Source organism: Acomys minous (genome assembly GCF_964271855.1).
Source record: "Acomys minous genome assembly, chromosome: 16".
Lineage (NCBI taxonomy): Eukaryota > Metazoa > Chordata > Mammalia > Rodentia > Muridae > Acomys > Acomys minous.
The window spans coordinates 72,146,967-72,215,456 of record NC_140498.1 but is presented as its reverse complement, the minus strand read 5'-3'; the positions used below and the strand labels follow the sequence as shown (position 1 = coordinate 72,215,456).

The 68,490-nt window shown below is 50.5% G+C and overlaps 1 protein-coding gene across 1 annotated transcript; it reads right to left on the bottom strand.

Annotated features, from left to right (window-relative positions):
- Positions 1-22,736: 22,736 nt before the first annotated feature.
- On the bottom strand, positions 22,737-34,211 carry TRIM56 (tripartite motif containing 56). The gene is made up of 3 exons (XM_084761993.1): positions 33,715-34,211; positions 32,375-32,506; positions 22,737-32,248 (listed from the first exon to the last, which is right to left on the bottom strand). Exon 3 carries the CDS (start codon positions 32,245-32,247, stop codon positions 30,025-30,027), a length of 2,223 nt encoding a protein of 740 aa, XP_084618119.1. The 5' UTR covers position 32,248; positions 32,375-32,506; positions 33,715-34,211; the 3' UTR covers positions 22,737-30,024.
- Between the last annotated feature and the right edge of the window lie 34,279 nt (positions 34,212-68,490).

Sequence of the window (68,490 nt, the reverse complement as noted above, 5' to 3'; positions counted from 1 at the left end):
CCCTGTTTAACCTTGGCTGTCCTGGACTCACTTTTGTAGACCAGGCTGGCCTCAAATTTACAGAGATCTGCCTGCCTCTGCTTCCTGAGTGCTGGGATTAAAGGTGTGTGCCGCCCTGCCCGGCTTTAAAAACTGTTTTTAATTAAACTCATATGCCTGGTCTGTGGATGTATGCACACGAAAGCAGGCACCCTAGGAGACTGACCCTCCAGAGGTGGACTTACACGCAGCTGTGAGCCTCCCCCTGCGCATGCTGGGAACTGACCGTGGGTCCTCTGCCAGAGCAGTACGTGCTCCTAACCTCCGAGCCTTCTCTCCAGTTCCAGTCAGGATGGAGGCCACGAGGAAGGGCTTCCTGGTATCTCTGTGGCCTGTGTCCACTCCCATTTCTGTCCCATATCCGTCCCTACCAGAGTCCTGCCATTGTGTGACTGCCCCAGTTAGATTCCCAGCCTCAGGCAGCCCTCAGAATAAGGACATTGAGTTGGTATTTGCCTACCACGTGCGGAGCCCAGGGTTCCGTCTCAACAGTGCAGAAGGGGGGGCACGGTGGCGCAGGCCTGTGACCCCAGCACTTGGGGAATGGAGGCAGGATGGAGTTCAAGATCATCCTTGGCTGCATGGGGAGCTGGCGCTCAGGCTGGACTGTTCGTGTGTGTGTGTGTGTGGGGGGGTGTGTCTGGGTGTGCGTGTGTATCTTTGTATCTGTGTGTGTGTGTCTGTGTGTGCGTGTGTGTGCATGCACATGCAAGCAAAAGCACATTCACGGCATGGAGTGTGTGTAGAAGTAAGAAGACATTTTGGAGGAGTCGGTTTCTCTTCTTCCACCATGTGGGGCGCAGGGGTCGAGCTCAGTCATCAGACTTGGTAGCAAAGCCACTTGCCAACTGAGCCACTCTGCCTGCCTTTTTTTTTTTTTGAAGGTCTCTGACTGACCCTGAGTCCTCCTGTTCAGCAAGACTTCCTGTCTAGCAAGTCTGAGGATTCTGGTCTATGCTTTTCCCCCGCTTTGACATCACCGACATAGTCTGCACCTGACTATTACGCGGACACCGAGGATCCGGCTCGGGTCTTTATGCTTTACCCACCGAGCTCTCTCCCCAGCTCTGCCCGTTGGGCTCTTGGTGACAGAGACCAGGACTCCTGCGCTTAAAGGGGTGTGTGAGAGAATTAAGCCCTTCAGTAAGGAGACCCCAGAGGCTGCGCAACGGGAGGGGAGGTGATCTAGGCCGGTGTTAGAGTGAGGAAGAGCTCAGGCTTTACCTGCATCCAACACAGTAGGAAAGGACCCACGTGTTTGCCAGGAGTGATGGCTCATTTGGGAGATGCTGAAGTCAGCCTGATCTACATAGAGTCTCAGGTCAGCCAAGGCTACCTAGCAATACTCTGCCTCCAAAACAAACAAACAAACAAACAAACAAATGTGCCTATGTATATACTAATTAATTAATCTGTATATAATTTTATATATATATATAATTATTATTATTTTTTTAAAAGACAGGTTTTCTCTGTGTAGCCTTGGTTGTCCTGGGCTCACTTTGTAAACCAGGTTGGCCTCGAACTCACAGCGATCCACCTGCCTCTGCCTCCCAAGTGCTGGGATTAAAGGCGTGCGCCACCACGCCCAGCTATAATTATATTTAAATAATTAACTAATTGGAGGACTCAGGTGAGAGCATCATTCCTATAGAAGGAACTTAGACCCAAAGCAGAAGCTTCAGGCTGGTACTTGCTGTGGCCCCATCTATTCCCAGACACCCTCCCCTCAGTGCGAAGACTCACTCTCCTCCCTTCCTGGGGGTGGCTCTGCTGCACCCCTGCTGTGCTCCCCAATCTGGGTCAGGAACTACCAGACGGGATGAGTAAGGTCTGATGCAGGCTGGGCGAGTAACCGTTATTCATATCAATTCACTTTGAAGCATGGCCTTCCTGGGGGCCCCGGGGGAGGGGCTGGGGCTGTGAGGGGCAAGGGGAGCTGAGGTGGCAGCTATGAGGCAGCTTCTGCTCAGTGGCTGGAAGAGTGGGTTAACCTGGGGGTGCCTTTTTGGATGCCAGAAATCAGACTGGGATTCTTTTGAAATTAGCATGTGAGTGATGGCGAGGCCAGGAGCCTCAAGGCTCGAGCCATATCTGGTCCTGCTCCCTCACCTTTACAAATGCCGCTGGCTCCAGCATGGTGGCCTACACCCGTAATCCCGGTCAGGGAGATCGCAAGTTCAAGGCCAGCCTAGGCTACAAAGCAAGACCCAGTCTCAACAGTCTAAGAGGCTGGAGACAGAGCCTCCCTGGCGGTGCATGAAGCCTTGGACTGCATCCAGCACTGCACAAACTGGGCATGGGGACAGATGCCGGTAATCCTTGTACTTCGAAGGTAGAGGCAGGGGGATCAAGGTCGGTCTCAGTTCTCTACAGAGCTAGAGGCCAGCCTAGGCTACAGGAGACCATGCCTCAAATAAATAAAAAGGAGACAGAGGGGTGGAGGAAGGGAGAGAGGGAGAGAGGGAGAGAGAGAGGGAGAGGGAGAGGGAGAAAGCATGTAAGAACAGGAAGTGCCATGTGAGGGAGATTCGGTGCAGGTGTTAGATAGATTTGTGTCTACAAAATGGTGCCTTTGGCTGCTGTTTGCAATTTTGGTTTGTCTGAGCAAACTGTCATCTCCTTCAATTGGAGGCTTCTTCACCAAATTAAGTACCAAACTAGCGAGAGAATGAAGTCTACAGTGGTAGGGTCTGCCTGTGTGTGTGTGTGTGTGTGTGTGTGTGTGTGTGTGTGTGTGTGTGTGTGTGTGTCTGTCCCCTCATCTGCCCACTCCAGGCTTGCTCTCTGGCATCACACTTCCCCACTGTGTAGCGGATGGCTTTCTGTCCACGAGAACGCATCATCCAGAGTGGACACCAAAGAAGAGACTGTAACGGAGGAGCCCCGTTTCCTGCTGCAATCCTTTGCTGTCTCCAGCACCAGGCTGCTTGGCTGGTGGTCAGGCCTCTGGCCAGTGACCAGCTCCCGTCTGGTCGGGGAGGAAACGGAGATATGAGAAGCAGTACATGAAGTTCTCAAGAGCAGAAATTCCACCGGAAAGGAAACAATAAGCCGAGGAGAGTCATTCTGCAGAGAGTCGTGGTCCGGGGTGGGGACAGACGGGACCTTCCTGCCTCAGCGGGATAAACAAGTCCACTGGGGCAGCCCCAGCTATGCACTACCCTCCAGGTGTGCATATAGGAGTGTGGGCTGCAGGAGGGGGGTAGGGTGGCTGGTGTGTGTGTGGGTGGGTGGGGGCATCCTCTTCTTTGGCACCATACAGAGCAGGTCTCTCTTGCATCGTGTTCTGGTCATAAAGTAGATGAACTCCTAGTAGGAGAGTTAAGCCCGGGGGGTGGGGGGTTGGGGGGGGGCGCGAGATAGCTCAGCCAGTAAGAGGAGCTTGCTGCTGAGCCTCAGGGCCTGAATGCGACCCCTGGAATCCACACAGTGGAGGGAGAGAAGTGACTCCCCCAAAACTGTTCTCTGATTTCTGCTGCAGCATGCATCCCACCCACCCAACCACGCCCCCCCTCCAATAAAATAAATAAATAGCCCTAAAAATACTTACAGACAAGAGGATCAGAGCAAGGCAAGAGCAGACTGCAGAAGCATCTGGCTCCAGGATTTGAAGAGTGGAAGCCAGGATAGCCACAGACCCTGGCAGCCAGGTGGCTTCTAGGGGCCAAGAAGACAGTTCTAGGCTTTAGGGGCATTTAGGCTGATCCATGATGGGTAGAGGAGGCTAGCCCAGAGACAACCGCGTAACTTCCGCTCTTCCCCTCCCCATCTCCTCCTCTCTCTCTTTGAGACGAGGTGTAGCCATAGAGTCCCAGGTAGACCCTGAACTCTGCCTGGCCCTTCTGCTTCAGCCTCCCCAGTGGTGGCATTACAGGGTAATGGTGACAGGAACGTCACCATGTCAAGTCTTTCTTTTTGGGGAGCTCAGACAGCTCGTCTTCAGGAAGGAGGAAAACCATGCCTAGAAGGAGCAGAAGAGGCCTACAGACTACTCCAGTGTCCCTAGCCTTCTCAACCAAGTTTGCTTTGTCTGCAAGACTGGAAAAGGAGCTTGGGGCATGGCTCGGTGGCAGAGCAGCTGCTCAGAATCCCCCAGTGAGGAGCTGGGGTGTGGCTCAGTGGTAGAGCACCTGCCTAGAATCCCCCAGTGAGGGGCTAGGGCGTGGCTCAGTGGTAGAGCACCTGCCTAGAATCCCCCAGTGAGGGGCTGGGGTGTGGCTCAGTGGTAGAGCACCTGCCTAGAATCCCCCAGTGAGGGGCTGGGGTGTGGCTCAGTGGTAGAGCACCTGCCTAGAATCCCCCAGTGAGGGGCTGGGGTGTGGCTCAGTGGTAGACCACCTGCCTAGAATCCCCCAGTGAGGGGCTGGTGTGTGGCTCAGTGGTAGAGCACCTGCCTAGAATCCTCCAGTGAGGGGCTGGGGTGTGGCTCAGTGGTAGAGCACCTGCCTAGAATCCTCCAGTGAGGGGCTGGGGTGTGGCTCAGTGGTAGAGCACCTGCCTAGAATCCCCCAGTGAGGGGCTGGGGTGTGGCTCAGTGGTAGAGCACCTGCCTAGAATCCCCCAGTGAGGAGCTGGGGTGTGGCTCAGTGGTAGAGCACCTGCCTAGAATCCCCCAGTGAGGGGCTGGGGTGTGGCTCAGTGGTAGGGCACCTGCCTAGAATCCCCCAGGGAGGGGCTGGGGTGTGGCTCAGTGGTAGAGCACCTGCCTAGAATCCCCCAGTGAGGAGCTGGGGTGTGGCTCAGTGGTAGAACACCTGCCTAGAATCCCCCAGTGAGGAGCTGGGGTGTGGCTCAGTGGTAGGGCACCTGCCTAGAATCCCCCAGGGAGGGGCTGGGGTGTGGCTCAGTGGTAGAGCACCTGCCTAGAATCCCCCAGTGAGGGGCTAGGAGCATCATTCAGTGGCAGAGTAGTAATGGGGCCCAGTATGGAAAAGAGGCTGAAGTAAAGATTGACTCCCAGAATGAGAAAACTTGTGTCCTAAAGTCTACAATGGTGTTCGGTCCCTTCGTTAGTGTGGTCAGTTTTCTCCCTGAAAACTCACTATTTTTTAAGATCGGGGTCCCCTTCCCCACATTTCAATAATGATCACTGCTAAAGCATGTGGGCCAATTGGTTTAGCCAAACCCTGCTTCATACCCATCATTTCTTCATCACAGTCCTCAGAGGTAGGCGTGGATCACTGCCCATCCTGTGCATAAGGAAATGGATACTCCGAGGAGTTGACATCTTGCTGTAACCAAAACTCTCTGGAAAAGGCCAAATTTTAAAAAAAAATATTTTTTTTTTGGTTTTTCAAGACAGGGTTTCTCTGTGTAGCCTTGGCTGTGTCCTGTACTCACTTTGTAGACCAGGCTGGCCTTGAACTCACAGTCATCTGCCTGCCTCTGCCTCCTGAGTGCTGGGATTAAAGGCGTGCGCCACCACGCCCAGCTCTAAAGTCAGAATCTTGAAGATTCCCCAGAATTACTGGAAGTTGGGAATTGTGACAAAGTGGGACGTTGCACCCAGGGGGCCCTCATAGCTCACTCTTTCTTTCTTTCCCTCCCCCTCCCTCCCCCCCCCCCCCCCCACCACCCTGGCCCTTTTTTTCAAGACAGGGTTGCTCAGTGTAGCCCTGGCTGTCCTGGAATTCAGAGATCAGCCTGCCTCTGCCTCCCTGAGTGCTGCTGGGATGAAAGGTAGGAGCCACCACGCCCGCCTTCATAGCCTCTTCATCCGACCTCACATCTTTGTGACTAATAGATAAAGTCTGAGCTCCCAGCATCCACCTGCCTTCATCCCCGGATGCTTGGGTTTGACAGGTATGCATGGCCACACCTGGCCCTCCACAAGAGTATTGAAATTCAAACTCAGGTCCTCATGCTAGCACAGGAAGACACCTCCGCAGCCTCCGCCACATGGAGCTTGCTGACTCTGCCGGGTTGTCTGCTCCTGGGAGCTTCCTGTCTGCCTCCCCAGTGGTGGGATTTCGGGTGTGCGCTACCACGCCTGCTTGCTCTCTTAGGTGGGCACAGAGGATCAAATCAGGGTCCTCATGACCTGTGTGTGTGAACTGAGCCATTGTCCCAAAGGCCTTTTCTAGGAGCTTTACAAATAGGTGGAGACCCTGAGCATCTGCCTCTGATGATTCTCATCAGAATTCTAGAACACATGGGTGTTTTTGGAGTGTCAACATGGTACTTCATATCCTCGATGCCTCAAGTAGGTATTGAAGTCAGAATCCTCTGTCCTGCTGGAGGCCACAGGGCCAGGGTCAGTATGAGCTCAAGAGACTGGAAAGAGTTTAGTCAACTTCCCAGGAAAGTCACAGCTGGAGGCGTCCTGGGAGGTAGATCTGGCTTCAGACAGGTCATTAAGATGATTTCATCTACAAAATTTTCCTCTGCCCCGGAGCCCAGAGAAATAGAGAGACACTGAGTCTGTGGAGGGAGGGAAAGGGTAGACATTTAGAGGTATTGTTTTTTGTTTTTGTTTGGGTTTTTGTTTGTTTGTTTGTTCGTTTGGTTGGTTTTTGAGACAGGGTTTCTCTGTGTTAGGCTTGGCTGTCCTGGACTCACTTTGTAGAGACCAGACAGCCATCCACCTGCCTCTGCCTCCCGAGTGCTGGGATTAAAGGCATGTGCCACCATGCCCGGCTCTTGAGGTATTGTTTTTATGTTTTCAAAACTGTTACTCTTTTTCTCTGTAATTTTTTAAAAAGCTTTTTGAGACAGGGTTTCTCTGTGTGTAGCCCTGGCTGTCCTGGAATCACTCTGTAGGCGAGGCTGGCCTCAAACTCACAGAGATTGGCCTGCCTCTGCCTCCTGAGTGCTGGGACTAAAGGCGTGCACCAACACTGCCCAGCTTCCTTTTTAATATTTATTTGTTTATTTTACTGTGTGTTTGGCATGCGTTGTGTGCAAAAGTGTGTAAAGCCCAGAGGCCAATACTGGGTGTCTCCTTTAGAACTCAACACCTTAGTTAGTATATTTAAATGCTTTTAAAATCACATTTTATGAGTGGAGCGGGGGTGAGCCTTTACTCCCATCACTAGGGAGGCAGAGGCAGACGGATCTCTGTGAGTTCAAGGCCAGCCTGGTCTACTACAGAGTGCCAGGACAGCCAAGGCTACATAGTGAAACCCTGTCTCCAAGAACAAAAACAAAACCATTTTGCTTAGTGTGTGTGTGTGTGTGTGTGTGTGTATGTGTGTGTGTATGTGTGTGTGTGTGCTGCATGACTGAATCTATGCGTTAAGGCTGGAGGCTGATATCAGGTGTCTTCACTGATCTTTCTCCACCTTACATTTTGAGGCAGGCTCTTCCACTGGAACCCAGAGCTTGCCGATTTTGCAGGTGTAGCTAGCCCACTCTTACTCGAGGCATTATCTGTCCTTGCCTCTTGAGCTCTGGAACTACAGGAACCATCACAACCACCCAACATTCCAGGTGGGTCCTGGGGACCTGGACTCCAGGCCTCAGATTTGTGCAGCAAACATTTCACTGGCTGGCGCCTCTGACCAGTCATCTGCCTTATTTTTTGGCACAGGATCTCTGCTCTCCTGCCAAACCTCAGAGCTCACTGACTTAGCTATGCCTGCTAGGAAGGCCCGGCATCCTTTTTTCTCAGAGCTGGGCTTGTAGGCTTGCATATACTACCGAGCATGGCTTTTATGTTGGTAGTGGGACTCGAACTCAGGGCCTCAGTCATCCCTGTCCACCCCACTCCCTGTGCCTGCCAGCTCCCAAATAGGCATTTAAAAAGAGAAGCTTGGGGCTGGAGAGATGGCTCGGAGGTTAAGAGCGCTGCCTGCTCTTCCAAAGGTCCTGCGTTCAATTCCCAGCAACCACATGATGGCTCACAACCATCTGGTGTTTCCGTTTTTGTTTTTTTTGTTTTTTGTTTTTTTTCCGAGACAGGGTCTCTCTGTGTAGCCTTGGCTGTCTAGACTCACTTTGTAGACCAGGCTGGCCTCAAACTCACAGCGATTCACTTGCCTCTGCCTCCTGAATGCTGGGATTAAAGGCATGAGCCACTATGGCCCAGCTCTCACAACCATCTATAATGAGAGCTGATGCCTTCTTCTGGTGTATATGCAGGCAAAACACTGTGTATATATGAAAATAAATAAATCTTTTTTTTAAAAAAAGGGAGGAAGAGAAGAAAAAAAGAAACCTGCCTAAAAATAAATAAATAAATAAATAAATAAATAAATAAAAAGAGAAGTCCATAACAATTACCACTTAAAATGGGGAATTCAGCAAAGAATATGTTGAGATTGGGGCAAGCAAGAAAAAGTCCACAGACTTGACCTATGGGTAATAAGAGTGGAGCATGAAGGCTAGAAGCAGAATAGAAGGGTTTGGACACATAGCAGAAGGGGAGCCCGGCTGGAGGTTGGCACACAGGGCAGGCTTTCTCTCTTCTTGCTTGTCACTCACCTGCCCTGACCTGCTTGCTTTGTGAGTCATTGCAGGCACCAGGTGCTCCCTCCCTGGCAGTTCCAGAGGAGCTGATGAGGCCCCCCTTATTCACAGCCTGAACCTCGACTCCCAGGGTGCCAGCTCACTGTTCCCTTGTAGCCGGGCCCCTGGATCCAGACAGCCCCGGGTGTGCCCAGGTCAGCCACAGGCCCTGAAGGCAGAGCCCTCAGCCTGTAGCAGCTAACCAGAAAAGATCTGGCTGGCTCTGGGTTTCCAGGGCTTAGCTAGGTCCTTCAGAGGGATCCCCGGGGGGACTGCAGAAACCAGCTGAAGCAGGCTTTGAGGTTGAGGGAAATGTGGAATCTTCCTTCTCGCTCTGAATCTTGATTTTAAAAAGCATATAAGATGTATTCATTATTAAACGTATATGCATGCTACAAAATAATAAACCTCAAGGCAAGGCTTCCCTACGTAATGAAGAATGGCCTTGAACTCCCCATCCTGCCTCAGTTTCCCAAGTGTGGGGTCACATTATTTGTTTATTGCTTGTGTTTTAATATTTATATATTTATTTATTTTGGTGTTATTAATTTAAGGTAATTTTTACATGTATGGGTGTTTTGCTTCCATGCCACATGTGTGCCATGACTACAGCAGAGGCCACTGAGTCCCCTGGAACTGAGCAGTCAGTGGTGAGCTGCCATGTGAACGCCAGGACTCAAACTCAGGTCCTCTGGAAGAGCAGCCAACGCTCTTAATCATGGAGCTACCTCTCCGGCCCCTGTTGCTGTTTTTGAGACAAGGCCTTATGGAATCCAAGATGGCCTTGAATTCACTGCATAGCGGAGGATGACTTTGAATCTATGACCCTCATCTCTCAAAGTGCTGAGGTCACAGGCTTGCACCAACACATACAGTTTATGCAGTATGTGACGTGGAATCCAGGGACCTGTGCATGCTTGGCAAACAATCCACCAGCTGAGCTCAACCTCATCTGCACCCCTGATAGTGGTGCGTGTGTGTGCACGCATGCGTGTGTATGTGTGTATGCGTGTTTCATCATGACTTTTTCACATATGTGTATCGTGTGCTTTGGGCAGTCACTCTCTATTATTCTCTCTTGCTCTCCTGACACTGAACCCCCTCTTTTTTCAAACAGCTCCTCTTTTATTGTCTGACCTATAAAAGCATCTGGATTCCACATCTGTGAAAAACCACAGAACCTTTATCTTCCTGAGTCTGGCTTACTTGACATAATGAGCTACAGTCTCACCCATATTCCTGGGGGGAAAAAGATATAGTTTTGCTCTGTTGTTTGTCTTTTGTTTGTTTGTTTGTTGTTTGTATTGTTTTTGCTTTTTGAGACAGGGTTTCTCTGTGTAATATCCCTGAGTGTCCTGGAACTCTCTTTGTAGACCAGGCTGGCCTGGAACTCACAGAGATCTGCCTGCCTCTGCCTCCCAAGTGCTGGAATTAAAGGCATGTGTCACCAGGCCCGGCTTTGTCTTTTTTTTTTTTTTTAAATAGTTCATTTATTTTATCTTGTGTTCAGTGGCGTTGTGCCTGCCTGCATGTCTGTGTGAGGGTGTAGGATCGCTTGGACCTGGAGTTATAGACAGGTGTGAGCTGCCTTGCAGTGCTGGGAATTGAATCTGGTCCACCCTGAAGAGCAGCCAGTGCACTTAACCACCAACTTCTCTCCAGAGCCTCTAGTTCATCTTTTTAAGACACAGTTTTGCTACATAGCACAGGCTGTCCTTGAACTCATGATCACCCTCCTGCCTAGTTTCCCAAAAGCTGGGATTACAAGACTATACCACTCCAGCTCACTTGATTTTCTTTCCTAAAACATTTATTTATAGCTGGGCATGGGGGTGCACGCCTATAATCCCAGCACTCTGGAGGCAGAGGCAGGCGGATCGTTGTTGAGTTTGAGGCCAGTCTGGTCTACAAAGCAAGTCTAGGATAGCCAAGGCTACACAGAGAAACCCTGTCTTGAAAAACCAAAAAACCAAAAACAAACCAAAAAAACCATTTATTTATTTATTTAGTACATTATTTTATGTATTGTGAGAGAGCACCCCTGTGGAGGACAGAGGTCAACCTTTTTGAATTGGATCTTTCCTCTCACCATGTGGGTCCCAGGGATTGTACTCAGGTCATATGCTCGGCAGCAAGTCACCCATTGGACTATAAAACTTCATTGTGTCGATAGATATAAGGAGTTCCTCAGTAGACTAGACACCTTTCTGTTTTAACGTGCCCCTCTTATCTCTGAACTTAAGCTACCAGAGCTGATCACAAAGAACTTTAGCTCCCAGCCGTTATTTCTTCAGGAAAGGGCCTGGCAAACTTTGTTTTGCTCCTGTCTGGTGTTGGAAGTAGCTCACAGACTCAGGGAAATGAGTGTGGAGATAGGTGGGGCGGGGCTTGAGCTTGGATTGCATGGAAAGGTCTGGAAACTCCCAGTTATCTCTCTGAGAATCCCAGGGAGAAGGGGGGCTTGCAGGTGAGAGGTCAAGTTGTGTCTAGACTGCTTGGCTGCTTTTCCAGGCTGATTCAGGGCCAGGGTCAGGTCAGCCGACTCACAGCAGCAGGTGGGAGGTAGTAGGGGTTTGGCTAGACAGAGCTTTCATACCCCGTGGAGACCGTTATGTCCAGTGTCTGTGTAGGAGTGCATGTGTGTGTGTGTGTGTGTGTGTGTGTGTGTGTGTGTGTGTGTGATGAGCAACTGCCGAGGGTATATTGTTTTTGTTTTTTGTTTTGTTTTTATGAGACAGGATCTGACTACATACCCCAGCCTGGCCTGTAACTCATGGTCTCCTGCCTCAGCCTCCTGAGCGCTGTGACTACAATGGTAGACGTGTGCCGGGTTAATTATAGAGCATCCCTTGGGTAGGATGAGTTTCTTTTAAAATAAATATTATGGTGGTGGTGATGATGATGCAATCCTGGGGATTATACGTAAGACTTCCCGGATGCTACAAAAGCACGCAGATTATTGTATGTACGGGGCATGGACACGCATGTGCTTCACATGATTGTAGCAGTCAGAGAGGGACTTCAGGAAGTCAGTTCTTTCCTTCCACTGAGGGTCCTATGGATGGGACTCAGATCATCAGGTTTGCAGGGCAAGTACTTTTAAGCCTGCTGAGCTCTCTTGCCAGCCACCATGTTGACCTTCTTAATATCATTTGCGTGTCTCTGGAGTCTCATGGTATGCCTACTGGTGTTCATTTTACAAACGTGGGACACAGCTGGGTGTGGTGGTGCACGCCTTTAGTCCAAGCACTCAGGGAGGCAGAGGCAGAGGCAGGAGGATCTCTGTGAGTTCAAGGCCAGCCTGGTCTATAAAGAGAGTCCAGACCAACCAATGCTACACGGAGACACCCTGTCTCAAAAAGAAGAAGAAGGAAAAAGAGAAAGAGAAGGAGAAGAGAGAAAGAGAAGGAAAAGAATAGAAGAATGAAGAAGAAGAAGAAGAAGAAGAAGAAGAAGAAGAAGAAGAAGAAGAAGAAGAAGCAGCCGCTGCCAGGCTTCTAAAAGTGGCACACACTTTTAATCTCAGCACTTGGGAAGTAGAGACAGGCAGATCTCTGTGAGTTCGAAACAAGCCTGGTTTATAGAGTGAGTACAGCACAGCCAGGGATATTATACAAAGAAGTCTTGTCCTCACCCCCCAAAACAAACAAAACCTCAAATCCCACCCTGAATGGTGTACTTCACCCAGCTAGGCTCAGCCTCCTAAAGATTCCAGAGCCTTCCCAAACAGTGCCACCACCTGGGGATTAAGTGTTTAAACATAAGAGCCCAGGGGTGAGGGGGTGGGGGGCGGTGGTGGTGGGGACAGTTTCTCATTCAAAACACCACAAAGATGTACCTTCTATACTGAGACAGAGGGATGGCTGTGGATAGAGAGACGGCATGGTGGTTACGAACATCAACTTGACAGGATCTAGAATGTCCCAGAAGACAATCCTCTGCACCTGCCTGTGAGGGCTGATCCAGGTGAGACTGAGGTGGGAACCCCGCCTTCTCAGCTGTGGGCGGCAACATTCCCTGGGCTAGGGGCTAAGCTTCCTGAGGAGGCAATGTGACACCCCGGAAACTGTCAGCCAAAATGAGCCCTTCCTCTTATAAGTTGCTTTGTTTCAGGTTCTTATTGTATTAATTATTTTACTATATTTTATTTATGTATTTATTTATTTATTTTTGTGTGTGTATACCTGCATTGGTGTGTGTGTGTGTGTGTGTGTGTGCCCATTTGTGCCATGATGCGTTATGGAGGTCAGAGGGCAGCTTACTACCATGTGGGTACGAGGGATCAAACTCAGGTCATCAGGCCTGGTGGCAAGCACTCTTACCTGCTCAGCCATCTCGCTGGGTCCTCGGTCACGTGTTCTGTTGTGGCAATGGGATAAGTAACAACTACAGATGGACAAGACAGGCAGGCACCTATGGAGGGGCCCTGCTCCTCGTCCATACCCAGTACTCAGCCTTGCTAGCTAGACTTGGCAGCTGTGGTCCTCAGCTGAGGATCAAATATAGTAGGAAATGAGCTTTGGTGGTGGGAGGGGGTGAGGGGGGGGAAGGGGAATTCCAGTCTTGATTATTTAACGAGGCAAGATCTGGCACGGTGCCTGGGAACACCCTGACAGTCCAGGTTCTATTTCTGTTGCTGTGATAAAATATACTGACAGAACTTAAGGGCGGAGAACTTTAAAAACACAAAACAAAACTGGTCACATGGCATTCACAGTGAAGAGGAGAGAAACGAAGACATGTGTGCTTACAGCCCAGCCTGCAGAATGGTGACACCCATGGTGGGCTATGTCTCACCACATCGATGGACACGGTTGAGAAACCACCCCCCATGGACACGCCCACACGCCAACCTGATCTAGACAACCCCACATGGACACTCTCCTCGAGTGTTTCCAGGTTGTATCAAAACTTGACAAGTAGAAGTAACCATCACGGGCTGGAGAGGTGGCTCAGTGGTCCTGAGTTCAAATCCCACTAGCACCATGGCAGCTTACAACCATCTGTAACGGACTCTGATTCCCTCTTCTGGTGTGCATGAAAACAGAAGACTCACAGACATAAAAATAAGTAAATAATTCTATTTTTGAAAAAGTAACCATTGTATCTCTGCTCCCACGTAGTCATGTGACCACCCTTGGGCCCATGCCGCTGTCCCGTGTAGATGAGTTTCCCTACTGCTCTCTGACATACGGACACAGGCTCTCCTGGGATGACGTCTCACGGCTCTGTCTCTCTGCGCATGGGCTGCGCACCTTCCAATCTGCTGACACTCTTACCCCGCTCCCTATACAGTGCTGGCTGCCCTGGCTCACTCTATAGACCAGGCTGGCCCCAGACTGAGAGATCCACCTGCCTCTGCCTCTCAAGGGCTGGGGTTAAGGACAGGAACCACCACATGTGGCCTCTCTTATCATTTTGACGAAGATCACATGGGAACAAGAAATTGGGCAGAGGCCAATGCTTACCACATCCAGATTGGGTCAGATTTCCCTCTATGTTCTGGTAAGGACTAAAACCTACATGAATTCATGCCCCAAGTAATTTGTCTCGTCAGTATTTTCCTTTTTTTTTTTCAAAATTATTTTTACAATTCATAATTGTATACGATGTGTGTGGGTGTGGAGGGGGGTGTTTGTGTGTGCCTCAGCACATATGTGGAGGTCAGAGGACAACTTTGTGGAGTCAGTTGTCCTTTACATGGCATCTTGGGATTGAACCTGGGTCATGAGATTGGAAACAAACTCCTTTTCCTTTTGAGCCATCTCACTACTCCACCTTATTTTTTTTTTAATTAATTGATTATTTTTATATGTATATTTGGCCCTCATGTATGTACATGCACCGCACGCGCGCTTGGTGCTGACAGGGGCCAGAAGGAGCCTGAGAGAGAACGCAGTTATACAGTTGAGAGGCACCATGTGCCTGGTGGGAATTAAGACCTGTGTCCTCTAGAAGCGTAGCCAGTACTCTTGACCACTGAGCCATGTCTTCAACCCCCACCTTATTTTTTGAGGCACGGCCTCTCCCTGAAGCTGGAGTTCACTGATTGGCTAGGTTAGGTTGGCCAGTGAGCCAAGGAGCTGTCTGTTTCTGGATAGTGCTGACATGGGCGGGTGTGTTGCCTAGCCTGGCTTTTATACAGGCTCTGGGATTTGAACCAGCATCTTCATGTTTGTGTGGAAAGCACTTTAACCAACATAGCCATCTTCCTAGCTCTTTTTCTTTCCTTCTGAAACAAGGTCTCACTCTGTAGAGTAGGTTGACTTTGAACTTGTAGCTATTCTCCTGCCTCTGCCTCCAGAAGGCTGGGATTATTAGCACGTACCACCATACTTGGCTGGTCAATCTTTTCCTTCCCCAGAATTGTCATGCATAACCTGAAATCCCGGCGGGGGCGGGGGAGGGGGGGGACCTCTCTGCTTTGATGGGCAACTTTTCATGACTGCAAAGCTTTTTCTTCTATTTCATGAAATAAAAGCTGATGGGTGAATGGAGGCTGGGAGGGGGCTGAAGAGACACACCCAAGATTATGCATCAGAAACTTAGCCCTTTGGTTCATATATTGATGTTGTTTGGAAGACGGGCATAAGGAGGTGATATGACATGAAGTCCTGAGGGTGGGGACCACTGCCTGCTACTGAGGGTGGGGACCACTGCCTGCTACTGAGGGTGGGGACCACTGCCTGCTACTTAGAAAGATGAGAGACATGACCCAGGTTTGTTCTCCGTCGTGTTAATGTAGCAAGATGGCCCCTATCTGATGCTTACACCATGTCTTGAACTCCCTCTCATCTGGACCTGTTGTGAGCTAAGCAAACTCACTATGTTGTTGTTGTTGTTGTTGTTTACTGAGACAGGGTCTCCTGCGTGTTGCTCAGGCTGCCCTGCAACTCAATATGTAGCCCAAGTTGGCCTCAAACTCACTGGGCATGGTGACGCACACCTTTAATCCCAGCACTCGAGAGGCAGAGGCAGGCGGATCGCTGTGAATTCAAGGCCAGCCTGGTCTACAAAGTGAGTCCAGGACAGCCAAGGCTACACAGAGAGATCTTGTCTCCAAAAAACAAAAAACAAACAAAACAAAACAAAACAAAAAAAAACTCATTGTAATTTTCTGGTCTCAGCGTCCTAAGAGCTAGCATCACAAGTGTGAGCCATGACACCCAGCCAGACTCACTATTTACAAATAATGGCCAGCCTCAGGCATTGTGTTAGAGCAACAGAGAACAGATAATGTGAGTTGCATGACTTTTTCTAGCAGACATAAACATCTATTCATCCTGGATAGAAAGTCCCAAACTGCCAAAGAAAGGAAGGATTCGGTCCAAGTTCATCTTGGTGAACCAGTGAAATTATTGGGGTAACCTCCAGGGGCATGAGTGACTCACAGGTGGCTATATCCCTGGAAAGTCCCTTAAATGACTTACAGGCAGCTACGGCATAGAAATGTCCCAGCCCAGTCCATTGTCTACCGTGTATAGAGTGGGGAGTGGATGCCCAGGATGGGAGAGGCCTCCTGAGGGACCTCATCTCCTGATCTCATGAGGACTTTATAAACATTTATTTATTTTATGCATAGGAGTGCTCTATCACATGTACATCTGCTTGCTAGAAGAGGTCATGAGATCACATTACAGGTGTGGTTGCTGGGAATTGAACTCAGGACCTCTGGAAGAGCAGACAGGGCTCTTAAGCCCTGAGCCACTTCTCCAGCCCTCATGAGGACTTTATAACAAGCTCAGTTTTCTTATGGTGGAGGTCATGCCCCACCCAGAGGAAAGAGCTATGCTGCACAGATCAAGGCAGGTGCAGAGATGAGGCAACCCAAGGCTTGTAGGCCCAAGGATCCCCCTGCCTTTAACCCTCAGAACTGGGACAATTGCAAGCACCTCTAACTCTCATCCCTGCCCTGGATAGACTTGACATGCTGGCAGAATACTGTGTAAATGATAAATAAACAAATCTGTTTTTTTTTTAAAGCCAGGCATGGGTGGGGCACATGTTCTATCCCAGTCCTGGGGAGGCAGAGCTGGGAGAACCCCTGGGCCTGGCTGGCTAGCCAGTTCAGCCTAAGAGAGGAGCTCCAGGCCAATGGGAGAGGTTGTCTCACAGGAGGTGGACGGTGTTCACATGCATTGACGTCCTCTGGCCTCCACATGCACACACATGCATGTGAATGCCCTCCCCACATACACGAACATGCACAGACACATGTGTTAATACAACAACAGCAACGAAATGGAGCCAGAAAGATGGCTTAGCAGCAAGGCGGATGCACTTCTCATGCAGAGGACCAGGGCTCAATCCCCACTGCCTATGGCAGGTGGCTCACAACCAACTCTAAGTCCAGCCCCAGGGAACCCGACGCTCTCTTCTGGCCTCCATGGGCACTGAACATGCAGATTCGCCTCCCCCAGCACCCAGAGGGCAATCATTTAGACAAATAAAATAAATCTTAAAACAGAAAGCCAGAAACACCACCACCACCACCACCACCACGTAAGCACCAAGATTCTAGGCCCCTCTTGTCTCTGCAGGTGGAGGGCAGAGAAAAACCTGAAACTCCAGGCCAGCTTGAAGGAAGGCAGATCCTCTTCCCCATCAGTGGCAACTTCCTCCTCCCCACCAACTCCTGTTTTTCCCAGAAGAAGAGAATCTGCACATCAGAGTGGAGAAGTACACGAAGTACGGAGTTGGAATGGTGACCCACGAGACGCACACACACTCACACACACACATGATCAGGGATGGGTGTGTGGCTTTGTTTCTTGGGAAGGTCTCCTGTGTGGCTTTCCCTTGTTGGGATGTGGTAGCAGTTAGACACAGTAGGCCCTCCAGGCCTCTGGCCTTGGCCTGGCTCCTTGCTTGTGTCACATAATTCTGTACTCTCATCCTTTCTCAGCGTGGAAACAGGTATGGTAGTAGGGTCAACCTTGTAGAACCAGGAAGAAGAGGATGTGGTTAACACACACGGTGGGCAGAAAGGGGCCTGGCTTAGATTTAGTGCTCCTAGATACCATTTGTCCATCCATCCATCGGTCTGTCCATCCACCCATCCACATATCCATCCATCCATTCATCCATCCATATATCCATCCATCCATCCATTTGTCTGTCTGTCCATCCACCCATCCACATATCCATCCATCCATCCATCCACCCATCCAATATATTCAGCATATATCTCAGGAACCATCCTTTTACAGTTTAACCTGTTTTAATTACTTTGTGTGTGCGCATGTACACACATGTATGTGTCTGTGTGATGTATGTGCACACACGTGTGTTTGTGTGATGTATGTGCAGACACCTGTGTGTCTGTGATGTGTGTGCACACAAGAGGAGGATGTATGTGTCTTCATCCTTTGAGATGGTGCCTCTCCCTCTACCTGGAGCTAGGCAGGAATCCCCAGTGATCTTCCAGTCTCTGCCCCACTACCCCACAGCGCTGAGGTTACAGGCTTGTATTGATGCCAGGATTTTTTTTTTAAGGTGGGTGCTGGGGAATCAAACTCAGGTCCTCAAGCTTGTGCCCCTAGGTCTCTTACCTATCACACCATCTCCTCAGCCTCCTAGGTGTTATTTTATTTTATCTTATTTTTTAAAAGATTTATTCATTTATTATGTATACAATGTTCTGCTTGCACATATACCCTCAGGCCAGAAGAGGGCACTGGATCTCATTATAGATGGTTGTGAGCCACCATGTGGTTGCTGGGAATCGAACTCAGGACCTTTGGAACAGCAGTCAGTGCTCTTAACCTCTGAGCCATCTCTCAGCCCCCTAGGTGTTATTATAAGGAATCATCACCTCCCCATGGGTGAACAAAGCTCCTGGCTGGTGTGCTGGCCTATATGTACAACCTCAACATTCAGGAGGCAGAGGCTGGAAGATCTTGAGATCGAGTTCAGATCGGGCTTCATAGCAAGCCTCTATTTCATAAAGTCAAAGGGAGCCAGTTGTGGTGGCTCCTGCATACAATCCCAGTACTTGGGAAGCTGAGGCAGGAGGGTTGTCACAACTTTGAAGCTAGCCTGGGCTACAGAATGAGATCTTGACTCAAGAAACAACAGCCATAAAAGAAAGAAAGAAAGAAAGAAAGAAAGAAAGAAAGAAAAAGAAAGAAAAACAAAACCAAGCAGCCACTCTACAAAAGAAAACAAACAAACAAAATAACCAGAACAGAGCTGGGGACGGACGTATCTCAGTTGGTCCTGCACAGGCCTGGCATGCACCAAAGCTCAGGATTTGATCTCCAGTGCCACAAAAACTATCTATGGTGCCACAGTCCCCTAACCCCAGCACCCGGCAGGCTCAGAAGTTCAAGGTCATCCTCACCTACAGAGTGAGTTTGAGGCCCACCTGGGTTACCTGAAACTGCTTCAAAAATAAGTAAAACGTGCGAGAGAAAGCTCTCCCAGTAAGCTTGCCGTCTTTTCTCCCCAGACTTAAACTACCTCAGTCTTACTCATGTATGCCTCCTAAGGAAATGGCCTCAGGGCCTCACCCCAACTCCAGAGTTGCCCGGCTCTTCTGAGGTCGGGTTCAATTGAGTGAAAGGGAGTAGGTTTTAGCCCAAACTTGTGAGGTGTTTTCTCCGCCTGCAGATCTTGACAGGGTACCTGCCCAGGATGTACCCAGCTGAGTCAGTCCTTATCCTGTTAGGCATAGGAACCTGCTCATGCCAAAGAGGAATGCCAGCAAGAGCCAAGGATACAGGGAGATACCCTGTGTTTGTGTTACCTTCTCTTTGAATGACCACACCATGGCCTCCGTCCTCTCTGCCTCCCCGCCCCCCACCCAGAGTGCTATTTTCCTCTTTTTGTTCCCTTCCCTTCTCTTTTCCCTTCTCTTATTCACGGTGTGTTCTTTGACACAGAGTCTTGCTCCATAGCTCAGGCTGCCCGTTGAACTCCATGTCCTCCGGAATCCATCCCCCAGGTTGCTGGGACGACAGACGTGGCCCACCATGCCTAGCGAGCGATGCTTCCCTCTCCACCTAGTTCCTTGAACCATCCTACCGCTCTGGAGAGGAGAAATGAAGACACTATTATTTCTGAATGTGCCCTTCCCCAGCTCCTCAATGCTGCTGGAGGGATGCTATGGTCATCTGTCTCCAGCCTGGGACGCCCCCCCCCCCCCCGTCCCCCGTCTCTCTCTGGGATCCAGCCTCTCCTTGTAACAAGGCTTTTCACCAGAGCTGTGGGCTGCAGAGGTGGCCCCTGGCACCGCTGCAGCTGTGGCTTCTCTCTAGCGCCCAGCAGGATACGTGGGCTTGGAGGGAGGAGGCGCGTGGCCACATGGCTTGGAGCACGGGCCCCTCGTGGGTCTGACCACAGAGGCAGGCGCTCCGCCTTGGGGTTTGGAGGTGGGAACCAGTTGTTCTCTCTGTAATCTTGGCTCTCACATGGACTGAGGCAGTCTCCCGTCGCCGCCGCCAGGCCCCCCTCAACTTGCTGCTGCTGAGTCACGTTCCCCCGGGTTCGCCCAGGCGTCCAGGTTCAGGCTTTAGTCATCGGAGAATGAATTGCAGAATTCTTCTGTAGGCTGTCACTGCCGCTGTGAGGCCCCCGTTCCTGAGCTGGGTCGTTCACAGCATTCCCTCGTAGGTTGTCATTTTTTTCTCCTTGTTGGGGGTCCTGGCTGGAGAAACAAGGCAGTTGGGGGTGGAGGTGGGGGGCGGGGGAGCCCAGAGTGGGAAAAGTCTCAGAACCATCTTCCTCTAGCTCCGTGTCAGACTTCTTCAAGGCCTCAGTCCTCTTTTGTTCGTGGTATCTTCCTGGTTTTGTGTGTGGGCGTTCCTGTGCACGTGTGAGGCAGCGTGAGGTAGCGGAAAGCAAAGGACAGCTATGCCTGGGATTTCCAGGCCTGCACCTCAGGCACCATTTACCTTGTGTTTTCTGAGACAGGGTCTCTCATTGGCCTAGGACTCACAAAGTAGGTTAGGCCGGTTAGCCAGAGAACTCCTGAGACCGATCCACTTCTTTACAGCCCTACCTCTATAGATGCACTTTGTTATAAGTGTATGTTACCACGTCTCTCTTTTAAAATATATTTATTTTTTTATTTAGAGAGAGAGAGAGAGTGTGTGTGTGTGTGTGTGTATGTGTGTGTCACTGCACATATGTGGAGGTCAGAGGACAACCCAGGGGGATCACTTCCCTCCTTCCACCCTGGGGGTTTCAGAGATTGAACTCAGGTCATCTGGCTTGGCAGCAAGCATCTTTACCTACCGAGCCACCTTGCCTGCTCCGCACCTGGCTTTTTAGGAGGATTTACATCAGAAGTGGCACATTTTTATTGAGGGCTCCATTTGTCCTGCAGAAGAAACTGAGCTGAGAGGAGGCTGGATCCCAGGTAGTCATGGTATTGGTCACTCTGGTTCCTGCAATGTCCCCATGGAATCTGTTTGGCCATCCTGGGAGTGACCAGCAGGTGGCTACCACAACCTGACTCTTTCTGCTTCTTAGGTCCTGGTGTTGGACATTCTCCATACTCGTGGACTCATCTGCCTTGGTTTGGTTTTTGTTTTGTTTTTCGAGACAGGGTTTCTATGTGTAGCCTTGGCTGTCCCGGATTCACTTTGTAGACCAGGCTCTGGCCTCGAACTCACAGAGATCTGCCTGCCTCTGCCTCCGGAGTGCTGGGATTCCAGGCATGTACCACCGTGCCCGGCCTGCCTTGGTTTGAATCCAAAATGTCTCCCACAGGCTCAGGTTCATGAGATTTTGTTTTTAATTCTATGTATATATGTGTATATGTTTGAGTATGTACACTTGCATGCAGTACCCACAGATGCCAAAAGAGGGCGTCAGATCCCCTGGAGCTAGAGTTAAGGAAGATTTTGAGAAGGGAGGTGCTGGAAACCGAACTTCGGTCCTCTGCAAGAACAGTCCATGCTCTTAATTGCTGAGCCATCTCTCCCACCTCCAAGCTCATGTCCTTGGCTTGTGGTGGTATTCTGAAGGCGGGGGGGGGGGGCAGGTGTCTGGTTTGTGAAGTGTGCCCTTAAGGGTGGCCTTTACACACACACACACACACACACACACACACACACACACACACATACACTTTATGTTGTTTTGTGTTTGTACTGGGTGGGGGGAACCACATGCCATGGTGGGCACATGAAGGCCAGAGGACAACTTGCAGGAATTGTCCTTTCTCCTACCAGGGACCAAACACAGGCCGTCGGCCTCGGTGACAAGCGCCCTCACCTGCTGAGCTATCTTGCCACTGTATATGTGAGAGAGGGTCTCCCCCATTCTAACAAACCAACGGACTCCAGGGATCCACCCATCACTGCCTCCTCAGCATAGGGGAGCACAGACATGCATCCCCGAGCCAAGGTTTGTTTGTCTGTTTGTTTTGTGGGTGCCGGGGGATCTGAATTCAGTCCTTCCTGCTTATTCAGCAAAGACTTTACTCAATGAGCCATCTCCCCAGCCCCTGTGAAGTAATTTCAGTCACAGCCATTGTGCTGGTTAGTTTTTTGTTGTTGTTGTTTGTTTGTTTTTGTCAACTTGACACAAACTAGAGTGACCCAGGAAAAGGGAATGTCTGTTGAGGCGCAGCCTCCATCAGAGAAGTCTGTAGGGCACCTTCCTGACTGACAGTTGATGCAGGAGTGGCCAGCGCTATGGATGGTACCCCCCTGGGGACAGATGGGGCCTGAGTTGCATTTAAAAAAAAATGAAGCTCGAAGGCCTGGAGAGACAGCTCTGTGGTAAAGAACACTGGCTGCTTTTCCAGAGGACCTGTTTTCAAGTCTTAGCACTCACATGGCAGCTCACAGCCATCTGTAATTCGAGTCCCAGGGCATCTGACTTCTGGCCTCTGAGGGCAGTGTACATGTATGCTACACAGACATACATTCAGAACAAATATCCACACGTATTTAAAAATGTTTTGGTTTTTGTTCTTTAAAAAGCCAACTGAAAGCTGGGCGTGGTGGTGCGCACCTTCTATCCCAACACTCAAGAGGCAGAGGCAGGCAGAACTCTGTGAGTTCAAGGCCAGCCTGGTTTACAAAGTGAGTCCAGGACAGCCAAGGCTACACAGAGAAACCCTGTCATCAAAACCAAAACAAAACAAAACAACAAAGGCAAACTAAGCAAGCCTGGGAGAGCAAGTCAGTAAGCAGCATTCCTCTGTGGTCTGAAAGAAGCCCTTTCTTTCCTAAACTGCTTTTGGTCAGGGTATCTTTCTCACTGCCAAGGAAAGCAAACAAGGCAACCATACAAAGTAATAATTACAGAAATGGTCCCAGAGAACTTTATTAAGAATCAAGAGATACAATTTATGCAACTATAAGGCTTCAAAGGGTAGGCACTTGGTCCCATGGCAATGGAGAAATGGGCAGGGCTGACCCTCAGGCCCTGTTTTCAACCCACTGTCTCCTGGCTCCTAAGATAACTAGCTACAACTTCCTCTGGAGACACCTTGTGTTGTCTTCCCAAAGTTCCAGCTTTTTCCGGTCCGGTCCATTTCCCTGTACGTGCCCGCCCTCCTCTATTTGGCCTGCAGGATACCTCACCGGCACTTCAGGAGCGGGATATCTGATGTCACTGACGCGCTCTGCTCCACCAATCCCAGGTGTCTGCAAGTCCTTGAAGATGTAACATTTCACCTTGCTAGACTAAGCCCACCAGTCAATTGGATGGGCTGATTCTCGTAACCTTCTGTCACGCCCACCTCTGAACAGCTTCCGGGTGCATGCCCACCAGCTAGGGTAAGGCGGCTTTCTCAGACCATTTCACAGGTCTGTACTCTTTCTCTCCAGTCTCCACTTGAGAACTGCTTCTGCCCTCAACTTCCCGGCCATAGAGATGGTCAGAGACCTTGACCCTGGCACCTGTCAATCAAACTCATCCTAGCTCAGACCCCCAACACCACCCATTTCCTTTAAAACATTAAAACAAAACAAAACAAAACAAAACAACAACAACTTTGCTTGGTCTTCTGTACCTTCAGAATTGTGCCCAAAGAGACCGAGGAAATGACACTACTGAATAATAGGTCCCCAGTGAAAGAGCACCATCTTGCCACACCTCCCCCGAATCCTATTTTCTCCAAACTATCCAAGGATAGGCTAATCTTGCCATATTTCAAAACAAAACAAAACAAAACAAAACTTTACTAAATGTCAAGGGTAATTGGTCCTTAATCAGAACAGCTGGTTCCCGGCTGGCTTTGCGAATGGCCCTGGCTCTTGGCCACCCGACCATTGGCTTCTGTGGTCACATGCATGTTTGGGTTGAGTGGCTTGTTTGTGTAACTTCCTAAAAGTAAAACAAATATCGAGTATAAACAAATTATGAGTTCGGCGTTTCCCTTCATTTTCCAAGGTTACAGAGAAGCCCTTGGTTCTGTCTCTTAGACATTTGTAGGATTCTCTTTCAGAACCAGGAGACCACGCCCTCTTTCTGATGGCACACTAGGCAAAGCTCTACCACTGAGCCACACTCCAGCCTCTCACTGGGGGATTCTAGGCAGGTGCTCTACCACTGAGCCACACCCCAGCCCCTCACTGGGGGATTCTAGGCAGGTGCTCTACCACTGAGCCACACTCCAGCCTCTCACTGGGGGATTCTAGGCAGGTGCTCTACCACTGAGCTACACCCCAGCCCCTCACTAGGAGATTCTAGGCAGGTGCTCTACCACTAAGCCACACCCCAGCCCCTCACTGGGGGATTCTAGGCAGGTGCTCTACCACTGAGCCACACCCCAGCCCCTCACTGGGGGATTCTAGGCAGGGGCTCTACCACTGAGCCACACCCCAGCCCCTCACTGGGGGATTCTAGGCAGCTGCTCTACCACCGAGCCACGCCCCAACCCCTCACTGGAGGATTCTAGGCAGGTGCTCTACCACTGAGCCACACCCCCAGCCCCTCACTGGGGGATTCTAGGCAAGCCCTATATCCCTGAGATCCAGCACAAGCCCTCTTTTTATTTTCCATGTTTTGAAACATGGGCTGGCTAAGTTGCCTTGGCAGTACTTGAATCTACTATTTTTCCTGCCTGGGCCTCCCAACTTGCTGGAACAACAGCCTGCACTACCGGGCCCGGGCTTCATTTCTGAAGGTCTCTCGCTGAATTAGCCTTCGCTCCAGGTTCCCACACAACTCTGTAGCTCTACACAGGGGCCCCTAGAGTCTAGTCCCTTCTCCTCCTAAAAGAAGCGGAGACACCCCAAGCCTCTGTTTTTGGAGTCTCACCTTGGGAGGCACAACAGTGCCCCCTGCTGGACACAGCCAAGATTTCAGCAGTCTGGCTGGTTTCATAAAGGTTGTGGCGTTCTGAGACAGGAAACCTTTGTAGGCAGAGCTCCGTCTGACCCTCTGTCCACATTCACGCTTCACAGACATTCACTGGGCACTCATGACTGTCTGTCAGGCTACTTGTGCAGACTCGGAATGACCATAGACACACACACACACACACACACACACACACACATACACTGTCCAGGCCTTCATACAACTCCTTGGATCCCACTTAGCTCTGAAGCCCTGCCATTTGGTCTGGATCGGGTCGGGAGAACTCGACAAGAACTCCGAATGCTGGGGAACTTCAGAGCCATCCCATCTACCTGTGGAGATGACCCGGTCTCTAAAGAACAATCCTCCTGCCTCCCCCTATGTGCTAGAGTCACCGACCTGCACAACCACACCTGGCCCAGTAGTTAGTTAGTTATCCTTAAATATTATTTAGAGAAGTATATTTTTCTCGAAGCATTCAAGCATATAACACTAACTGAAGTAGAAATCTGCAGATGTGAGTACCTGCCCAAAATAACTAAAAGAGACGTAACCTCCGGAATAACTGACTATTTACACATTAGGAACCCATTGTCTGCTTGGCAGCTATGTAGGTACAGTCCTACCCGTTGCTGACATTGCGCAATCAGAAGGCGCCTAATCAATCAGTCTCTCCCTGTGCCCCCTGTGCGTACACGCACAAGGTCTTGAGGACATCAGACGTCCTTGCCTCCACCTACTACTTGGAGACAGGGTCTCTCGCTGAACCTGGAACTAGCCTAGCAGCTCCTGAACCTTAGACCCTGAATCCCGCCTGGCCCCGCCCCCCTGGCCCCGCCCCTCATAGCTCTGGCACATGTGGCCACACCTGGCTTTCACTATGGCTGCTGGGGCTTAGAACTCAGGTTCTTACCCCCAGAGCCATCTCCCCAGCCCTGCTCTCTCTCTCTCTCTCTCTCTCTCTCCTCCCCTTATGATTTCATCGCATACCATTTCTCCCAAATACACATCATAGTTGTGAACCACGTAAATTCTTTCTTCTAACAGACCACAGTCTGTGCAGCCTCCGCCCCACCACGGAGCAGTTTCCAGTGAATGACAGAAATACGTGAGGCAGCTGTAAAGGCCTCTCTGCAGAGCCGGGCGCCCACGCGGGAGGCAGAGGCAGAGGCAGGCGGATCACTGTGTGTTCGAGGCTGGCCTGGTCCATAAGTCCAGGACAGCCAAGATAACATAGAGAAACTCTGTCTTGAAGGGGGGAAAAAAGCCTCTCTGCAAATAGTTTTCTGCTGTTGAATTATTTTCTCAGAATGTATTCCCCAAAATGGGATAATCCCCCCTGCCCCCACCAAGTAATGTTAGTGATGAAACAAATATCAAGTAAGCGCTCTACCACTGAGCCAGTCACTGGGAATTCTAGGCATAGCCTGTAACCCTAAACCCCTAGTGGGTTCTAGTTTTGCAATCATTTACAAAAAAAAAAAGAAAAAGAAAAAGAAAAGAAAGAAAAAAAAACCTATGGCAAACATTGCTAAATGCCTCTCCAGGAGGCATTATTTTATAGTGCCAGGAATCTACATGTTTCTTCAGGACACATTTTTATCTCTGGTGCATGCCAGTGGTTTCATTCAGTGAATTCTTTTTCATTTTACCAGTCCTTGCTGGCAGATATTTCCCGTGGGTGCGTGAACTAGCTTGTTCTTTGTTCAAATAGGTCTCTTTCTCTCTCTTTTTAACAGGTATGCTGGTGATTCAGTGTTTCCTTATCAAATCAAGTTTCTACATATATATGATTTGGATTTTTTGTTTGTTTGCTTACTTTTTTTTTTTTTAGAGCCGAGGATAACCTTGAACTTCCGACTCTCCTGCCTCCACTGTATTGCTAGGATGGCAGTGCTGGGGATCACAGGCTTCGAGGATGCTAAGCAAGCAAGTGCTCTACCAACTGGGAAATACAGCCTCGCCTGCTTTTTGTGTTTGAGGGGCTCACCATGGAGTTTGGGCTGGCCTCGAACTTACAATTCTCCTGCTTCCACCTCTAGAGTCCTGGGATCATAGGTTTACACCACCAGAGTTTAAACTTTATATGTAATCCAAGTTGACCATGTGGTGATTGATTTCCTGTGCTGGTCTCTACAAACAGGAAATGCCCCACCCCCGAGCCCTGAAAAAAAGACATCCTTTCTCTAACCCCTAAACTTTCCATCTGGACTTGTCCCAAAGGCCCCTGGATCCCACAAACAGTGGGACGACAGTGTTTCTCTTCAGCATCATTTCTCCATGGGGCCCCAACTAAACACACGCTCCGCAGCCACCTCCACTGCCTCAAAAGGACAAGCGGAGGCTGCTGCTCATCTGCAACTGTATGCAGTCTCTACATTTGTCTGCCTCCCCCCCATCTTCGACCCTCCCACCCTCCACTGCTGACAGCCCAAAGGCTGCTTGGCGCTCCAGTCCCATGCTGGCCCTCCGTGGCTCCCTCCGTCACATCCATCACAGAAGGATCTCATTTTCTTTCATTCACATGAAGGCAAACAAACATTTCCGGCAAAAAAAAAAAAAAAAAAAAAAAGAAAAAGAAAAAGAAAGAAAGAAATTTCCCAAGAAAAGCAATAAGTAAACCATATCCTAGTAGACACACAGAAAGTATAAGAAGAGCATTGGATTATAGAGATTTCATATCCTGTTTAAATGTCATATCCTATTTAAAAGTTAAATCCTATTTTAACTATAGATTGGCTAACCTGTCTGTCTAGTGGTTTTGTTTTTTGCCTTTAAGACTATATATTTAAAAATCCACTTTTTTTTTTGCGTATAAAATCCCATGTTCTGTATCCAAGCATCACTACTGCTTCCCTGCCGAGCCCCATAACAACCTTAAAAGAAATGTAGTATTTCTCTTATCTTAGAGCTAAGGAATCACGGCTGAGTCTTTATGGACCTTGAAATGTGGGGACACTGTACCTCCCCTAATCTTCGCGTCTCAGGCCTCAGCCCACCAGGGCAGCTACAGTGATGGTGGGAGGGTCTTGGGGGGTCATTTGTGCTTCTGCTTAGAAGGTGCGGTGAGGTGTGGGGACAGGTCAGTGGGCAGCTTGAGGCCGTCCAGCTTTACCTGAATGAGGTGGTTACTGGCCAGCGCCCGCATTAGGCAACCTCGAATCCACCGTCTTTCTTGGTGTTGGCAACCTGATCTTGCAGCTGATGGCAGGGAAGGGCGAAGGCGTGTGTGTAGATCTTGTAGTGTTGTCCTTCCCAGGCACCCATTCAACATTGTCCTTGCCCTCACCGTGTATGTAGCCACACCCAAAGGGCCCGGTCACAGTGCCACTGAGACTGCCTACCAGCATGTCGGGGAGTCCTTCAGATCCACTCTTACCGTCAGCCGGATGACATTGTTGGCCAGCACATCATTCACAAAGTCCAACATCTCAGACTCCAAGGCACGAGACTTGCTGACGTCCTGGGTTTGTAAGAGTCTCGGCGTTTCCCACAGGAAGCCAACAGGAAGTGTCTGAGGTTCCTTTGCCATCTTCTGACATATCCTGTTCACTACCACCTTAGCCTGTCTCCTGCAGACACCGGACATCTCCTCTGTGAGGGGACAGATGATGATGGGATGGACCATCACCGGGTCACTGAACTTCCAGAGAGAGGCATTTCTGGGCAGGCTGGTATCTCTGAAAAGATTCTGCCTCGGAGAACTTCTGGTTGTTAGGCTGAAACCAGTTAACGTAAACCTGGGCCACCCTGGGTGTGTCAATCAGCTTCACCAGCAACCGAAAGTGCACCCTGCCCCCACCAGCTGCTGCACCTCCATCGGGTGAGCCTTACTCAGCGCCACACTGATCTTATTATCATCATGATTTCGGAGGAACCGGGAAACTTCTGAGAACTCGCGAGTTGTCTGGCTTGTGGGCACACTGAAGGACAGGATGACGCAGTCCACACACACTTGGTGAAGCACTCAAGGACGGACAGAGTCACAGCCTCAGCTGAAGCGTTCCTTTCCTCTGGACAGGATCCCAGGAGCATTGATGCCTGCCCTTCTCAGCTGCCATCTGGAAGAGCTAGGCTCCCCTTTACACCGGGCATGCTTGCTGATCCCCCAGAAAACAAGGCCAGAGATGGAGCTTCTGTGGGACAGACTTGTGCTTGAGGGTTGGGACACAGTTGCTGGGGTGGTGGTGGCACACGCCTTTAATCCCAGCACTCGGGAGGCAGAGGCAGGTGGATCTCTGTGAGTTCGAGGCCAGCCTGGTCTACAAAGTGAGTCCAGGACAGCATGTAGTCCAGGCTAGGCTCACACATATGATCCTCCTGCCTCAGTTTCCCAAGTGCTGGGATTAGAGGTGTGTGTGATGCCATACCTGGCTTTAACCTCACAGCTACAGCCTCTGCTTGTGCCTGCACTCCCTGACCCCTGACCCCTTGGTACCTCCCCCACACTTCACTAAGGGAGTGTCTCTCATAGGTTGGCAGAAGGTGTCATCTCTGGCTTCTTCCTGATCCCATGTTTCCCTGTGAGAATGGCCAGTTCTCACTCCCTTTCCACCATGACTACCATGTCTTGACATATACCGGGTCTTCCTTTGCTTAGAGGATAATATATACCATCTCCTTAAGACTCTCACCTGCTCCAACAAAAAAAAAAAATATTGTTTTTTTTTCAGGAAGGAGGGTATGCCTTTGACCTCAGGAATTCCTGCAGGAAAGACAAGTCCTCTACCACTGAGCCACACCCCAGCCCCTCACTGGGGGATTCTAGGCAAGTGTTCTACCACTGAGCCAAGATTCTAGACAACCCTTCTACCACTGAGCCACGCCCCCTCTCCTCATTGGTAGAATCTAGGCGGGCATTCTACTGTTGAGCCACGCCCCCCCAGCCCCTCACTGGTGAGTTCTAGGCACCTGCTCTACAGAGGAGTCATGACCCCATCCCAGGAATGGTTTTGAAGAATACGAATTAAGAATCGCATATCAATCTCAAGACACCGAAACTATACAGCAGCAGCCAGAGCTGCAGGAAATCACTCAAAAGCAAGCAGGTTGGGTGACTTCTAGCCCCTTGCTCTCTTTGCTCGACTTTATGGTCACACCATCACCTCTCTTGGTAACTTCTATCCCTGTACATCACAAAAAGAGCAAGCATTTTGCTAGCTGGGAAAAATGCCCTTGACCACCTCGTCCCACCAGTGGCTCTGCATCTGTCATGCCCTCCCTCCCTTCCCAGCTACACTGCCCGCCCCCTCCATCCCAGCCCTAAAAGTCCCTTTAACTGTCAGGAAACCTGACCCGAAAGACATGGATGGTCCCATTGCTAAGAGATACCACCAGGTATTTACCATCTACCATGGTGGTTACCCGGGGCTTTTCCAGGCCATGGTATGCTGTTAGGAAGTCACCAAGAAGTGACCCCTTGGGATCCAGGATCACCACCTTGTTCACCTCTCGAAGGGTCAGAAATATATAGCCCTTCTTATCCACCGACACCGAACCTGGCTGGCAGCCATGTAAACCGGGGCCCTTGTACTCCCAGATCACCTGGCCTAGGCCGTCACAGAAAACCACGCTATTCTGTTGCCAATCGGACCCTACAAAATTGCCCTGGGGGCTGGTGGTCAAGAACACCAGTGCGCGCTGGCCCCGGCTAGCCTTGCCTCCGGGGATAAAGCGGGTGGCCAGGCTGCCTTCCTTCTTGTACACCTCCACATGGCCTGCCACGCTGACAGCTACCCTGTCTCCACACGGCATTGCGGCCACAGCGTGGCTGGACTGGGTGAGGCTCAGGGACCTGCGCCACAGAACGTCCCCCTCGGGACTGACAAGATAGAGCTTCGCATTGGCGGAGAAAGCCACGGCGTTCTGCAGAGCCGCCACGCTGCACGGGGAAGAGCCGTCGGGAACCGGCACTGTGCCCTTGTAGTCGCCGTTGAGGGAGAAGCGTTTCAAGACCCGGTTCTGTTCATCTGCCACCAAGATCTCCTGGGGGCCATAGGGACACAGCCCGGTGATGCGTGGAGAACGCTTGTCCCCAGGCATCCTAGTGGGGAAACTCCAGGAAAAAACAGGCCGAGGGAGGAGGCCTGAGCCTTCTAGGTTTGGCCTCAGAATGGGGCTGGGTTCCCGAGAAATGGGCTTGCCCCTGCCTTTGCACTTTTTCTTCTTGTTAGATCTGTTCCCCCTTTCGACTAGGACTTCGTCATCTTCTAGAGGGTCCTGGGCTTTGCCTTCTTTGGGAGTCAGGGCTCCATCCTTACACGGGAGCTGGGCTCCTCCCTGCTTCCCCATCTTGTTTCTATCTTCCCCATGGCTTTGAGCTTCGTCTCCTCGTTGGGTACCAGCCCCACCCTTCCCACTGTCCTTCTGCGACTGTTTTGGCTCCTCAAAAGAGAGTCGAAGCAGGTGGCAGTTCTTGTCCTGGAGCCCCGGATGGAGTTCCAGATGGGGCAGTACACAGCGGGTGGGCCCAGGTGTCCACGGAGAGTCCTGAAGCTGGCGCAGGCGCTGTGTGATGGCTCCCTCCAGCGAAAGGATCTCTGCCTCCAGACCGAGGCTGAGCACCCGGCGGGCAAAGGCAGCCGCCGCCTTGGCCACCTGCTCGCGGCTCTCTATCTTGGTCAATCTCTCTCTAGTAGCCTCTTCAGCCGTTTCCACAAGGGCGCGGAGCTGGCCCAGCACTTCCTGTTTCTGGGTCAGCAGGGACTTGAGGATTCGTTCCGCCGCCTCCTCCACCTGCGTCCCCACACTGGCTGCCTGCTCCCGAAGCAGGGCCAGGGCTTCTTTTTCTGCCACCCGGGTGGCTTCTAGCTCCACCAAATTGCTGTCCACGCCTGCCAATAACTCCTCAAGGCCGGGTTTCCGGGAGCGTACTGCCTCCGCCAGGGGCAAGCAGGGGTGATCGATATGGGGACCCAGGCGGCAGTCCTTGCAGAGCAGCTGAGAACAAGGTTGGCACATGAAGCAGAGGGCTTCCCCTGGGTGCTGGGGACACTGGGAGGCCTGGCGTTCTCGGGCCTCTTCGTCATACCACCCGGCCCTGTAACCCACCAGGTCAACGACACGGTGTTTGTGGGTCTGACGGGAGCAGCGGTGCCCGTCGGCACAGGCTTGGCATAAGTCATCCGCACAGTCCAGGCACCGGGCTGTGGCCGGTCCCCCAGAGCTCTTGCCTCCTACCAGAGGGCAAAGAGCACAGGTTGGCTTCCCTGAATGTATGTCTCCTGGAGCCCTGGCCTTGACAAGGTCCAAGAGCCCATTGACAAAGAAGTTGGTCTTAAAGGCGGCCACACCTTCGCGGGGGACAGGCACAGTCTCCCGACACTCAGGGCAGCGGACCTGGCCACCGACGTCCAGTTGGGCCAGACAGTCCTGGCAATAGGTATGCAGGCATGGCAGGGTCTTGGGCGTGTGTAACTGCTCCAGGCAAATTTTACAGGCTAGGAAATCACTGCTTAGAGCCTCCAGCAAGGTTGGGGAGGAGACTTTGGAGTCCATGCTATAAGGGAAGGATAAGAGGTCGGAGGTCAGAGGTCCCTTGGCCACGCCCCCCATCTTGGTCTGGTCCTCCCACATACACTTCACTGTGGCCCCTCCCCAACTCCTTCCTGATGTCTGCACTCACCTGGATGGCTGGTCAGTTCTGGCTTCCAGAAGGCACTGGCTGCCTGGGGGAAGGCTGCCTTTCTTCCGCTTCGTCCTCTTTACAGACACTCACCAACCGCAAACATGCAAAAGCTGTGAGGTGGTGCTGAGCCTGTGGGAAAAACGAGACAGGGAACCTCAGTGATGGAGTAATCTAATTATTCATATACCAGGTCCCAGGCCAAAGGTAAGGTATAGGCCAAGCCCTTCTGGTCTCCTGTAGTCTAGACTAGGTTCAAACTTGCCTTGGAGCCAAGGATGACCTTGAACTTCTGAACTTCCTGAGCCCTGGGATTACAGGGGTGTGCTAGCACACCCAGTTTGCCTAGCACTGCGGAGGGAACCTAAGGCTTCGTGCTACACTCCTAGGGTCTGGCCCGCTCGGAGCTCACGTTCCCCTTGCCTAGCCCCCTCAGCGCTGACGTGACAGGCATGCTTCGCCACGTAGTATGGGGTCCTGTTTCCAGGTGGGGTTCTAGGATTCAAGGGGCAGTCAGTGAGGGGCACACAGAGTGTCAGGTGCGCGGCAGCACCCCGCTTTTCGATGTTGGCCCAGAGTTCCGTTAAGTCTTAGTTTCCTTTGTCTGCCTGGGAGGGTAGGGGCCCAGGCCTACTTCCTGCCCCAGCTGTTTTTGAAAGTAACCCCAGATGAAGATGGAGGGGTCAGGGGAAGAGAGTTCACCTCCTTCCTTCTGCTGGACCGCAGGGTCACAAAGCAGATCTGACTTTGCCTCCCTGGAGCCCTTTACTTTTTACCCTTTCCTACCAAATGCATGCTAGAAACTTCTCTGGAGAAGTCTCCAGCACACCCTGGGTGGCATCCTAGCACTTGGGAGCCTGAGACAGGAAGACGGCCACAAATTCAGAGGCTAGGCTGGGTTACAAAGTGAGTTTCCGGACAGCCAGGGGCTACAATTCTGAGTTCTGGCTGAGCCTGTGCTGGGGGTGAGGGGAGGAAGAAGAGGGGGGGTGGGTGTGGGTTCTGAGACCTAGCTTTAAAAAAAGAGAGAAAAATAAAGAAAGACTGGTTGATTGCTATTACACTTGGCCCGTTCCCAGTGCTGTGAGAGGAAGGGGGTGGGGGCGGGGGCGGTTGTCTCCATTCAGCGCGGGTAGGACTCCCAGACACAGGGTGGGAGGTTGAGGGACCGGGTCTGCCTCTCGGGCCTTCCAGGTCTCCCCAGCCCTCTCTCCCCTCCCTTCCTTTTCCTCTCCCGGGCTTTCTCACGCCCCTCCCCTCCCCTCCCCCCTCTCCCCTCCTCCCAACCTCTTCTTTCTGGGTTCTGGCTGTTAATCGTCACCCCCACCCCACCTCCTTACCCAGCCACAGCTGATCTTGGACTCTCTCAGCAGGATCCAGGGAACCCCGAAATCCCGCTACCGCCGGCTGTTGACTACCTGCCAGAGAAACAAAACTGAAAGTAATCGTACTGTGGTGCAACTTCCGTCCCGGGCCCGGGACAGCTACTCTGGGCCGCAAGCCCCGCCTTCCTCCCCACCCCACCCTGGAACTCTCCGTCCCGGGCCAGCCAGGGCAGTGAGGAAGGTCTGGGGGCCAAGAGCCTGGGCGCCCGGTAGCCCCAGCCTCCAGCTATCAGCTACAGTGTGTGTTGCAAACAAGACACTGCCCCAGGATCTGTTCTCTGAGCGTGCTTATTGGGTCAGGATGTTTATGTGTAGCACGGAATGACAGATGGGTGACGGGGCCAGTGGGCGAGGCTGATCCTTTGCTAACCACAGTGCAAGCTGCGAGCCGCAGATAAGAACCTCACTTCCAGGGCTTCGCGCAGGCTTCCTGGAGGAGGCTCAGTCTAGAGATGTATTTGAGGAGGCCTCAGAGCTTTTGGGGTTTTCCGAGGCAAGGGCTTTTTCTGAGAGCAACAGGTGTGCAGGGACAGAGAAATAAGCCAGATGAGGTGGGGTGGAGGCGGGGGTGGTAAAATGGGGGGTGGGGTAGGGGGGGGAGCACTTCAGTAATCCCTGCACTGGGGAAGTAGAGGCAAGTAAATGACAGGTTCCGCGCCCTTCGACACTTAGTAAGTTTAAGGCCTATGGTAGCTACTGGATCCCCTGTCTGGGGGGCGGTGGGGGGGAAAGAATCACACAGCTCTCCAGAGTAGCTGGAGGATGAAGCACGCAGATGAGGGAGGAACTGACTAAAGACTGTTTGATGTCACAGGCCAAGTAGTTCATCAAAGTGAAGACAGGAAATCATTCAGGCGGTGCCTGACTTAACCCGTCACCTTGACAAATCTTTCTACTTTTTTCCCCCCTCTCTTTCCCAGATTTCATGCTTCCTAATGGTGTAAAAGCGACACGTTCAGAAAAAAAAAACACACGGTACTTTTGTTTGATTGTTTAACATATGTATTTATTTAGACGAAGTCTTGCTAGGTAGCAGCCGGCTAGCCTCAAGTTCTAGATCTTTCTACCTGGGCCTCCTGAGTGTTGGTATCATAGGTGTGCACCACCATACCCTACCTTTGGATTTGATATGGAGGCTCACAAACAAACAAACAAACAAATTCTAAGAGAAGGACTGGAGGGGGAAACTAAGGGCACACGGGGGGGGGGGGGGGGAACCTTCAGATGAGGCTCACACTGGTAGAATGTTTGCCTAGCGTGCAAGAGACCCTGGGTTCCACCTCAGCGCCGAATAAACTAAGTGTAGCGCTGCGCACCCATAACCCCAGCACTTAGCGGGGTGGGTGGAGGCTGGAAGACCAGGAGTTCAAAGTCATCCTCCGTGTACAGCAAGTACCAGGCCAGCCTGAGTGCATAAGACCCTGACTCCAACTGCTAGGGTTCAATAATAATAGCCACACCCTGACCACTCCAACACCAGACTCAGCTCGATGGAAGTTCATTTGACCACTGAACAGCAACTGACTGGTCAGGGATGTAATCTGGGCTCGAGAGAGCCAGACTATGATATTGGTAACAAAGACTGACCAGTCACGGCAAAGGGTCCAAAATTGGAAATCAGACTGTGACATTGGTCTGCTTCTAAGGCAGGCTTTTCATAAGGAAAAAAAAACAAAACTGTAGCCAAGTAACAACCAGGTAACAAAACCATAATCAGGTAACAAGCAACAAAACCATAAGCAATTAGTAACCAGCTTACAAAAATCACAACCAGGTAACATCCAGGTATCCAGGCATAGGAAGCAACATTACATCATTTTGACTAGGTAGACAAAGCGTTTCTAACTGACCTTTAATTTGATTGGTTCTGTAGTTGGGGAACGTTACAGAGTATCCAGGTAACAAAGTATACAAAGTTTGAGAAATGAAACCATAGAGACATAATCACATAATCTTTGGAAGGCAGAGCCTGAAAACTTAAACTTCATTTCACCTTATAATCAAGATGGAGACTAAAAACAAAAAACAAAAAACAAACTGGCTACAATTATGCGATGTTAAAGGCTATAGCAGGTCTCAGCAAAACAAACACAAATGAGTGTGGGCTTCAGAGCATGGGACAGACCAAAGAGTCCCTCCCTCCCAACCCCCCCCCCCACTTGCCAACTGAAAAGCAAGACTTGCAGCAGAGTTAAAACATTTGCTGTAAAGGTTGCCAACTTGAAGACCTGTCCTTTTATTTGTTTGTTTGTTTGTTTGTTTTTGAGACAGAGTTTCTCTGTGTTAGCCTTGGCTGTCCTGGACTCACTTTGTAGATCAGGCTGGCCTGGAACTCACAGAGATCCACCTGCCTCTGCCTCCGGAGTGCTGGGATTACAGGCGTGAGCCACTGCACCTGACTGAAGACCCGTCCTTGTAGCTAGAGATATTTTTTTAAAAACTGGCTGGCAAGATGGCTCAGCAAAGAAAGGTGCATGCAGCCAAGGCTGAGGACCAGAGCTCAATTCCCAGAACCCCCAGGGTAGAAGGAAGGAACCGACTCCTATAAGCTGTTCTCCGACCTCCACACTTATCTAGGCCATGGCCCTTGTGTGTCTACACAAGTTACTAATCAACGAAGCAGGCTTAAGACCTATAAAGTAGGCCCTAGTACAGCCTTTCTCCCCTCCCAGTCAGGCTGTGGTTTTTAGAACTTGGAGCAGACCCTGGTACTGTAAGCTGTGTCTTAACCCCTTGTGCAAGCCCTAGTGAGCCATGGTTTTACCTTGTCAGCTTGTGAGCTTATTCAGTGTCCCTTCCCCCGACAAGCACCCCACAATCTCGTTTACTGATAAAGGGTAGGGGGGATCCCTTAGGAGGCCTTTGTGTGGGTCTGCCAAGTGCCACTCAGACCAAGAAAGGGTACAGCCCACACAGGGATGCTTTGCCAGACTTCCAGCTCTCTCATGGTCTCTTCTTCTCCTCTCGCCCCCACCCCCACCCCCCAACCGAGACAGGGTTTCTCTGTGTTAGCCTTGGCTGTCTTGGACTCACTTTGTAGACCAGGCTGGCCTCGAACTCACAGCGATCCACCTGCCTCTGCCTCTGCCTCCCGAGTGCTGGGATTAAAGGCACACATGACTGTTTTTACATTGGGCCCAGACTAAGGCAAGATAACATTCTCCTCACATGGTATTTCAGTCATGCACCACCAGCTAGGCTTAATTTGGGTTTAACTTCCCCTTTTTAGTTTCTTGAGTTGAGTGCCCAAGAAACTAAAAGGCTCAGGCGTGGGACTCAGAGTTCAGCTTTCAGGATTCACTTCTCTCCTTCCTCCACAGAAACCCAGGGGTGGAACGCAGGTTGTCACGCTTAGGGGCAAGCACCGTGACCTGCTGAGCCTCTTTGCTCTTTTCCGAAATAAACTTTTAAACCTGGAAGCCTTGCTTTATCTTCCTGCAGTCTGTGCTGGCAAATGTTCACTGTCTAGCTTTGGAGGGGAAAAAAATTACTATTTACTGTACTTGCAAACTTCTGCTTTGTTTTTTGAAACAGGCTCTCCTGGGGCCCAGGCTGACCTCAGATTTACTATATAGCAGAGGCTGGCCTCGAACTCCAGATCTCTCTCTTTCTCTCCAACTTCTGGAGTGCTGGGGTTACGAGTGTGCACATGACTGCTCTTGGACTCATTTACAAGTTTCTGAGGTATCAGTGTTCCTAGTCTGGTGGATTTAAAGAAGTCTACTTGAAATTACAAAACGTGCTGGGCGGTGGTGGCGCACGCCTTTAATCCCAGCACTTGGGAGGCAGAGGCAGGTGGATTGCTGTGAGTTCAAGGCCAGCCTGGTCTACAAAATGAGACCAGGACAGTCAAGGCTACACAGAGAAACCCTGTCTCAAAAAAGAAAAGAAATTACAAAACATGAATTTGGGAAGAGACTCACAGAACTTCTGTGAGCCAAAACAAACCCGCCCAATGCATCACTTCCTGTCAGTGCACCACTTCCTGTCAGTCTTGTTAGCTCTATTTTCTTTTCTGTTTACAGGAGTTTCTTAGTCACAGTTATTTATTTCGTGGTGTATGTGTGTGAGTATGTTTCTGCACCTGGTAGAGATCAGAGGACAAAGTGCAAAGGTCAGCTCTCTTCCTCCGCCATGTTGTAGTGGCCATGCTTGGCAGCGAGCTTCTTTACTGCTGAGGCTTACCCTTAGCCCTGTTTTGTTGTTGTTGTTGTCGTTGGTTTTTGTTTTTTTTTTTGCTTTTTTTGAGACAGGGTTTCTCTGTGTAGCCTTGGCTGTCCTGGACTCACTTTGTAGACCAGGCTGGCCTGGAACTCACAGTGATCCACCTGCCTCTGCCTCCCAAGTGCTGGGATTAAAGGCGTGAGCCACCACATCTGGCTTGGCCCTGTGTTTTTAAGTTTCATTAAACTAAAAATATTTTTCTAATTTACTTAGGTTTTTCCATTTTTGTTTTTGTTTTTTTGATCCACAGGTTACTTAGGAGTATGTTGTTCAGATTTCGTAGTGTGTATGTGGTGTGTGTGTGTGTGTGTGTGTGTGTGTGTATGTACAAGAAAAGGAAAGAGAGGCCATGAGAGTACTTGAGAGGCAGAGGCAGGTGAATCTCTGAGTTCAAGAACAGCCTGGTCTACAGAATTAGTTCCAGGACAGCCCGGACTACACAGAGAAACCCTGTCTCAAAAAAATTATATATATATATATTATATGTGTGTGTGCATACATATATATGTATACATACACACACACACACACACACACACACACACACACACACATTGCCTACATAATGGTTTGTCTCATGGGGCAGAGATCACTGCAATAGGTTAAATTTGGTAATGTCACAGAGTGCTGCTTGCAACTATTTATTTATTCATCTTGTTTTTTGTTTTTTTCGAGGCAGGGTTTCTCTGTGTAGCCTTGGCTGTCCCGAACTTGCTTTGTGCCACCACGCCTGGCTATTCATTTGTTTTTAAGACTGGGTCTTGCATAGCAACATTGGCTTCATCATTTCTATGTGCCCAGGAATGGCCTTGAACTTTGGCCCTTCTGCCTCCACCTGTCAAATGCTGGGATTACAGGCATGTGTCACCGTGCCTGATATGCCTGACTTATCATTGGTTTTCTTAGACAGTAAAAATGACTTACTAGAACATAGAGATAAACGTTAATTTAAAATGCTTCTAAATGTGGCATGGTGGTGCCCGCCTTTAATCTTAACACTAGAAGCAGGCAGATGACTGTGAGCTGGAGGCCAGCCTGGTCTACAGAGCGAGTTCTAGGGTAGTCAGGGATATGTAGGGAGACCCTATCTTAAAAGAAACAAACAAACAAACAAATAAAAAGGTTTCTCAACGGGAAGGGATATATTTTCAAAGAAATAGTAGTTTTCTCTATCTCCTCTCTGATCTTGATAAAGATACTTCATTTTAATTAAAAAAAAAAAGTGGAGGCTGGGTGGGCAGTGGTGGTGCCCGCCTTTAATCCCAGCACTCTGGAGGCAGATCTCTGTGATCTGGTCTATAAAGAAAGTTCCAGGACAGCCAAGGTTACACAAAGAGAAACCCTGTCTCAGAAAAAAAAATTAAAAATAAATAAATAAATAAATAAAAGTAGGTTTGGGGAGAGAGCTCAGGTCATAAATACTTGCTGAATAAATAGGAGTGTGAGCCCCAGAGCCTGTGTGAAGACGCATGTAACGTCAGTGCTGGGAGGCGGGGCTTGGGGCTCACTGGCCAGCAGAGCTGCACTGGTGAGCTGCAGGCCGGCTCTGTGGTGCACACCTGTAGTCCCAGCACTGGGGAGGGGCGGGGGGAGAGGTAGAGGCAGGCAGATCTCTAAGTTTCTGGCCAGCCTGGTCTACAGAGTCAGTTCCAGGACAGTCAGGGTTACGTAGGGAGACCCTGTCTTGGAAAAAGAACAGCAACAAACCAAACCAAAGTAGACTGACGGTACCACAGGAGTACCCTTTGCACATGCAAGCACACTCACACACACACACACACACACACACACACACACACACACACACACGAAACCAGGAGTGGTGATACATACTTGCAATTTCAATTTCGGCTAGAGGCAGGACAGAGCAGTAGTTCAAGGTGGATCTGAGGCTAACCTGGTTGAGAACAAGACATTGGTGCTCACACACTGTTTGTCGTTTTTTTTGTGTTTGTTTTTGTTTTCCATACTGAATGTAAGAAGAGAGCCTGGTGCGGTGGCTCACACCATTCATCCCAGCACTCAGAGAGGCAGAGGCAGGCAGATCGCTGTGAGTTCGAGGCCAGCCTGGTCTACAGGTTGAGTCCAGGACAGCCAGGGCTACACAGAAAAAAACCCTGTCTCGAAAAACCAAAACTGTACGAAGAAGGGAAGTGAAAGAATAGTAAAAACTACCTAGCTTGTGGCCAAACCAAACTGTAATTACTGAGAGGAAACTCCCCGTCAGAGCGCTCATGAGAGTGGGTGGGGAGCTTTAAAATAAAAAAGTCAGGTGTGTTAATATTTTTATTTTTTATTTTTTATTTAACACAGGGTCTCAGTAGGTCGCCCTGGCAGGCCTGGAATGCACGGTGTTGAAATATGGTTATACATAGGGGCTTTTTCTAATCACCCATTCCATCTCCCAAATAACTGATGCAGAAAGCACTAGAGCTGGGCAAATATCCATCTACCCTAACCTAATTATTGTTAGCCCAGCCACTTCCCAGCCGTGTACCCCTGATTTGCCATCTCAGTTTCTGCTGTCTCTGTCTGTCCTCATGGTGAGCTCCTCTCCTCACCTCACGGCTCCTACCTGAGCCCAGTCATTGGCTGTTCAGAATTGTATTAACCAATCAGAGATTTGGGGGGAGCATTCTTTACAGAACATTGATTCTTCAAGACTGAGGCTGTCACCTGATCTCAGGGAACAGAAATCAGGATCTGAACACACAGAACACAAGATCAACCGCCCCCAACAGCACTATGTAGACCAGGCTAGCCTGCAATGCACTATGTAGACCAGGCTGGCCAGGTTCAGTGGTGTGTGTTGCGCCACCTCTCTGGGCTGGGCTCTCTTTTTAGTAAGAACTTCCTGCTACAGGGACAGGTCAGTTCTTGTGTTTACCCTTAGCTTCACCTGTGTCTGTTTCATTGATAGCAGGAGGGTCTGAAGGTCAGAGGTCAACCTCCGTTGTCCCTTCTCAGGAGTCTTTCCATGGTTTGGATAGGGTCTTTCCATGGTTTGGAAGTCACCAAATAGGCTAGGCTGGCTGTCCTGGGGGTCTCAGGGATCCACCCACCCACTTCCCCAGGTGACGTGCCATCACGTGGGTTCTGGGGCTCAAAGTCAGTCCCTAATGCTTGCAGAGACTGCAGGCCCCACCGACTTTCTTTTCTCTTCCTAATTTTATTTTCCATTTATCTCTGGGGTTCGTTAATGAGCTGAGCAGAGAAACTACCCCACCCCCAGGCTGTCATCCTTTGCCAGGTGACCACGTGCAGCTAGAGAGCTCATGCAGCGTTCATCTGCGCTTAAGTCTCAGCTCTTGATTTCTGCTGGTTCCCTTACAGTAGCTTACAGTGTGCGCATCGTCCAACAGAACCATCAACAGGCCGGCAAGTTGACTCAGCACGTAAAGGGGCTTGCTGCCAAGAATAACAACCTGAGTTCTATTCCCCAGGACCCACCCGGTGGAAGGAGAGAACCAGCAAATTGTCCTCCGATGTCCACATGTGTGTGGTGGCACGTGCACGGCCCTCTCCCATAGATAAATAGATAAAGAAAGAAAGACAGATGTAATGACAAATAAAAATAAAATAATAAAGCTCTAAAAGAAAATTACATTCTTGGGGGGAGGGTAGTTACACTGAAAACAGCCTAGAATAAAATAAACTCGTAATGCTCATTTAAGGATTTTTAAAATTCCGTTTTATTTATTTTTAATCTTGTGTATTGGGAGAAGGTACATGTGGAAGTCGAGAGTTGGGCCTGTCCTTCAGCCGTGGGTGGTTGGCCACCATGTGGTCCAGGGGGTTGAGCTTAGGTTGCAGCGTTTGGTGGCAAGCGTCTTTACCATGATGCTTATTTGAAACTTCAACTGAGGCCTGGCATGTAGTACGGGCCTGTAATCCTGGCACTTGGGAGGCCGAGTAGTAAAAGGAGAGCAAGCCTAGCCTAGGCTGAAAATACAGGCTCAGGGCTAGAGCCCCAGAACGAACAAAACAGAACAACAAAACCCTGACGAAACAGAGCCACACAACAGCGACGACGACGGACGACGAGGACAACAACAACAACAACAAACTTGTCCCTCTCCTGGGCAAAGCAGGATAGGTTTGGAACCATCTACACCAAAGCTGTTTTAACTACCTTCTCCCACCAGAGGGCGCTAGCGCACCTTCTGACCTTACACTAATGAATGGCCATTTTTTTCCACTCCCCATAAAAACCACTTCTCTTTCTTTCTGAACCTCAAGGGGTCCTTTGCCTCCCCTGGGATGTACAGTCTTCCAACGAGAAAAAAAAAAAAATCATAACGTTGCCATGGCAACTCTGCCTTCCTTGTGTTTTTCTCCTTAGCTAATTGGCTTGGGATAGAACGGTTCTCCTGGGGGGCGGGGGGGGGGGACACTCACTCAGGGAGGGAGGTCCGGGAAGACTCCAAGACAATAGGCTCGTGGGGTGTGGCGCAGAGGGTACAGCGCCTCCTCTTAGCGCGCCCAGAGCCCGGGCTTCCGACCCCAGCGCCACATAAACCTGGCATCAAGCTCACACCTGTAATCACAGCCCTGGTGGGATGGAGGTGGGAGGATCAGAAATCCAAGGTTTTCCTTAGCTACATAGCAAGTTCAAGGCCAACCTGGGCATCCTGAGACATCACTCCCTCGCCCCCCCGCCCCCCTCCACCTCCTCTCCCCCATTCCCCCTCCCCGTTTAATTTTATAATCCCAGCACTCTGGAACCTGAGGCAGATCATCAAAAACTCAAGGACAGCCAGGATTAAGTAGTGAATTCCAGGCTACTCAAGGTTCAGAGTTAAACCTTGTCTCATTTTTTTTTTAAACGAGAGCCTTTTCCTGGCGACCCTTCCATATTTAGCCTTCGGAAGAGGGATGGGCTATTTATACATGGAAGAGCAATGGACGAGGTCCTGATGTGCCTGTAAGCTGCCTCCATCAAGAAGCCCCACTCTCAGCTGGGCGGTGGTGGCGCTTGCCTGTAATCCCAGCACTTGGGAGGCAGAGGCAGGTGGATCTCTTTGAGTTCGAGGCCAGCCTGGACTACAAAGCGATCCCGGATAGTCAAGGCTACATAGAGAACCCCTGTCTTGAAAAACCAAAAAAAAAAAAAAAAAAAAAAAAAAAAAAAGAAGCCCACTCTCAACTTCATTTGTATATATTTCCTGGTAGAGCATACGTGGCGCCCTGAGCTGTACGGAGACAGACCACCTAAACCAGGTGAGGTGGGGCAAGCCTGCAATCCCAGCACTCAGGAGGTGACCGTGTGAAGACCAAGGTCCATCCTCCACTTGGTAGAGACGCTGAGGCCAGCCTCGACTACATAAGACTCTGTCTGGGGTGGGTGGGGGCGGGGGAAGGACTATTCCATTCAGTTCTTTTAGCCTCTCTGACTCGGACGCCAAGCCTAATGACACACCCACATCTCGGTCATGAAGATAGGACATTTTACCTCTATTGCCATGACTAATGATGGGGGACTTAGAAACAAACACTAGGAGACACACCTTGAGGCATGCCTGAGCCGGAGTTTCTAGTGTCGTCCTGTGGGCTAGGGTCCTGGATTGCAGCACTCTCCTGCTGCCATGGCCCCGCCTCCCTAACCCCCATAATGGACTCCCTCAAACTGTGAACCATAATAACCCTTTCCTTCATGAATTTCTTGTGTCAGCCAGTGAGGGAAGACACCTGCCTGAGGATGAAAACGATGCCTTTTTAGCCAGGTGTGGTGGTACATGCCTTTAATCCCAGCACTGGGGAGGCAGAGGCAGGTGGATTTCTGTGAGTTCAAAGCCAGCCTGGTCTACAGAATGAGTCTAGGACAGCCAGGCCTAACACAGAGAAATCCAAGACAGAGAAATCCTGTTTTGGAAAACAAACAACAAACAAAGAAAGAAAAGAAAACTAAGCCTTTAAATTACAGGGTGTACGTGTGTGTGTGTGTGTGTGTGTGTGTGTGTGTGTGTGTGTGTGTGTGTTGCATGCATAGAGGTCAAAGGACAACTTGCAGAAGTCTCTCTCTGGATGGAACTCAGACTTGGCAGCAAGAGCCTTCATCCGCTGAGCCATCTCACTGTCCTGAAACTCATTCCTTTGTAAACTGACTTTAGTGTTAGTTGGTGGGGTTAGAGAGAGACCTCACTTGATAAAATGCCTGAGCAAGGACCAGAGTTGGGATTCCCAGCACCCTTGCAAATGCCCAGAAGGACATAACGGCCGGACTATCTCCCAGGGCTCAGAGAGCAGACGGCAGACATCCCCTGAACAAGCTGGCTAGGTACGCTAGCCGAGTTAGTGAGCTCAAGGCTCAATATGTAAGATGGAGAATAATCGAAGACTCTTGGCATCGACCTCTCAGCTCTACACACATAAACACATACATGTACTTTAAAAAAAAAAAAAGAGCGGGGTGGGGGTGGTGGGGGTGGCGCACGCCTTTAATGCCAGCACTTGGGAGGCAGAGGCAGGCGGATTGCTGTGAGTTCGAGGCCAGCCTGGTCTACAAAGCGAGTCCAGGACAGCCAAGGCTACACAGAGAGACCCTGTCTCGAACGTCCCCCCACCCCACCCCCCCAAATAGAAACAGTTTCTTTTAAAAGGACAGGATTGGGTATTAGTGAATTCCTCTGCCTGGGACACTGACCGATCTCTGCGGCCCCGCCCCCGACTCCCTTAAGGACTCTGTTCTGCCCTTTTCTCCTCTCTTGCGAAATCCCAGCTCCTTCAGCTTATCTTGCTTCTTAAAATAGAAGAGAGCCAATGGCCTCCATGACCTCTGTCTCCCCTCTTAGCATCCCTGCCTCACGCAGCTGAGAAAGGAGGGTGGCTTTCAACCTCTGATCCTCCTGACTCAACCTTCCCGGCGATGGGATCACAGTGTTCTCTGACCACACTTGGCTTAGGCAGTTTTCTGGGAAAGGGAACCCATGGTAGGCACGCACTGAGCTGAGCCACCTCCTCAGCTTTATAATCTTGGCCCCGGAAGGTCACAGTAGTTTTCTTCGTACTTCCTCCCCTGAATGAGCTCACCTGGTTTTATAATCCAATTATGTTGTATCTTTTACAAGATGGTGGTGTGTTGCTCTGCTTTGGGTGACTGTAACAAAATACAGGAGGCAGGGTAACCTTATCAGGGAAAGAGGTTTGTTTTGACTCAAGGTTCTGGAGGCACAAGGTTGAAGGGCTGCATCTGGTCATCGTGGTACCCAGAGGGCTCAGGTCACCAGAGGCCAAGAGCTAGGGAGCCTGGACATGTCCCCTCTGGCTTCTCTCTCTCCCTACAGAGCCACTGGAACGAAACCTTGGGGCCTGATAACAGATCTGGCTTGATCATGTCTGGAAGGCTCTACCCTTACAGACCACGGTCAGGTTAGGTTTTTGCTATGGATGGTGAAGGTTGTGGAGGTTTTACAGAGGGAGAAACAAGACAGAGACTCCTCATCCAGCATTCTCAGACTCCTAACTCCATCAAAGAAAAGGACTCCCAAGCTGGGGAGACGACTCAGTGGGGAAAGGCACTCTCTGTGCACACTCTGTAGCCTGAGTCAACCCCACCCCATAGGAAAAGCTGGAGACAGGGTCACCCAGGACTCTTCTACGTGATGGTGGGAGTCAGAGACAGGAGCATCGCCTGGAAGCTTCTGGGCCAGCTAACCTGCGTACTCAGCACGGAAAGATGAAACTCAACAAAGATGAGAGGAGATGATGACTTCTGAGAAGGCCCGCGTCGACGTATACACACACACACACACACACACACACACACACACACACACACACACCATATACACAGACATCCCACGTGCACACACTACACTCACCACATACATATGTCATTGTACACACCCACATCCCATGCACACACTGCACATTACACCATAGACACACACACACCAAGCGCACCCACCTACCCACACTGCACACACATACATGTACACACATGTACACTACACATACATCATACAACCAGAGCCCACGCACACACACTGCATACACCACACTCACACACATACACCACACACACACACATTTTAAAAAGACTTCTAGAAGCATCCATCATCCATTGTTTCCCGACCCTCCATAGAAGCTGTTCACTGGCTAGAGTATTTTCCTTCAGCCCCTGGTGTTCAGTGGGATATGGGAAATGTCTGTTCTTTGAATGGCCAGGGTTTGGCGGCAGAGACAGGCTCAGTGAGTAAAGCACGTGTACGTATGCATGAGGACCCAAGTTTGGATCCCAGGAACCAGGGTGAAGCTGGACACGGTAGGACATAAATCTGGAATCCCAGCATTCCCTCGGCGAGGAGGGAGGCGGAGGCAGGAGAATCCTGGAAATCCACAGGCCACATGCAGCAGCCAATAACAAAAGAGAGACCCTATCTCAAACAAGGTGGACTGACGCCAGAGGCTGCCCTGGGACCTCCACACACTGGCCATGCCATGCACACGGCCACACAGCCACGGACATGGGTGCACACACATGATATACACATATGAAGACTAAGTGAGTAAGTAAAGAAATGACTGGGATCAGTGCGTGAGTGCGTGTGTGTGTGTGTGTGGGGGGGGGGTGTTTGTGTGTGTTGCATGTGTATGTCATGCAGGGAGAGGCCATAGGTTAACCTTGGTCTTCTGGATGTCATCCACCTTCGGTTTTGTTTTCTTATTTGTGTGAGCTTCTATTAGCTTTGTCTTAGGGTTTATTCTGAGTGACAGTTCAAGGGTGCATCGTCCCATCACGGCGAGGAGGCGCTTAAAAGCGGATGGTCACATCCCAGCCACAACCGGGAAGCAGAGAACAAGGAACGCACGCTGCTGTGCAGCTCCCTTCTCCACCAAAGCGGTTCAGGATCCCAGCCAGGGAATGGCGCCGCCCACGGTGGGCAGGCCATGCCACCCCATTTAACGTAATCTAGGTAACTGCCCATGGGTATGCCCAGAGGCCTGTGTCTCGGATGAGGGATTCTATAGTCTGTGCAGTCGACTGTCTATGCTACTCATCACAGACCGTTTAAGCTGGGTGGCCAGCCAGCCCCAGGGACCCACCTGTCTTCCCAGCACCGCCACCCTCTTGTCAAAACGAATGTCACAGCCCTCCCCGTGTTTTTTTTTAAAGGTCCCCGGCAATGGGACCCCACCCCATGCCACCTTCCCCTTCCAGAACCGCCCTCTCTGGAATCTAACCCCGGTCCACTTCCTCCAGGAAGCCCTCTGGGATAGAGCTATTCACAAACAAATCTCTCTTACCCAAGTCTCCCATGCTCTCGCGTATGTGGGCAGCGAGCATGCCACTCATCCTATCTGGCCGGGAGAGTAGGGCCTTCCTTCCCTGGCTGAGCCTCGTCCGCCCTCCCCTCCCCCACCCTCACACGGTGCCTTGTGCGTGGAGGATGCTGGCTTGTTAAGCCTAATTGAATCACTGCTCCTCTCTGCGGAGCTCTGCCTGCTTTCCTTGTGAGCAGGGCCAGGCCTCCCGCACCCTTGCTCTGGAAGGAAACAAAGCAAAAGGAACTGGCCGGCAGGCCTTCTTTCTCCACCCTGGAGGACCTAGGACTTATAAATCCTGCTTTTCCATCTCTGGCTCTTTTCCGGTCACACTCTGTCTCTAAAGACCTAAAGGATGGGGCGGACAGAAGTATGAGATTAAGCCGCTGGTTCCGAGTTTATCGTGTGATAAATAAATAAGCCTCAAGGAATGCCGAGACGGAGGACAGTTGCGGGGCGGGGGGGGGGGGGGGGGGGGGAGTGTCAGATCTCTGAGTCCATTAACAATGTGGCTTTTAGACAACCTCCTCCGCCACCCCAGGGGAGGGGGATCCTACATACCCCACAGGGGCTGTGAGACTCTGTAGATGGAGTTTAAGTGACACCACCCCCCCCCCCCAGGTGGGGCAGGTCTAGTTCATCTGTGACGATGACACAGCAGCTGGAGGGGGGTTGGGGGGGGGGGAGGAAGAGGCGGGGCGGCAGCTTCCTAGGATGAGCTGCCAGACAGGAGGCTGGTCTCACAGGGGAGCCCAACAGGGAAGGAAATTTACTGCCTGTGCTGGAGCCAGAGAAAGTGGAATTGAACTTGGGCGATAATCAGTCTGATTAGGTTTGTGCCTCCTGGAGGGAGCCAGAGGGAGGGAGGGTAGAGGAGCCAAGGAGGGGGTGGGGGGGTGGGGGGGGGAGTGTTGGGAAGCCAAGCTAGCTAGCTAGCATAGAGGTGGAAGCCCCAGAGGTTTCCTGAGGTCAAGAGCAACTGGAGGACCTGGAGCCGGGGTGGGGACACACTGTCTCTCCCTTTCTCCCCCTCTCTCTCTCTCCCTCTCTCTCTCTCTCTCTCTCTCTCTTTCTCTCTCTCTCTTTCTCTCTCTCTCTCTCTCTCTCTCTTTCTCTCTCTCCCTCTCTCTCTCTCTTTCTCCCTCTCCCTCTCCCTCTCCCCCCCCCTCTCTCTATAAGATGAAGCAGGAACATCAGCTCAAAGTAAGTTCTAGGCCAGCCTGGGCTACACAGTGAGTTCTGTGTCAGCTGGTCTCCCCCAAGAACAAGAAAAGAACAGTGGTGGGGGTCAGGTAGACTGAGGGACGAGCAAACCCCAAATGTACAGGGCACGAGTGTGTGAGGAGCAGTTACCAGCTAAGTATACATGGGCTCAGCTGCACATGGTAAGGGAGCTGGGAGCAGGGGGCAGAGGGCCGTGGGCAGAGCTGGAGGGCCCAAGATGTCTCCTCCCTGTGTTGGCTTACAAGGCAGGTGCTAGCACGATGAAAAAAAGACTCAAGATTTGTCACCAGAGTAAGGTGTGATGGCACAGGCCCACTGAGATCCTACTTGAAAGACTGGAGGCAATAGGATGGAAGAAAGTTCAAGGCCAGTCTGGGCTACTAAGTGATACCCTGTCTCAAAAAGCAAAAAGAGGCCCAGGGCTGTGCCTCAGTGGTAGAGCTCCTGCCTAGAATCCCCCAGTGAGGGGCTAGGGTGTGGCTCAGTGGTAGAGCCCCTGCCTAGAATCCCACAGTGAGGGACTGGGGTGTGGCTCAGTGGTAGAGCCCCTGCCTAGAATCCCCCAGTGAGGGGCTGGGGTGTGGCTCAGTGGTAGAGCACTTGCCTAGAATCCCCCAGTGAGGGGCTGGGGTGTGGCTCAGTGGTAGAGCACTTGCCTAGAATCCCCCAGTGAGGGGCTGGGGTGTGGCTCAGTGGTAGAGCAGCTGCCTAGAATCCCCCAGTGAGGGGCTGGGGTGTGGCTCAGTGGTAGAGCCTCTGCCTAGAATCCCCCAGTGAGGGGCTGGGGGTGTGGTTCAGGGATTAAAGTGCACAGGATGCATGAAACTCTTGCTTTAATCCTCAGTGCAGGGGAAAACAATGACAACAACAGCTACACATGTGGTCCCCACATCACCTTGCTCACCATCTTCTGGCGTCCCCAACTTGTAGGCTCATCACCTTCCTTTCAGCATAGCTCCCATTGTTAGCTGGCATCCCCTCAGCATATGTGTCTTTGTGTCCAAATGTCCCCTTTCAGTAAGAGCACCTTTTAGACTAAGGGTCCACCCTATTTTAGTATGAGCCAACCTGTTTGGTGTCATTGCTGTAAATACTTGGAGACAGAATCTCACAGATGCCAGCCTGTTCTTGAACTTACGATCATCTTGCCTCAGTCTGCCAGTCTTCTTATATGATCTCTTTACACTCTGGGCGGATCAGTGTGCAGAAGGAATATCTTGTATTGTAGAGGAATTTTAATTCAGAACATGGCTGCTCTGGCAAGAGATCACGTCCAAAGCCCTCCTAGGTCTATGTGCTTTGGCTGGAATAAAAACAGAGGCAAGCAGATTTGAGTTCAAAGCCAGCGTGGTACTGAGCAAGTGTCACGTAAAGAAAAGCTTAGGTCCAGGCATGGGGATACGTGACTTTAATCCCAAACAATGAAGGTAAAGTTAGTTTGTAGAAGGAAGCACCCATGTTTGAAAGTGACATCTAATTGAGTGGCAGAAAAAGTGATGAATCAGAGAGAGATTGGACAGAATAGGATACTTCCAACTCTCATGAGAAGAGGGAGGAAAGGAAAGTTATTTGAGGGGCAACGCAGAGAGAGAGAGAGAGAGAGAGAGAGAGAGAGAGAGAGAAGGAGGAGGAAGAAGAAGAAGAAGAAGAAGAAGAAGAAGAAGAAGAAGAAGAAGAAGAAGAAGAAGAAGAAGTTGTTTTACCAGGACAGTAACAGAGAGATGGGTTACAGAGAAAGAACAAGCAGGAGACAGGTGAAGATGGATGAGCCAGAGAAGGAGAAGGGAAGAGCCAGGAGATCAGAGCAGATTGCTGGAGTTAGTCTGAAGCCAAGCAGAGCAATTTAGGGGCCAAGATAGAAGCCAGATTGAATCACTCAGCTGGGAGAAGAGTTAAGAGTCAGAACAGCTGAGTAGAACCAGCCAGTTTTGAGCTCAGAAATCACAAGAAAGGGTGAGCTTATTACACAGTCATTCTCAGAGGCTGAACACATTCTCGGCCTAGGTTATACTGTACAGAGGCTAGAAGCTTCCAGGCCTAAGCCTAGGTTAGCAGACAGAGGCAGTAAGCCTCTGAGACAACAACCGAAACAGGCGAATAAAAGTTCCTTTTAGAGTGTATCGTGTGATGGAGCACCTGCCAATAATACATCCAATGTCCTATAGCTTAGGCAGGAAATGGGAGGTGGGACGTGCAGTAGGCAGAGAGGATTCTGGGATAGAGACAGGTGTGGAGATTAAGCTGGAGAGATGTGAGGACGCATGGTACCTGAGCTCAGGTAACCAGCCACATGGCAGAATGTGGATTAATACAAATGGGTTATTAAGTTATAAGCTAGTCGGAGAAGAGCCTAGCTATATGACCAGTGTATTTGTAAATAATATTCTGAGTCTCATGAGTCATTATTTCCAGGGAGCTGTGGGGGCAGGGGGGAAAACACTGTGACCTATCACAACGCTAGTGGTCTTTGCCTCAGATGCCATCATTTATAAGATAATGGCCTCTCTGTGTTTCACATTTAGTCAACTAATGATTAACTTTTATGGTCAAGTCTTGCTGTGTGTGTGTAGAGGTCAAACAAGAGCTTATAGGGGTCCGTAGTTCTCTCCTTCTCAGGAATCAAACCAGGGATGTCAGGCTTGGTAGCACGTGCCTTTGCTCACCGAGCCATCTCACAGGTCCCGGTCACTCCATTTTTACAAGTGAGACACTAGGGTCCAAAGGAAGAAGTGACCTTCCTGGACCTACCCAGGTGTCCTGTGGCTGCTGAGGATGGGAGCTGGTCAGTGTCTGTGTGGCTGCTTTATGGGATGGTGTCCGCTTGGCTGAGCAGATGGGAGCAAGCAGGAAAAGGCGTCGACATGGACTGTGGGGGCTAGAGTGGAAAGCCTCTTGAACGTCCTCCTACTGGTGTGGTGGTGGTTCATGCCTGCAGCCCCAGTACTGGGGAGGTAGAGGCAGGAAGAATAGAAGTTCAAGGTTATCCTCTGCTAAATCTCAAGTAGGACACCAGCCTGACCTAAAAGAGACCCTGGCTCAGAACAAAAAAAAAAAAAAAAAAAAGGAAAGGGAAGGTCCCCTCCCATTTTGTGGATGTGCAGGCTCATGAGAGAGAATTACTTTGGTTTTTTTTTTTTAATTAAAATTTTATTTGTTTTTATTTATGTGCTCAGGTGTGTGTGTGTGCGTGCTCACACACACACACACACACACACACACACACACACACACACACGTGCACGTACATGCTCCTTTACCCACTGACTCATCTTGCCAGCCCCCTGGGCTGTTTCTTAAAGACATCTAGATTCATCCTCCTGAGGGTTTTGAGGATAAGCGCGTCTGTCAGCTAGGCAGTGGTGGCACAGGTCTGTAATCCCAGCCCTCTGGGAGACAGAGGCAGGAGGAGTGCTGGGAGATCAGGCCAGCCTGGTCTACAGAGTGAGTTCCAGTACAGCCAGGGCTAAAACTGAGAAACCTTGTCTTGGAAAAAAGACAAGAGAGAGAAAGGGATGGAAGGAGGGAGAGAGGGAGAGAGGAAGAGAGGGAGAGAGGGAGAGAGAAAGAGAGAGAGAGAGAGAGAGGGAGAGAGAGAGGGAGAGAGAGAGAGAGAGAGAGAGAGAGAGAGAGAGAGAGAGAGAGAGAGAGAGAGAGCTCGCAAGAGAAAAAGGGCTGAGAAACTGACCAATGCTTGAAATGCCCAGAGTGCCCACAAGGGGGCAGCAGAGTCCAGGCTCTGTCATAGAGTAGGCAGTAAAGTGGCCTGAAGTGGGAGGCCTTCTAAGGGCAAAATGGACACTAAATCTTGAAACCGGAAGGATAGAAAACGAAGGTCCTTTTCTTTCTGTGCCACGCCTTTAACCCCAGCATTCAGGAGGCAGGTGGATCTCCATAAATCAGAGGCCAGCCTGATCCACACAGCAAGTCCCAGGTCCTCCAGGGCTACGTAGTGAGACTGTGTCTCAAAGATAAATAATTAAGGGGCCTGGAGAGATGGCTCAGCAGTTAAGATGACTGGCTGTTCTTCCAGAGGACGGGGGTTCAATTCCCAGTACCTATATGGGAGCTCACAACTGTCTGTGACTCCAGTTCCGGGGCGGGGGGAGGGGGGGGATCCGACACCCTCACACAGACACACATGCAGGAAAAAAACACCAATGCACATAAAACTAAAAATGAAGTAAAGGGAATAAATGTGTAAAACAAAATCATTCCCAAGGATGGGAGGGAGGGCTCGGTGGGTGAAGTGCTCGCTGTACAAGGGTAAGGACCTGAGTTAGGATCCACAGAATTAGGTACAGACGCACCAGTAGCGCACACTTGGGATCTCTGTGTTCCTATGGGGAGCTGGGAGCCGGAGGAGGGAGAAGTTGGTGGCTTGGCTGGTTTGGCTTAGGCAGCAGGGAAGAAGAAGACATCTTGTGTTAAACACGGTGGAAGGGAAGGCAGAAGGTGCCAGAGGCTGTCCTCGTGCTCTCTGTGGCACATGGCTGCACTCTCACACGTGAACACGCGCATGCTCTCACATTTGCAAAGGTGAAAAGATTGGAAGTGTAGCAAGGCCATCTCAGCAGATAAAGGTGACGGCTACCAGAACCGAGTTCAAGCACCAGACGAAGAAGCTTAAACTTGTCCTAGGGGAACGTGGGGAACTTGCTTTTTTTATTTTTATTTTTTAATTTACTATTATTATGTGTATGTGGAGTGTGTGTGTGCACGTGGAGAGCAGAGGAGAAAGTCAGGTGCCTCTCTCTCTCTCTCTTTCTCTCTCTCTCTCTCTCTCTCTCTCTCTCTCTCTTTCTCAGACAGGGTTTCTCTGTGTAGCCTTGGCTGTCCTGGACTTGCTTTGTAGACCAGGCTGGCCTTGAACTCATAGCGATCCTCCTGCCTCTGCCTCCCGAGTGCTGGGATTAAAGGCATGTGCCACCACGCCTGGCTTCAACTCAGGTCTTTATGCTTGCCCAAAAAAGTGTCCTTATCCACCGAACCATCTGTCCATCCCCTGGAGAGCTTGATCATCTTCCTGCCTCAGGTGTGTGGAACGAGGTGGTCCCGCCTCATGACATTCCCATCAGCAAGCGGTGCTGGAGAAGGCTGGGTGTGGTGCCTTTCATGGATGACGCCAATCCCTTTCATAGTATTGAGGGTTGAATTACATCCCGGAGGGAAGAGAGGAACAGACAGCCCAGTACATGTGGTCCAGAAGCTTGTCTGATGGGACAACTAGAGAAGAATTCTAGAACGTGTGAAGCTTGCAGCCAATTTGCTTTGGTTGCTCTTACTTATGAGCATATGTGGGGAGAGATGTTAAGCGATGTTAAGAGCGTGATTGCTCTTACAGAGGAACTTGAGTTCACTTCCCAGGATCAAATAAAGACTCACAATAGCAATGTTATTCCAGTCCAGAGGCTCTGGTGCCATCTTCTGGCCATCACAGGCAATTGCACTCATATTCACATACTCACACACAGATGCACACACAATATGTATAATTAAAAACAAAATAGACATTAAAAAAATAAGCATATAATTCTATTTACATAGGAAAAATTAGAATGCACTCAAAAATCTTTAATTATACCCAACCTCAACGAAAATCTCAAAACTAAACAAGACCTTGTAAAGATAGATGTTCTATGTTTAAAAAAAAAATCAGTGTTTTCCATGGAGATAGGATGTCATCTTTCATAGAAGAGAGTTCGGCAGATGGTAAAATGCAATCCAATGTTCAAGCAACCGTTAACAGCAACAAGTAGGTGGGGAGCACTGTCCTTGGTGCTGAATGTGGGCCCAGGGGTAGGAGATCATCTCTGGACATGAGGTTCCGGGAGGCATCGCCTACCATCATTGTCATGCCCGCTGCAAGTTTCCATCCTGTCTGAGCTTCTGGCATCGCTGTCCTGCCTCCCTGGTCCTCATTCTTGATAACTACAGGGTCTCCTTGGGGGAATTCTCAAGGGAGGGTGTGTTCCGCCATGCTTAGTCAAGCAGGGCTCTCCTTGCCTCCTCTCCAGGGATCCATGCAAAACTGCTTTTGTGTTAGTGTTTACAATGATGTCATGACCACCTGGGGCCGCTGAATCTGCATCTGAAAAGAGAAACAGAGCGGGTAAGAGGGCTGCCCACGGAGGAACGTGAGACTTGGGTCTGCAGAAGCACTCAGGCGGAAATTTCTTTTTTAAAGTTATATTCTCTCTCCCTCCTTTCCTCCTTCCCTCCCTCCCTGTCCTTCACACACACCCCACCCTCTAACCGCCCCCCCCCCCACCGCCAAGGCAGAGTTTCATTGTGTAGCCCTGAGTGTCCTGGAGCTCACTTTGTAGACCAGACTGGTCTCAAACTCACAGAGATCCCCCTGCCTCTGCCTCCTGAGTACTGGAGTTAAAGGTGTGCACCACCACTCAGTCTTTCTGTCTTTCTGTCTTTCTTTCTTTCTTTCTGATACAGAGTCTCACTATGTAGCCCTGGCTAGCTTGGATCTTACTCCATAAACCAGGCTAGCCTTGAACTCACAGAGGTCCATCTGCTTCTGTCTCCCTGTCTTCTGGGCTAGAACTAAAGATGTGTGCTAGATCTACATTTTAGTGTGTGTGTGTGTGTGTGTGTGTGTGTGTGTGTGCGCGCGCACGCGCGCGCGTGCACATGCGTGCATGTGGAGGTTGAGAACAATAAATGGGAACCAGTTTCCTTTTTTTTTACCACGTGGGTCTTGGGGATTAAGCTCCAGTCATCAGGCTTGAAGACAAGCTTCTTTACCCACGGAGCTGTCTTGCCAGCCCCGGAATTTGTATTTATGTATTTATTTATTTATACAAACACACCATATTCTTCCTTCCTGGCCAGTTGGGTTTAGTAATAACCTATCCAGGAGTTTGTCCCATCTTCACCCCAAGGCTTCTTCTCCTATCCTCAAATATTCTACATATTTGAATAGAAATGTCTAGAGACGGAATCTCATGTAGCCCAGGCTAGCCTTAAACTCTTCCACTTCCCAAGCACTGGAGTGACAGGTGTCGCCCACCAGCTTATGAAAGGGTGGGGGCGGAACCCAGGGTCTTGAGCCTGCTAGGCAGGCACTCTACCAACTGAGCCACATGCCCAGCAGTAAACTGTAACTTTAAGCATCATATTTACTTGGTGATGGATACCCACAGTGCCAGCACTCAAGAGGCGTGGGACAGGAGGAGCACAAATTGGATGCCAGCTTGGGCTACATAGTCAGACCCTATCTCAAAAAATTTTTTTAAATTATATTAAAAAAGAGATTTATTGATTTTATTTTATGTGTATGGGCGTTTGCCTACATGGATGTAAATGCTGGTGCATGCCTGGTGCCTATGGGAGTCCTATCCCCTGGTGTCAAATCCCCTGGAACTCCGAGTTGCTTGGCTGTGAGCCAAACACAGAGCAGCAGGTGTGCTTCACCACTGGGCCATCTCTCCAGCCTCTCACCGCTCCCACCCCCCATGCCCACAAATTCCCTTTAACTAGGGCATCAAGGGCACAGAAACAAACAGAGTCTGAAGCTGGGGAAAGTACCCACTTCCTCTCCCCCAACTCTTGCTCTCCCCGGTAACAGCACTGCAGTGTGTTCCAGAGACCCCTGCCTGGACCAGCACACCGTGGCTTTGCTCGCCACCCAGAGGGTCCTGCCAGGTAGAGGGGTCTCTGGAGGGCTCAGGGCACAGGAGGCGGGCATCTCATCCAGGTTCTTCTTACCTTTCCTTCAGGATTTATACGGTTTAGGGAGGGCTGGAAGTTGCTGTACACGGAGCCCAAGGGAACGTAGTTTTCTCGCTCTAAGGGAGGAGCAAGCACAAGGTAACAGATGTTTAGGAAGAAGACAAGTGCGCACCAGCCCCATTGATGGGGGGCTCATCCCACCCCCATGAAACAAAAACCAATGGGGTGACAGACTGTTTAGATCGGTTGCTCCCCCATAGCTTCCTAGTGTAAGAACCTTAAAGCTATAGTCTGAGGTGTGTGTGGGTAGGTGTGGGGGTGTGAGTGCTTATAGTAATAACGCTCGAGAGGCGGAGGCAGGAGGATGGCAAGCTTGGGGTCAATGTGAGCCACACAGAGAGCCTATATCTCAAAAAATATGTAGAAAAGACTGGGCTTGAACTTGAGAAACCAGCTTCCTTTAGCCCCCAGGCCGCTGGAATTATGGGCCATCCACCACCAGACCGGCCATTTTTTTTTTTTAAATCGTTTTGAAACAGGGTCTCCTGCATCTCAGGATGGCCTCAAATTCACTATGTGGCCAAGGATGACTTTGGCTCTTGATCGTCCTGTCTGCTGGGATTACACAGGTGCACTGCCACGTCTGATTTATGTGGCGCTGGAGATCAGACCTCACGTACACTGAGCAAGGTCTCCAACCTGCCGACTCGCATCCCCAGCCCTATTTCTAGAAATAATAGTGCTTGAATTTAATGAAATATAATGTTAACCTCTTTTCTGAGAGGTAAGTCTCTTCTTCTTTTTGGTGTTTTGTTTTGTTTTGTTTTGTTTGAGACAGGCTTTCTCTGTGTAGACCAGGTTGGCCTCAAACTCACAGCGATCCGCCTGCCTCTGCCTCCCGAGTGCTGGGATTCAAGGCGTGCGCCACCACAGCAGGCTGATGCCAGTCTCTCTCCCCAATCTCCTACGTCTCCCACCCTTTCTCATCACTCTGAGTGTGAGCTCCACAGAGACTGCCAACATACCTTCATTGTGCTCAAAACCAACGTTGTAGCAGGCTCCAGGAGTTGTTCGGCCTTCCTCTTCACCCCACTTGTACATCTCGGACACTTTGGACCGTTGCCTATTGGTAGAAAACACCACGGAACCCAGTCATGATCACAGACGAGAGACAAGGACCCGAGATAAGACACAGCTCTGCTTCCAGCCACGCACCGTGCACCGTGCACCGGGATGGAGATTGCGGAGGACAGAGGATGCGGAGAAAGAGGAGGATTGGGAAGGCGAAGGAAGTGGCCGCCAGCGCCTTACCTTCGCGCCTCTCTTCTGAAGCGGATGGAAAACACAAACAGGACAACCAGGATCACCAGCAGCACTGCCACGCCGCCTCCCACGAGCCCGTACACCAGGCTTTTCTGGACGCCCCAGTCGCAGTTTTCTCCGCTGTACCAGTGAGTGTCTGTGGTCAGGCAGCTGAGAGAGGAGAAGACAGACAGAGGGAACAGTCAGGCATGCTCTGGCCTCGTGGGAACCTAAATGAGAGGTGAACTTTGAACGGAGTCCCGGAGTCCTGAGGGTGGCAGCGGTCCAGGACCTAAGGCAGTTGCTCTAACCTCGAGTTCCCTTGCCGCGCACCCCAAGCCGGCCCGTCTATCTGCTCACTCAATGTTTTCATGGTTGAGTCCTATTTGCAAACACCCTCATTCCCAGTTTTGCTCCGCAGCCTGGGTTTCCTGCCCCCCCCACCCCAAGTTCTATGGGCGTCCCTTCCCCGGCCCACCTCTTATCCAAGAAACTGTCCCAGAATAACCTGTCAGTCCCCTGCCTGCCCCCCCCCCTCTCTCTCTCTCTGTGTGTGTGTGTGTGTGTGTGTGTGTGTGTGTGTGTGTGTGTGTGTCTTTCTACCATGTGGATCCTCGGGATTGAATTCAGGCCTGGTGGCAAGTGCCTTTGTACCCACCTCTCAGGCCCATGGGGCACGTGTACTTTCTCTGAACAGGATGCCCTGTGTTCTCTGCTGGAATGGGGACCTCCTAAAGCTAGAGCATGGCTCATTCTGTCTTAGAGTTTCTCCTACCAGTTGGACGGTTCCTGACCCACATCAGTGTACTCTGGACTTGGCCATGCCTGTGCCTTTAGCATCCCCCCCCCCACACACACATGCACACACATGCACAACTCAATTCTTTCATAACTCTGTACTTGGAAGAGATGCAGGACCCACCCTACAGGCAGAGTGGACACTCACAGGCACCGGGGGCCGCTCCGCTGCAGCTGGCATTTGCCATAGTTGCAGTTCATGGAGATATTGTAGCCTGTTGAGCAGGCTGTGACACAGTACAACTTATTGTCCTTTTCCTCCAGTGTGACATACTTTGCAAAGTCCTCTCCAGCCTTCTCCTGGCATGCCTCTGAGGGGAACATGAAGAACAGTTAATAATTGGGAAGCCAGGCACACTGCCCAGCTCCTCCCTGCCAGGCTCCTCCCTGCCAGACTCCTCCCTGCCAGGCTCCTCCCTGCCAGGCTCCTCTCTGCCTGGCTCCTCCCTGCCCACACCCTCCCTGCTCAGCTCCTCTTTACCTGGCTCCTCCCTACCTCCTGGCCTGCTCCTCCCTGCTCCTCTTCTCCCTCCCTGGCCTTCCCCAGAACCATTTGCATCACATTACATACTTTCAAGATCCACAGTGAGTGAAACGTTTTGCACCCGGGTGTCCTCTGGGTTGAAACACAGGAAAGCTGTGAAGGAAACACACAGAGCCCTTTATCACCTTCAGTGCCTGTTAGAGAGAGGAAGGGCTGGGACACTACAGTGGTTTAGGTGTGACGTGTTCTCTGCAAGCTTGTGTGTTTGGGCCCTTGGTTTCCAGATGATGCTGCTGTCTGGGGAGGTTGTGGAACCTTTTAGGCATGGGGCTTCCCTGCGTCAATGTAGGAGCCAGGCTGGGTGGTTGTAGGCTACGACGTCATTTTGGCCCAAGCCTTCTGCTTTGAGGATTTATTTATTTATTTATTTATTTATTTATTTATTTATTTATTTTTAAGACAGCGTCTCACTGCATGTGTAGCTCTGCCTGTCCTGGAACTCAATATGTGGCCAGGTTGGCCTTGAACTCAGAGAGATCCGCATGCCTCTAACTCCCCAAGGGCTGAGTTTAAAGACACCACCATGTAAAGCAGGTCAGGATTTCCAGAAGGAGCAGCAGACAGCAGGCTCTCACTAACACAGGGCTGCCTGCGGCAATGCCTTTCCTGTCTAGGGGAGACTGTATCCCTGCAAACCAGGAGCCCAGATAAAGTCTTCCTCTTTTGAGTTGTTTCTGCCAAGTTTGGCCACAGAACTTTTAACTAGTGGGCGTGAAGGTGAAGATGGGCGTGAAGGCAGGAGGGGATGCTAGGCTCCTTCTCCTCCACGTGGCCACACTCAGGGCATCCTGTGGCTCCTCCTGTGCCCACACCCAACTCTGCCCCAATCCCCACACTGCTCATTGTATTTAGAAGATTTTACTCTGCAGCAAATCACAGCATTGCCTCAGCATCCAGCAGCCTCATCTGTCTCGGGTCCCCTTAATGTTAACGCTCTGCAGGAATCCTCCATCCTGTGCTGCTCTGTGCTCTACCATCCAAGGCTTTCTTGGAGTATGACAGAAGTGACAAGGCCCAGCTCAGGACACAGATCCCAGGGTCCCACAGTCTCCACCTGCCTTCCTTCACTGCACCTCACCTGTCTCAGGGTCAAGCATCAGGGAGGTGGAGTGATGAAGGGGTGACTCTGAGAGAGAGCTTCCTTCCAGAAGCACTTTACCTGAACAGCTGTTGTTAGAGATTGTATGTTCTTTGGTTGCATTCACGGTTGTTTGCTCCACAGTTTTACTGATTTCCTCTAACACACTTTCATATTCTGGGGTGTACGTGGCCTTCAGGATGACATCATAATCCACGACGATACTGCCTTTCCTGGGGGAGGGAAGAGCGGTACCCTTGAGCATCCTCCTGTGGTCATCCCTGGTACTCTTCCTTTCCATCCCTTCCCCCCCCCCCCACAAACAGGATCTGCCTCCTCTACAATCCTGGGAAGGATTCCAGGCAAGAGGATTGAGGGCTCGAGGCTAACCTGGGCTATGTAGTGAGTTCAGGCTAGCCTAGAGTGCAGAGCAAAATTTTATCAGGAAATATATGGACAAAGGGAAAGAGACAGAGACAGAGAGACAGAGGCAGACACAGACATAGAGACAGACACAGAGACAGAGACACACAGAGGGAAACAAACCATTACACACATACGTGTACTGGGGAGCCCTGGAGAGATAGCTCAGCTTCCTAATGAAGCCTCTGTTGTATAAGCATGAGGGACTGAATTGAGGCACTATGTAAAAGATGCATTTCGTGTTTGCATCTGGAACTCTGGCTCCAGGGAGAGGATGGACCCCTTGATCTTTTTGGCCAGTAAGCCTAGCTCAATTGATGAACCCTGGGCTACATAAGAGACTCAGTCATTAGAAGTAGGGTGGAGAGAGACCAAGGAAGGCACCCAGTGTGGATGGACCTCTGGCTTCCACATGTACACACACACACACACACACACACACACACACACACACACACACCACACAATTTAGATAGGCAAAGATATTACACAGGAAAACAAAATCGCACAAGGACCCAGCATCTCGGACTACTAGGCTTCCAGAGCTGTGAGCCCAAGAAAAGGTTGCTATTCAAGCTCCAACCACCTGTATTCCTGTATAAAGCCCATTGTGGGGTAACACGGGCAGCCCCCCTGTTCCCATGCAAAAGGCAGCCTTCCTTCCTGACCCAGGTACTCACCTCAGGCTTTTGATGATAACCCCTTCATACTCCGGGATCCCTTTATAGATTGAATCCATCTGCAAGACAAGGCAGTGTGTCACCCCAGAGGGCCCCACCGCGGGGGTCAGTCCTCCCACATCCTCATCCCACCTGCCAGGGACACGGAGACCAAATAGAAATTTCCCTTGTCAGGAGACCAGGCCTGTCCTGGTACCCTCTTGCAGCTCCCAGGCAAGTCTTGCTTCCCAGCCCTCCCTCACCTGCCCTGGCCAGCTCTGAGGACCTGGGAAAGCTGAGAGGAACACACATAGAATATTCTCAGCTGCCATCTTAACCCCTCCACTGACTAGCCCTTGGGGAGTCTCCCAGGGTTACCTGTTCTGTGAATGTCTTATTAAACTCCTTGAATGCCTGGGATTCTTGGCTATTCAGCTCTTCGCTGTACGTGTGACTGGTTACTTTCACGGTCACTTCCACAGCTGCAGAGACATCCACTAAGAGGGACAGACAGAAGCAGCAACCATTGAGATGGACACTTACTAATGAAACTCTCACCCCCTGAAAGCCCAGCCTGGACGCAAGGAATGTCTTCAGGCTTGGCTCCAAGAGCCATCCTGCCTGCCTCTGGTTTTTGTTTGTTTGTTTATTTTTTTTTTCATCTAAAAATTATTTTTAATGTTGTTGCCACTAGGTAAAAGTACAATATGGGGTGACCGGAGTGTGTGACTTTTGTAGGGGACTGGAGTTCAGTTCCCAGCACCCCTGTCAGGCAGCTTACAATCACATTAACTCAAGTTCTAGGTCATCCGCCACTTTCTTCTGGCCTCTGTGGGTGCCCACACATGTGGCACATGCACTCGGCATGTGCACACACACATAAATAAATCTTTTTTAAAAATATGGGCCGTAAGAGGTAGGGCAAGGACAGGTGCCTGATGGGTACTTTCTATGTTTGGTACTGGGAAGCGAGAGCCCTGCCCGCACTTTGTAGTCCTACTGAATTTTCACTTACCTATCTCAATGTTATCCATCACATCCTCACACCTTGGCCCGTGGAAGAGGCCGGTGCATTGACATTTGAGCCCGTCCCACGAGCCTCCATTCTGGCAGTTGACAACAGGGACTCTCTCCTCACAGAACTTCCCCGAGAAACCGTTGGGGCAGAAGCAGACCTGCCCTGTCCAGGTCCCTCCGTTCAGGCAGTTCACTGCAAGAGACAGATCTAGCACTCAGGTTTGCATAGCATGTTACAACGTGACATGGTTCAGACCCTGCTGCCCCCTCACTCCCTCCTTCCTGGCTCCCCCCCCCGCCCCCGTTTCCTTATTTTTCTTTCTTTTCTTTTCTTTCTTTCTTTCTTTCTTTCTTTCTTTCTTTCTTCCCACTTTCCCTCTCTCAATGTCTACTTTCTGAGACTTTCACTCTGTAGTACTTCTGGCTGGCTTCGAACTCGTAATCCTCTTGCCTCAGCCTCCTGGGTCCTTGGATTAGAGGCCAGGAATGTGCCACCATGTCTGGTCTACACCCAGAGCCCCTGTGTAATCAGACACTCCAACAAGACCCTATATCCACAGGATACTCGGCGGCGTCACCCTCACTGCACAGACAGAAGAAGGTAGGCGGAGTCCAATTCAAGCGTCCAGACCAGGTCAAGGCTGACTTGACCCCGTCTCCGAGCCCAGTTTGCATCACATCAGCTGTGAAGTAAGTGACGTATTGGAAGCAGAGACGGAGACTGAGTGGGCTGGGGCAGCTGACCAGTGGAGGTTCCACCAAGGGTGAGAATGGCCGTTGTCACCAGAGCACGGAGCTTGAGGGAGTTGATGTTGTTTAGCTAGCTAGGCAGTAGTTATGCATAACGCATGGTCTGTGGAGATCAGCTTGAAAAGCTAAAATTCTTTTCTCCTTGTCTTATTTACTTAATGCAGTGTGTGTGTGTGTGTATTTGTGTGTGTAGGACAGGTTGATGTGTGTGTGTGTGTGTGTGTATGTGTAGGACAGAGGTTGGTGTGTGTGTGTGCATAGGACAGGTTGATGTGTACATGTATGAGTGTGTGTGTGTGTGAGTGTGTGTATGTAGGATAGAGGTTGATCTGTACACGTGTGTGTGTGTGTGTGTGTGTGTGTGTGTGTATAGGTTGATGTGTGTATGTGTGTGTGTGTGTAGGACAGAGGTTGGTGTGTGTGTGCATGTGTGTATAGGACAGGTTGATGTGTACATGTGTGAGTGTGTGTGTGTGTGAGTGTGTGTGTGTAGGATGGATTGATGTGTGTGTATGTGTGTGTGTGTGTAGGACAGAGGTTGGTGTGTGTGCGTGCATGTGTGTATAGGACAGGTTGATGTGTACATGTGTGAGTGTGTGTGTGAGTGTGTGTGTAGGATGGGTTGATGTGTGTGTGTGTGTGTGTAGGATGGGTTGATGTGTGTGTATGTGTGTGTGTGTGTAGGACAGAGGTTGGTGTGTGTGTGCATGTATGTATAGGACAGGTTGATGTGTACATGTGTGAGTGTGTGTGTGAGTGTGTGTGTAAGATGGGTTGATGTGTATGTGTGTGTGTGTGTGTGTGTGTGTGTGTAGGATTGATGTGTGTGTGTGTGTGTGTAGGATGGGTTGATGTGTGTGTGAGTGTATGTGTGTGTATGTGTGTGTGTGTGTAGGATGGGTTGATGTGTGTATGTGTGTGTGTGTGTGTGTGTGTGTGTGTGTAGGATGGGTTGATGTGTGTGTGTGTGTGTAGCCCAGTGACTCTCAAGGATCCTTCTGCATCTGCCTGCAGGTACCAGGATTGCAGATGCGCTCTAGCCTGCTCATCTTTTTACCTGGGATGTGGAGTTCTGGGTTCAGGGACAGATCCTTGCATGGCCAGCACTTTACTGACTGAGCCATCTTCCCAAGCCTCACTCATTCACTACTCACTCATTTATCTACTGATTCATTTTGGGGACCTCTCTCCCTCCCCGCCCCCCTCTTCCTTATATAGTTTGGGCTACGCTGGAACTCACTATGTGGCCCAGATTGTCCTCAAATTATCAATCTTCCTGCCTGAGCCTCCTAAGTGGGTGGACTGCAGGCTCCAGCCACCACTTGCGCATCAGCTAATGTTTTGGAGCATTTAGGTCGGTACAATATTGAGTGCATATAGAAGGACCTTTCTCAATTTGGAGGGGGACTAGAAAGGACACCTCACATAATGACCTGCATACTTTATACAAAATATAATATACAACACATATAACAAGACAGGAATACACTGCAGGGTAACAGAGGGTGCATTGGAGCCGGTACCATCGAAACCAGAGTGAGGCTTGTGGAAGAACCAAAGGATGGAATTGGGGAGGACACAGAGTCCTTCATAGGCATGGACATAGAGTTCAGAGACATAAAAAAATGACAGATGGTGGTGGAAGACAGGAGCCAAGGCACTTGTGATTGAAACTGGCTGGTGGGCAATGTGAAGTGTGTGTGTGTGTGTGTGTGTGTGTGTGTGTGTGTGTGTGTGTGTGTGTGAAGACAGAAGAAAGAAAACCTCCCATGAAAAAGACAAAACATTGGAAAGGAAAGAAAGAACATTAGAGTGTAGGTTAGGAATGTAAAGACAATGTGGTATATTATGATTATGAGTTAAAACAAAAAAAGATGCACTGAGATGTTAAAAAAAAAACAAACAGGCACGAGCAAAAACAGAACAGAAAAATGAGCTTGGAAATACACGTAAAAACAGAAGGTGACCAGGATTTTAAAAATGAAAAAAAAAATGATATAAGAAGGAACTATTGAAAAAAGCATTGAAGATTTAGTAAATAGATAACTGCAATATACAAAGGAAAGAAAATTTAAAATGACAGTCATATAATATCACTAGGTGAAACAAACATGAAAATCAGAAACACAACACCAGAAAAAAATTAAACGTACACAACATCTTACCTACAGTAGTGCTGACACGAGGAGACGTGGTCGGTTTAGATGTAGTGGTGGACACATGGGTAGTGGGGGGATCAGTGGTAGTTGTACCTAGAGAGGTGGTGGTGAGGTCTGTGGTAGTTGTAGTTATTGGAGTAGAGGTAATGTGTGTAGTAGTTTCTGTCACAGGGGTGGAGGTGACATCTGTCGTTGTTTCTGTGACAGGGGTGGAGGTGACATCTGTCGTTGTATCTGTGACAGGGGTGGAGGTGACGTCTGTAGTTGTTTCTGTGACAGGGGTGGAGGTGACCTCTGTCGTTGTTTCTGTGACAGGGGTGGAGGTGACCTCTGTCGTTGTTTCTGTGACAGGGGAGAAAGTGACGTCTGTCGTTGTTTCTGTGACAGGAGTGGAGGTGACCTCTGTCGTTGTTTCTGTGACAGGGGTGGAGGTGACGGGTGTAGTTGTTTCTGTGACAGGGGTGGAGGTGACCTCTGTAGTAGTTTCTGTCACAGGGGTGGAGGTGACCTCCGTAGTTGTTTCTGTGACAGGGGTGGAGATGACATCTGTAGTTGTTTCTGTCACAGGCGTGGAGGTGACGGGTATAGTTGTTTCTGTGAAAGGGGTGGAGGTGACATCAGTAGTTGTTTCTGTGACAGGGGTGGAGGTGACCTCTGGAGTAGTTTCTGTGACAGGGGTGGAGGTGACATCAGTAGTTGTGTCTGTGACAGGGGTGGAGGTGACTTCTGTAGTTGTTTCTGTGACAGGGGTGGAGGTGACATCAGTAGTTGTGTCTGTGACAGGGGTGGAGGTGACTTCTGTCGTTGTTTCTGTGACAGGGGTGGAGGTGACTTCTGTAGTTGTTTCTGTGACAGGGGTGGAGGTGACCTCTGTCGTTGTTTCTGTGACAGGGGTGGAGGTGACATCTGTAGTTGTTTCTGTGACAGGGGTGGAGGTGACCTCTGTCGTTGTTTCTGTGACAGGGGTGGAGGTGACCTCTGTCGTTGTTTCTGTGACAGGGGTGGAGGTGACCTCTGTCGTTGTTTCTGTGACAGGGGTGGAGGTGACGTCTGTCGTTGTTTCTGTGACAGGGGTGGAGGTGACGTCTGTAGTTGTTTCGGTGACAGGGGTGGAGGTGATGTCTGTAGTTGTTTCGGTGACAGGGGTGGAGGTGACGTCTGTAGTTGTTTCGGTGACAGGGGTGGAGGTGACGTCTGTAGTTGTTTCGGTGACAGGGGTGGAGGTGACCTCTGTCGTTGTTTCTGTGACAGGGGTGGAGGTGACGTCTGTCGTTGTTTCTGTGACAGGGGTGGAGGTGACGTCTGTCGTTGTTTCTGTGACAGGGGTGGAGGTGACGTCTGTCGTTGTTTCTGTGACAGGGGTGGAGGTGATCTCTGTAGTAGTTTCTGTGATAGGGGTGGAGGTGACCTCTGTCGTTGTTTCTGTGACAGGGGTAGAGGTGACGTCTGTAGTTGTTTCTGTGACAGGGGTGGAGGTGACCTCTGTAGTTGTTTCTGTGACAGGGGTGGAGATGACATCTGTAGTTGTTTCTGTCACAGGCGTGGAGGTGACCGGTGTAGTTGTTTCTGTGACAGGGGTGGAGGTGACATCAGTAGTTGTTTCTGTGACAGGGGTGGAGGTGACCTCTGGAGTAGTTTCTGTGACAGGGGTGGAGGTGACATCAATAGTTGTGTCTGTGACAGGGGTGGAGGTGACTTCTGTAGTTGTTTCTGTGACAGGGGTGGAGGTGACGTCTGGAGTAGTTTCTGTGACAGGGGTGGAGGTGACATCCGTAGTTGTTTCTGTGACAGGGGTGGAGGTGACATCAGTAGTTATGTCTGTGACAGGGGTGGAGGTGACTTCTGTAGTTGTTTCTGTGACAGGGGTGGAGGTGACTTCTGTAGTTGTTTCTGTGACAGGGGTGGAGGTGACCTCTGTCGTTGTTTCTGTGACAGGGGTAGAGGTGACATCTGTCGTTGTTTCTGTGACAGGGGTGGAGGTGACCTCTGTCGTTGTTTCTGTGACAGGGGTGGAGGTGACCTCTGTAGTTGTTTCTGTGACAGGGGTGGAGGTGACGTCTGTAGTTGTTTCTGTGACAGGGGTGGAGGTGACATCTGTAGTTGTTTCTGTGACAGGGGTGGAGGTGACCTCTGTAGTTGTTTCTGTGACAGGGGTGGAGGTGACCTCTGTAGTAGTTTCTGTCACAGGGGTGGAGGTGACCTCTGTAGTTGTTTCTGTGACAGGGGTAGAGGTGACATCTGTAGTTGTTTCTGTGACAGGGGTGGAGGTGACCTCTGTAGTTGTTTCTGTGACAGGGGTGGAGATGACATCTGTAGTTGTTTCTGTCACAGGCATGGAGGTGATGGGTGTAGTTGTTTCTGTGACAGGGGTGGAGGTGACCTCTGGAGTAGTTTCTGTGACAGGGGTGGAGGTGACATCAGTAGTTGTGTCTGTGACAGGGGTGGAGGTGACTTCTGTAGTTGTTTCTGTGACAGGGGTGGAGGTGACGTCTGGAGTAGTTTCTGTGACAGGGGTGGAGGTGACATCCGTAGTTGTTTCTGTGACAGGGGTCGAGGTGACGTCTGTAGTTGTTTCTGTGACAGGGGTAGAGGTGACGTCTGTAGTTGTTTCTGTGACAGGGGTGGAGGTGACCTCTGTAGTTGTTTCTGTGACAGGGGTGGAGATGACATCTGTAGTTGTTTCTGTCACAGGCGTGGAGGTGACGGGTGTAGTTGTTTCTGTGACAGGGGTGGAGGTGACATCAGTAGTTGTTTCTGTGACAGGGGTGGAGGTGACCTCTGTAGTAGTTTCTGTGACAGGGGTGGAGGTGACATCAGTAGTTGTGTCTGTGACAGGGGTGGAGGTGACTTCTGTAGTTGTTTCTGTGACAGGGGTGGAGGTGACCTCTGTCGTTGTTTCTGTGACAGGGGTGGAGGTGACGTCTGTCGTTGTTTCTGTGACAGGGGTGGAGGTGACATCTGTAGTTGTTTCTGTTACAGAGGTGGAGGTGACGGGTGTAGTTGTTTCTGTGACAGGGGTGGAGGTGACCTCTGTCGTTGTTTCTGTGACAGGGGTGGAGGTGACCTCTGTCGTTGTTTCTGTGACAGGGGTGGAGGTGACGTCTGTAGTTGTTTCTGTGACAGGGGTGGAGGTGAGGTCTGTAGTTGTTTCTGTCACAGGCATGGAGGTGACGGGTGTAGTTGTTTCTGTGACAGGGGTGGAGGTAACATCAGTAGTTGTTTCTGTGACAGGGGTGGAGGTGACCTGTGTAGTAGCTTCTGTGACAGGGGTGGAGGTGACATCAGTAGTTGTTTCTGTGACAGGGGTGGAGGTGACTTCTGTAGTTGTTTCTGTGACAGGGGTGGAGGTGATGTCTGTAGTAGTTTCTGTGACAGGGGTGGAGGTGACGTCCGTAGTTGTTTCTGTGACTGGGGTGGAGGTGACGTCTGTCGTAGTTTCTGTGACAGGGGTGGAGGTGACGTCCGTAGTTGTTTCTGTGACAGGGGTGGAGGTGACCTCTGTAGTAGTTTCTGTCACAGGGGTGGAGGTGACGGCTGTAGTTATTTCTGTGACAGGGGTGGAGGTGACATCAGTAGTTGTTTCTGTGACAGGGGTGGAGGTGACGT

Excerpts from the sequence above, each read along its gene's own strand:
- TRIM56 (XM_084761993.1), bottom strand. The coding sequence starts at position 32,247 with ATGGACTCCAAAGTCTCCTCCCCAACCTTGCTGGAGGCTCTAAGCAGT.